General features: G+C 35.2%; 7 protein-coding genes across 18 annotated transcripts; 4 read left to right on the top strand and 3 right to left on the bottom strand.

Annotated features, from left to right (window-relative positions):
* The first annotated feature begins 16643 nt into the window (after positions 1 to 16643).
* LOC111909931 (60S ribosomal protein L9) lies at positions 16644 to 17932 on the top strand. Its single transcript, XM_023905717.3, has 3 exons — positions 16644 to 17092; positions 17421 to 17543; positions 17656 to 17932. The coding sequence occupies exons 1-3, from the start codon at positions 16718 to 16720 to the stop codon at positions 17743 to 17745; spliced, it is 588 nt and encodes a 195-aa protein (XP_023761485.1). The 5' UTR covers positions 16644 to 16717; the 3' UTR covers positions 17746 to 17932.
* Positions 17933 to 19722: 1790 nt separating this feature from the next.
* Positions 19723 to 24228, top strand: LOC111909930 (trafficking protein particle complex II-specific subunit 120 homolog). Of its 6 annotated transcripts, none has more exons than XM_023905716.3 (8): positions 19724 to 20298; positions 20465 to 20671; positions 20798 to 20980; positions 21056 to 21165; positions 21240 to 21573; positions 21675 to 21967; positions 22042 to 23693; positions 23807 to 24228. In XM_023905716.3, exons 1-8 carry the CDS (start codon positions 19888 to 19890, stop codon positions 24025 to 24027), a joined length of 3411 nt encoding a protein of 1136 aa, XP_023761484.1. In that variant the 5' UTR covers positions 19724 to 19887; the 3' UTR covers positions 24028 to 24228. The 6 variants fall into 6 exon arrangements, with proteins under 6 accessions (XP_052626352.1, XP_052626345.1, XP_023761484.1 ...); XM_042900856.2 differs by having other exon boundaries at positions 20786 to 20980; XM_052770392.1 differs by having other exon boundaries at positions 19723 to 20298; positions 20798 to 21165.
* A 5002-nt stretch (positions 24229 to 29230) lies between these two features.
* On the top strand, positions 29231 to 33228 carry LOC111909929 (uncharacterized). The gene is made up of 18 exons (XM_023905714.3): positions 29231 to 29383; positions 29466 to 29643; positions 29917 to 30079; positions 30176 to 30312; positions 30385 to 30488; positions 30566 to 30661; positions 30752 to 30845; positions 31010 to 31130; positions 31219 to 31415; positions 31513 to 31604; positions 31712 to 31767; positions 31848 to 31937; positions 32018 to 32117; positions 32214 to 32318; positions 32392 to 32464; positions 32538 to 32701; positions 32817 to 32859; positions 32991 to 33228. The coding sequence occupies exons 1-18, from the start codon at positions 29381 to 29383 to the stop codon at positions 33047 to 33049; spliced, it is 1875 nt and encodes a 624-aa protein (XP_023761482.1). The 5' UTR covers positions 29231 to 29380; the 3' UTR covers positions 33050 to 33228.
* A 4017-nt stretch (positions 33229 to 37245) lies between these two features.
* Positions 37246 to 45090, bottom strand: LOC111909928 (uncharacterized). 4 transcript variants are annotated; one of them, XM_023905710.3, is made up of 16 exons: positions 44782 to 45090; positions 43308 to 43836; positions 43124 to 43212; positions 42938 to 43036; positions 42086 to 42707; positions 41472 to 41997; positions 39846 to 41326; positions 39659 to 39758; positions 39440 to 39560; positions 38964 to 39356; positions 38797 to 38892; positions 38552 to 38704; positions 38297 to 38473; positions 38104 to 38217; positions 37835 to 38017; positions 37246 to 37712 (listed from the first exon to the last, which is right to left on the bottom strand). In XM_023905710.3, exons 1-16 carry the CDS (start codon positions 44899 to 44901, stop codon positions 37533 to 37535), a joined length of 4983 nt encoding a protein of 1660 aa, XP_023761478.1. In that variant the 5' UTR covers positions 44902 to 45090; the 3' UTR covers positions 37246 to 37532. The 4 variants fall into 4 exon arrangements, with proteins under 4 accessions (XP_023761478.1, XP_042756783.1, XP_023761479.1 ...); XM_042900849.2 differs by having other exon boundaries at positions 38967 to 39356; XM_023905711.3 differs by having other exon boundaries at positions 41472 to 41994.
* A 4282-nt stretch (positions 45091 to 49372) lies between these two features.
* LOC111909927 (ubiquitin-like domain-containing protein CIP73) lies at positions 49373 to 55400 on the bottom strand. Of its 2 annotated transcripts, none has more exons than XM_023905707.3 (14): positions 55242 to 55400; positions 54200 to 54354; positions 53997 to 54114; positions 53806 to 53886; positions 51952 to 52082; positions 51792 to 51863; positions 51518 to 51667; positions 51366 to 51435; positions 51102 to 51274; positions 50847 to 51011; positions 50552 to 50771; positions 49948 to 50486; positions 49799 to 49873; positions 49373 to 49705 (listed from the first exon to the last, which is right to left on the bottom strand). In XM_023905707.3, exons 2-14 carry the CDS (start codon positions 54329 to 54331, stop codon positions 49697 to 49699), a joined length of 1935 nt encoding a protein of 644 aa, XP_023761475.1. In that variant the 5' UTR covers positions 54332 to 54354; positions 55242 to 55400; the 3' UTR covers positions 49373 to 49696. The 2 variants fall into 2 exon arrangements, with proteins under 2 accessions (XP_023761475.1, XP_023761476.1); XM_023905708.3 differs by having other exon boundaries at positions 49948 to 50480.
* A 6784-nt stretch (positions 55401 to 62184) lies between these two features.
* Positions 62185 to 65482, top strand: LOC111909925 (heparanase-like protein 3). Its single transcript, XM_042900832.2, has 9 exons — positions 62185 to 62592; positions 63118 to 63154; positions 63329 to 63512; positions 63702 to 63850; positions 63979 to 64209; positions 64282 to 64471; positions 64702 to 64827; positions 64910 to 65009; positions 65102 to 65482. Exons 1-9 carry the CDS (start codon positions 62341 to 62343, stop codon positions 65480 to 65482), a joined length of 1650 nt encoding a protein of 549 aa, XP_042756766.1. The 5' UTR covers positions 62185 to 62340.
* On the bottom strand, positions 65044 to 68434 carry LOC111909926 (hydroxyproline O-galactosyltransferase HPGT3). 3 transcript variants are annotated; one of them, XM_023905704.3, is made up of 13 exons: positions 68348 to 68434; positions 68014 to 68194; positions 67568 to 67631; positions 67419 to 67468; positions 67099 to 67289; positions 66925 to 66985; positions 66650 to 66722; positions 66376 to 66499; positions 66189 to 66276; positions 66024 to 66074; positions 65854 to 65925; positions 65665 to 65777; positions 65044 to 65574 (listed from the first exon to the last, which is right to left on the bottom strand). In XM_023905704.3, the coding sequence occupies exons 2-13, from the start codon at positions 68172 to 68174 to the stop codon at positions 65552 to 65554; spliced, it is 1071 nt and encodes a 356-aa protein (XP_023761472.1). In that variant the 5' UTR covers positions 68175 to 68194; positions 68348 to 68434; the 3' UTR covers positions 65044 to 65551. The 3 variants fall into 3 exon arrangements, with proteins under 3 accessions (XP_023761472.1, XP_023761473.1, XP_023761474.1); XM_023905705.3 differs by having other exon boundaries at positions 68344 to 68391; XM_023905706.3 differs by lacking the exons at positions 65044 to 65574; positions 68348 to 68434 and having other exon boundaries at positions 66208 to 66276; positions 68014 to 68337.
* Between the last annotated feature and the right edge of the window lie 2200 nt (positions 68435 to 70634).

Here is a 70634-nt window from a genome sequence, read left to right as displayed (position 1 = left end):
GTGGGCCCTTTAGATCCACCACAAAGGATGCGAATCGCTTCTATGTGACTTTTACCGATGACTATAGTAGATATGGGTATATCTACTTAATCAAACACAAGTCAGAAACCTTTGAAAAGTTCAAAGGGGTTAAACAAGAAGTGGAGAATCAATTGCGCAGGAAAATAAAGATGCTTTGATCCGATCGAGGAGGAGAGTACCTAAGTCTTGAATTTCACGACTACCTCAAGGAATGCGGAATAGTTTCGCAATTGACGCCACCTAGGACACCGCAGTTGAATGGTGTGGCTGAGAGGCGTAATCGAACCTTGTTAGACATGGTTTGTTCCATGATGAGTCGTGCTTCACTACCTATCTCATTTTGGGGGTATGTCTCAGAGACCGTTGCCCGTATCCTTAACTTAGTCCCTACGAAGAAGGTTGCCAAAACACCTCACGAGATGTGGACAGGGAAAGCTCCCTCATTGGCATATATCAAGTTTTGGGGTTGAGAAGCTTTCGTAAGACGAGAGACTCACGAAAAGCTCGAACCTCGTAGTGAACGGTGTATTTTCATCGGCTACCCGCATAAATCCTTTGGATATCTCTTCTATAGACCGAGTGACAATGTTGTCTTCGTTGCGAGGATAGGGGTTTTCCGAGAGCGAGAACTCATAATCCAAGGAGACAGTGGGAGGCAAATCAATCTTGAAGAGATTCAAGAGCCGAGCGATGAAGGAACCTCAAACGCTGGCGCTCAACTTGAGGAGGAAACTCCAGTTGAACTGATTGACGAGTCCTTACCTCTTAGACGTTCTAAAAGAGTTAGGGTTCAAGCCCAATTTTATGGTTTTCATATTACTATGGAAGGGGATACGTTCATTAGCGATAGTACACTAATGAATTTGGACAAACCTAACAACTATAAGGAAGCCATGGCAGGCCCGGAGTCTGCAAAATGGAAAGAGGCAATGGACAGCGAGATTCAGTCCATGTATGACAACCAAGTTTGGAATTTGGTTGACCATGTGCCCGGACGTAAGACGGTCGGGTGCAAGTGGATCTTCAAGAAGAAGACCGACGTGGATGGGAATGTGCACACATATAAGGCGCGATAGGTTGCGAAGGGTGTCACTCAAACTCCCGGAGTTGACTATGATGAAACTTTCTCGCCAGTTGCTAAGATAAAGTCTATTAGAGTGATGCTGGCCATTGCTGCATTTCATGATTATGAAATATGGAAAATGGATGTCAAAACCGCTTTCCTTAATGGGAAGTTGGCTGAGGATGTTTACATGGCTCAGCCAGAGGGTTTTGTCAATGCGAAGCATCCCAATAGAGTGTGCAAGCTTGAGAAGTCCATTTATGGACTTAAGTAAGCGTCTCGCAGATGGAATCTTTGCTTTGATGAGAAAGTTAAAGAGTTTGGGTTTATATGAAGTGCAAATGAATCATGTGTATATGTCAAAGCTAGTGGGAGTATAGTTAGCTTCCTCGTATTGTATGTCGATGACATACTACTCATAGGAAACGACATCCCGACACTGCAGGAAGTTTAGTCCTGGCTCGGGAAGTGCTTCGCTATGAAGGACCTCGGAGAGGCTTCCTATATTTTGGGAATAAGGATAGTAAGAGACCGAAGTAAAAGACTAATAGGACTTAGTCAGGATACTTACTTGGACAAGGTACTAAAACGTTATAGTGTGGAGAACTCAAATAAGGGAGAGTTACCAATCCAAAGTAATGCCAAGTTGAGTAAGACTCAATGCCCGAGTACCGGAGTCGAGATAGCAGAAATGAGCCGAGTACCATACGCTTCCGTAGTTGGATCTATTATGTATGCTATGACTTGTACTCGCCCTGATGTGGCCTTCGCTTTGAGCATGTTCAGTGTAACACTCAAAATCAGAAAGGCCAAGAAAGGAAAGAAAACCCTAAGTCAAAGGGTCAACTCTTCGAGTCCAGGGAGGAACTCGACGAGTCGGAGCAGGATCCAGGGGATCGATTAAGTAACCGACTCGGCGAGTCGGCAAAGAGGACTCAGTGAGTCCGGTCTGAAGAGGGGAACCCTAAATCCAGGACTTTGTGCACTATTTAAGCATCTCATTCTCTCCCTTAGGGTTCCTTATAGCCTCTCTTATCCAGAATACGAACCCCTAAGCCTCCATTGTTGCACATTCAAGCTTTCTTGCCATTTTGGGTGATTTGAAGGAAGAAGGTAGAAGGGAACTATTGGGGATCCAAGGATTGGCAGTAGATCCGGAGTTTGTGGGGGTTTTTTAGAGCATTTGAAGGTAATGAGTCGCTACCTTCACTCTTTTGCATATAGATCAACCTTTAACATGATATTTGGGGATTTAAGGGCAAGTTTAAGAACCATTTCGAGTTAGAAGCCCAGATCTGAAGTTGCTACTTCAGATCTAAGTGTATCTTGGCCTAGAGAATCATAAAGCATCAGTCTATGGGTTGATTGTAAAGCCTCCTTATCTTAAACCCTAGTTTATAATGTTTTGAGCCTAGATCTCCTTATCTACACGTAAAGTTTGCCACTTTACGTGAGGAATAGGCTTTAGAAGAGTGGATCTGCAGTTTGGAGTCCATGCATGACTCAAAAGCCTCTGAATATTTGAAGGACTGAATAGACTCGGCGAGTCCTTCGAGTGGACTCGACGAGTAGTATGAAGATGGAGATGAACTCGACGAGTTGGATGAACAACTCGGCAAGTCTGTTGAAGATTGCCTTGGACTCGGCGAGTCAAGTCGCGAAACCCCAAACCCTTCGAGTTAAGACTCAGATCAGTGAGTTGAGTGGGGACTCAGTGAGTTGGACAGGACATGACTCGGAAATCGGTAGACTCGGTGAGTCAGGGGCTGACTCGGCGATTCGAGTCGCGAATGAAAGGATTCTGAGCGTATGAACTCGGAGAGTCAGTAGGCAGACTCGGCGAGTAGGGTTGACCTGGAAGGTTGACTTTGACCATCACTCTGAATTTGACCAGAGTGGACTTAGTTGACTTTCATAGGACAGTTAGACTAAGTGCTATATTGATATTCATAGCTCGGGGAGCTAGTGGAGCAGCGGTTCAGAGAGAGTTGTCAGACAGCGGCCACAGGGATTACCAGCAAGTTCAACAGTACCAGGTGAGTTTCCCTTTATGTGGATGGGTCTAAGGCCACAATGTCGACCCATGTAGTTACAAGTAGGAAGACCCGAGGGTTAGCCCTAGGCACTATATGCTAGTATAATATTTAGGACCAAGGTCCATTGATAACGGGCGGGTGCCCAGGAATGGTTTGCATGATAGAGTATACTTGTTGTCTATGTGATACTTGTATGAGCCTGGTAGGGAGGTGAGTACGGGCAAGGTCTCGTATCTCACCAACAACAGAGTGTGTACGGGGTTCCATATCTCATTGGTAGCAGAGCAAGGGCGAGGCCTAAGTTAGGAAAAGAGTGAGTGTGGGCCGGGCCCGTATCTCACTATCAGTAGGAGCGTGGACGGGGTTCCATGACTCATCAATAGTAGGACAGGGGCGAGGCCAAAGATAGACGAGGCCTTAGAACAGGATTCAGTAGTATTGTTTAGCTTATGTGTTGTGATATGTTTATGCGTTAGTATACGTTAGCGGGCGAGGCCCAATGACAGGCGAGGCCTAAGTGAAACAGATCTATATCCGAGCGAGGCTCGAAGCCAGGCGGGGCCTGTTGTAGCGGGCGAGGCCCGAGGTAGAGGGCAAGGCCCGAGGTAGAGGGCGTGGTCCAGTACTTGCAATTTGCGATTATGTGTTTGGTATGTGGTAGGTTGGGGAACTCACTAAGCTTCGTGCTTACGGTTTTCAGTTTTGGTTTCAGGTACTTCCGGTAGCGGAGGGAAGAGCTCGGGTTGATCGCATGGCACACACCATAGAGTAGACAACCTGGGAATGTTTTACTCTGATAATGAAAATATGTGTTGGAATTAATACTTAGATTATGTTATGGATTGATAAATGTGTTTTAAGTAATGTTTTATAAAATAAGTTTTTTTAGTCTTGAAAATTGGGACATTACAGTCAGTAGATATCAAGGGAAAGCCGGCAGAGCGCATTGGACCGCAGTCAAGAACATTCTTAAGTACCTTCGGAGGACCAAGGAATGGTTTCTAGTCCTCGGTGGGAGTGATGACTTAAAGGTGCGAGGGTATAGTGACTCCAGCTTTCAGACCGACAGAGACAACTATCGTTCGCAGTCGAGCTGGGTCTTTAATCTTAATGGAGGAGTAGTGACATGGAAAAGTTCCAAGCAAGAAACCGTAGCTGATTCAATGTGCGAATCAGAGTACATTGCAGCAAGCGAAGCATCGAAGGAGGCAATATGGTTGAAGAACTTCATTGGAGACCTTGGAGTTGTGCTTACCATAAAGGATCCCATGGAAAATTTATGTGATAATGAAGGAGCGGTTGCCTTGACCAAGGAACCGATGGATCATGGTAAATCTCAACATATCAACAGAAAATATCACTTTATTCGACATCGGGTAAAAGAAGGACTCCTCGTAGTGAAGAGGGTATCGTCAGAAGATAACCCAGCAGATCCGCTTACGAAGGGACTGAGTAGGGTTAAGCACTTGCAGCACGCTAGGAGCATTGGGCTGAAGGACGATATTAGTTTAGATTAGATAGTTTAGAAACGTGTAATAGATAAATGTAATTGACATTTGATGATTAAATAAAAGAGTATTATTTATAAGTAAAGTTACTATCTTATGTTAATTGTTTAACTATTGTTTCATTTTTGCATGTTTTGAGTTCCTGAATAATTGAATTATTTAAGAATAATCGAATTATTCGAACGGTACACAGTTGTTCATATGTAGAAAGTAGATATGAATGACGATTGTCATGAATAGGTGTGTAGATTGTCTAAAAGGTATTAGACATAGCAAAGGTTTGCTACAACGTTCATGAGTGCTTATGAACAAGTTTTGAGCATTGGAATAAACCCACGCTTGCTGGAATCACTTCATGGAATTTATCACGAGTGATTGCAAGGCGATAATATCATATGGTCTTAAAACCTATATATATGGTTTATTGTTTGTTGGTTGGTTGTACATTGATAATGCGAAAACGCATCAGTAACTTGATGTCATAAAACGCATTGTTGTGTATGATTTGATTAGTGAATAATAAATGAATATAAGTCATAAGTTTATCCGCTCCTTTTATCCTAAGAGGGTAAAAGCGATGTCAGGGCCCCTCGATGATTTGATTTGACTTATGTGTCGGGCCCGGTCAGGACTGAATTGATGTGTTCAATTAAGTTCTATGTCAAATGAATCTGAGATCGAGAAACATACTAATGGACAATAAGTATGACTATGTTCCATGTGATTGTCCGCACGATATCTAGAACAGAGGACTATACGATCCCTTATGTAAAGGACAGGTTGCTGATAAGATCAGAGTTCGACAACGTCTTTGAGAGCGACGATTGCTAATCGATATATGCTTACATTATAGTTACTAGACTTATCCAAGTGGGAGACTGTTGGATTAGTGTCTAAGCCCATAACTATATTTGGTAAGTATTTGACCCAGTTGTGCATGGTCCTTTTGGGTTGTCTTCACCTTAGCAACTTGACAGGGTAATTTTATAGAGAGAGAGAGAGAAGAAATTATGATTTATTAATATACTATAAGAATAATATATTAAAAGAGAAATCATATTATTTGATTAATATTGGTCATAAATTAATTAGGAATTAATTGTTGTAATAGTGTCTAAGGCTACAACTATATTAGGCAAGTATTTGATCCGATTGTGCATGGTCCTTTTGGGTTGCCTTCACCATAACAACTTGACAGGATGATTTATTATGAGAGAATAAATATTATTAATATATTATGAGGATAATATAAGGAATAATAATATTGTTATTTGATTAATATAAGTCATAAATTAATTAGAATTAATTTGGTGACTTAAAGAGATTAATTAAATAAGAGGGTATAAACTGTCAATTGTTTGATAGTTACACTTTGGGCTGTAAATCCCTCTTGGATAGGGTTGGACGATTTCTAGGGCTTGGGATAAGCCAAAAATCGTCCAAGGGCTTATCTTGGAAAGGATTTGGATTGCTTGATATACATGACTATAATCTTGATCTAATTAAAGATATTTATCAATTAATAAAATATTTAATTTCCTTATGTGATTATTAATTAATTATTTTGATTAAATTGGTAAATTATTTTGCAAGAAATCATTAAATAAATCAAATATGGATAATTATGGAATTAGTTGTTAATTAAGATTGTTTGTTATTTGATCCTCCATGTTTTAAATGTTTAAAACTTGCCCTCAAGTTTTGAAATTTATGTTTTGTGATTAAAAGTTTAATTTAGACAATTAAATTTCAAACCCTAGAATTTTACAAGTTTAAAATCCAACCCTATACTAATATAATATTACAAGATTAATATGTATATATATATATATATATATATATATATACATATATATATATATATATATATATATATATATATATATATATATATATATGTATAACTAAAATGCTAGTCTTACCGTTAGTAGGCCTCATTCACGAAGCCGGTCTATAAGGTGGTTATAAGGTTACGGCCTATAAAATGGCGCTTAATGTGTGTACACTCACACCCACCGCTTGCTTGATCGGTGGAGGGTCGTTAGCCGAACGGGTAGGATAGGGCAACCTCATCCTCTCATTAAAAGTATAATATGAAATATAAAGTAACTACATGTTTTTCAAAAATTTCCCAATCTTAGTTACTTTAGGAAAAGTGAATTGATGCAATCCCATGAAATTACACTTTGCACCCTTGCTAAGAAGTTAGTGGAGCGTGTGTGGTTTACCGGCACACTAATTGGTTCTAAGCAAAGGTGGCAAAGGGTGATTCATTGTTTATCATAGTTCGATGGAGCGTGTGTGGTTTACCGACACATCGAATAGGTGATCGTTACAATGAAGGCACCATGTAAATTTGCATGGTAATTCACACCCGCTTTGTGATCCTCGGTATCCCAGTCACAAACAAGAAGGGCATATCGAGATTTAAACATGCCATTGAAAAGTTTCAATGAATCTCATCTAGACCTAGGAATTCTCAATACATTTAGAACTTAAAGTTATGTTTGGTGGTGGAGAATTAGTGAATCGTCATTCACTTACCTTCAAATTGTTTGCATGTTAGATTACGGCATCCCTTTTCTAATATGTAAATATTGTTGTTGGATCCTAGCCCTAAATTTCTTATTGGGTGATAATTAGGGATTCATATTCTAATCTATCTTTATCCTTTCTATTTGTAGATGTCAAACGTAAACAACGTTGCTGCTAGTTCATTCACATTGATGAGCCTTTGTCAAAAGGTCACTTTCGATGGGACGAACTTTAGCGAATGGATAAGATACATTCACACTATTGCTCGCTATGAGGACAAGGAGTATGTCCTCGATGAGAAGCTCGAGAAAATCAACCCTGAAATCGCTACTCCGGCTGAAATGACCGCTTTTGAAACTCACGAGCGTGATGCAACGAAGGTACATTGCATCATGATAGCCACTATGAACTCCGAATTCCAAAAGTCCTATGAGGACATGTACCCGTACGAGATGCACCAAGACTTGTTGGAGAGATACCACCAAAACGCGAGACAAGAGCGTTATGAGATTTTCACTAACATGATTTCCGCTAAAATGGGTCATGGAGAGTCTCTTACCGTGCACCTGCAAAAGATGCAAAGGTATGTCAACCGTCTTCGCAAGTTGAATGTTGACTTTGGGGAAGACTTGGCGATCGACATGGTGCTTCACTCTTTGCCTCCAAGTTACAATCAATTTAGGATGACCTACCACATGAACAAAGAAGAGGTCACCCTAAGCAAGCTCCAAGGTCTCTTGAGGGTCATTGAGAGCAACTTCAAGGACAAGTCTGTTGCACCAACTCCCAATCCACCCGCTGCTCCTGTGTTGGCTATTGGACAAGGAAGGGGAAAGAAGAGGAAGGCTTCATCTAAGAACCATCGCAAGGTTAAGTCCTGAGATGGTGCTTCTTCTAGTGGGACCAAAGTTGATCCTGCTAAACCCTGCCCTAACCCAAAGGAGGCAGAGTGCCACCACTGCCACAAGATAAGACATTGGAAGAGAAGCTGTCTAGAGTACCTGCAAGCCATCAAGGAAGGAAAGATCAAGCCGTCTTTCGCAGGTATATACACAATTAAATCTAACGATTCATCTCATGCTATTTCTTGGGTTCTTGATACCGGTTGTGGTTACCACATTTGTTCTAATGTGCAGGGACTAAGAAGAAATAGGGATGTGGAGGCTGGAATAATAAATCTAATCATGGGGAACAGAAGATCGTCGCTTATGACCAAGATTGGAGTATATTCTTTAGTTCTTAGGAATGGTTTATCTTTAGATTTGAACAATTGTTGCTATTCGCCGGAAATGGCTAGAAACATCATTTCATTTCATGGTTTGTTTAGACAAGGTTTTAGATTTTCTTTTAATAATGAGAATGGTTCTATTTTGGCTTATATAAAAGGTGTCTTTTATTTTGAAGTCATACCATGTAATGGAATTTATGAAACCGTTATGATTGTAGATAAATTAGGAAATGATGTTTTATGCATGGATTCTTCCAACAGTATGGATAGAGCATCCTTGTGGCATTGTCGTCTTGGACATGTCAACAAGAAGCGCATAGCCCAACTCCAAAAGGATGGAGTGTTGGAGTCATTCGACCTTAGGGAAGAAGACACATGCGAGTCTTGTTTACTTGGAAAGATGACTAAGTCACCCTTCACAAGTACGTATGAAAGGGGTGAGGGTCTATTGGACCTAATACATACCGATGTATGTGGACCGTTTAGATCAACCACTAAGGATGGGAACCGCTTCTATGTGACTTTTACCGATGACTATAGTAGATATGGGTATATCTACTTAATCAAGCAAAAGTCAGAAACTTTTGAAAAGTTCAAAGAGTTCAAGAATGAAGTGGAGAATCAATTGGGCAGGAAAATCAAGATGCTTCGATCCGATCGAGGAGGAGAGTACCTAAGTCTTGAATTTCACGATTATCTCAAGGAGTGTGGAATAGTTTCATAATTGACGCCACCTAGGACACCACAATTGAATGGTGCGGCAGAAAGGCGTAATTAAACCTTGTTGGACATGGTTCGCTCTATGATGAGTCGTGCTTCACTATCAATCTCTTTTTGGGGGTATGCCTTAGAGACTGCCGCCCATATCCTTAACCGAGTCCCTACTAAAAAGGTTGCCAAAACACCTCACGAGATGTGGATAGGGAAGGCTCCCTTGTTGGCACATATCAAGGTTTGGGGCTGCGAGGCTTTCGTAAGACGAGATACTCACGACAAGCTCGAACCTTGTAGTGAGCGATGTATTTTCGTCGGCTACCCGCAGAAATCCTTTGGATATCTCTTCTTTAAACCGAAGGAAAATGTTGTCTTTGTTGCGAGGAGAGGAGTTTTCCGAGAGCGAGAACTCATAAGCCAAGGAGACAGTGGGAGGCAAATCGAGCTTGAAGAGATTCAAGAATCGATAGATGAAGGAACCTCTACCGCTGGCACTCAACCCGAGGAGGAAACTCCGGTTGAACCGATTGAGGGATCCTTACCTCTTAGACGTTCCGAAAGAGTTAGAGTTCAACCCCAGTTTTATGGTTTTCATATTACTACCGAAGGGGACACGTATATTAGTGATGGTACACTAATAAACCTTGATGAACCTAATAGTTATAAGAAAGCCATGGCAGGCCCGGAGTCTGCGAAATGGAAAGAGGCGATGGATAGCGAGATCCAATCCATATATGATAACCAAGTTTGGAATTTGGTTGATAATGTGCCCGGACGTAAGACCGTTGGGTGCAAATGGATCTTCAAGAAGAAGATCGACATGGATGGAAAAGTACACACGTATAAGGCGCGATTGGTTGCGAAGGGCTTTACTCAAACTCCAGGAGTTGACTATGATGAGACCTTCTCACCAGTTGCGAAGATAAAGTCTATTAGAGTGATGCTAGCTATTGCCGCATTTCATGATTATGAGATTTGGCAAATGGATGTCAAGACCGCTTTACTTAACAGAAAGCTGACTGAGGATGTTTACATGGCTCAACCAGAGGGGTTTGTGGATCCGAAGCATCCGAATAGAGTGTGTAAGCTTGAGAAGTCCATTTATGGACTTAAGCAAGCATCTCGCAGATGGAATCTTTGCTTCGATGAGAAAGTCAAAGAGTTTGGATTTGTACGAAGCGAAGATGAATCGTGTGTATATGTCAAAGCCAGTGGGAGTATAGTAAGATTCCTCGTTTTATATGTCGATGACATATTACTCATAGGAAACGACGTCCCGACTCTGCAGGAGGTTAAGTCCTTGCTCAGGAAGTGCTTCGCTATGAAGGACCTCAGAGAGGCTTCTTATATTTTGGGAATAAGGATAGTAAGAGAGAGAAGTAAGAGACTAATAGGACTTAGTCAGAACACTTACTTAGAGAAGGTACTAAAACGTTTTAGTATGGAGAACTCAAAGAATGGAGAATTACCGATACAAAGTAATGCCAAGTTGAGTAAGACTCAAAGTCCGAGTACCGAAGCTGAAATAGTAGAAATGAGCCGAGTACCATACGCTTCCGCAGTTGGCTCAATCATGTATGTTATGACCTGTACTCGCCCTGATGTAGCCTTTGCTTTGAGCATGGTTAGCAGATATCAAGGGAATCCTGGCAGAGCCCATTGGATTGCGGTTAAGAATATCCTTAAGCACCTTTGGAGGATGAAGGAATGGTTCTTAGTCCTCGGAGGGAGTGATGACTTGAAGGTGCGAGGGTATAGTGACGCCAGCTTTCAGACCGACAGTGACAACTACCATTCGCAGTCGGGCTGGGTCTTTACCCTGAATGGAGGAGCAGTAACTTGGAAAAGTTCCAAGCAGGAAACCGTAGCTGATTCAACGTGCGAATCAGAGTACATTGCAGCGAGCGAAGCGTCGAAGGAGGGAATATGGTTAAATAACTTCATCGGTGATCTTGGAGTTGTACCTGCCATAAAAGAGCCCATGAAAATTTTCTGTGATAATGAAGGAGCGGTTTCCTTGACCAAGGAACCAAGGGATCATGGTAGATCTCGACACATCGACAGAAAATATCACTTTATTAGACATCGTGTAGAAGAAGGACAACCCGTAGTGAAGAGGATATCATCAGAAGATAACCCAACAGATCTGCTTACGAAGGGACTGAGTAAGGTTAAGCACTTGCAGCATGCTAGGAGTATTGGGCTGAAGGATGATATTAGCATAGATTAGATAGTAGTAGAAACGTATAATAGATAAATGTAATTGGCATTTGATGATTAAATAAAGGAGTATTATTTATGAGTAATGTTATTGTCTTGTGTTAATTGTTTAACTATTGTTTCATTTTGTTGCATGTTTTGACTTCTAGAATAATTGAGTTTATTAAGAATAATCGAATTATTCAAATTGTCCTCAATCGTTCATATGTTGGAAGTAGATATGAACGAAGATTGTCATGAATCGGTGTGTAGATTGTCTGAATGGTTTTAGACATAGTAAAAGGTTGGTGCAACGTTCGTGAGTGCTTATTAACTGGTTTTGAGCATTGGAACAAACCCGCGCTTGCTGGAATCACCTTATGGAATATGATATAGAAAGGTGATCGCAAGACGATAATATCATATAGTCTTAAGACCTAGATATATGGTTTGTTATTTGTTAATTGGTTGTACATTGATAATGCGAAAACGCATCAGTAACTCGGTGTTATAAAACGCATTGTTGTGTATAGTTGATTAATGAATAAGTAAATGCATATAAGTCGAATTTTATCTGTAACTTTTATTCCAAGAGGGTAAAACCGATATCTCGGCTGCTCGATGATTTGATTTGACTTATGTGTCGGGCCCGGTCAGAACTGAATTGATGTGTTCGATTAATTTCTATGTCAAATGAATCGGAGATCGAGAAACCAAAATGCTAGACTAATTATTCCATAGAATTGTCAGCATGATATCTAACAGAGGACTGTACGATCTCTTATCTAAAGGACAAGATTGATTAGATCAGAGTTTGACAGCGTCTTTGAGAGCTACGATTGCAAATCGAATTGTACTTGTGCATATAGTTACTAGACTTATCCAAGTGGGAGACTATTGGAATAGTGTCTAAGGCTACAACTATATTAGGCAAGTATTTGATCCGATTGTGCATGGTCCTTTTGGGTTGCCTTCACCATAACAACTTGACAGGATGATTTATTATGAGAGATAAAATATTATTAATATATTATGAGGATAATATAAGGAATAATAATATTGTTATTTGATTAATATAAGTCATAAATTAATTAGAATTAATTTGGTGACTTAAAGAGATTAATTAAATAAGAGGGTATAAACTGTCAATTGTTTGATAGTTACACTTTGGGCTGTAAATCCCTCTTGGATAGGGTTGGACGATTTCTAGGGCTTGGGATAAGCCACAAATCGTCCAAGAGCTTATCTTGGAAAGGATTTGGATTGCTTTGAGTAAAGATTATCCAACTAGGGTTTAAGGGTGAAACCCTAGGAGCGTTACAAGTATAAATAGACCCTTGGGGCAAGGGAAATCGGCACCTCTGCTAAAGCAAAGAAACCCTGGCCGATTTCTATTCCCTCTCCTCTCTCTCAAATCATCCTCTTGCTAGTTGGTGTTTGTAAGCCATTAGAGGAGTGACATTTGTAACTCTAAAGCTCCAAGAACAAGAAGATCAAACAAGTGTTTCAAGGTATACTTCTAACTTTGATTTTGTATTATTCTTATTCTCTATTAGTTATTAGAAGTCTTGGATCCAATGCATGTTTAATTAGAGAAACCTAGATCCAAGCATTAGGGCTTGCATGTGCACATAGGAATGTTCGTATGGCCAAAACCCATCATTAATTTGGTGACTAAAAGGAGATTAATTAAATAAATGGGCATAAACTGTCAAATGTGTGATAATGGAGTTTTGGGCTGGGAAACCTAATGGACTAAGGGGGAACGAAATTATGATGAAGGATCATCATATTTTCATCCAAGGCCATATTCCAGAAGGTTCCATGGGCTGCTTGGTGATTAAGTTGTCCATTAGGGTTTTGGTAGAAACCCTAGTAGCCTACAATATAAATAGGACCCCTGGGCTATGAAATCGGCTACACTTGATCTCAAGAGAAACCCTAGAGCCGATTTTAGCATTCCCTCCTCTCTCTCATAATTGCCTTATTGCTAGTTGGTGTTTGTAAGCCATTAGAGGAGTTAAACTTGTGACTCTAAGCTCCAAGACAAGAAGAATCAAGAAGGAATCAAGCAATCAACAAAGGTAATCATCTAGATCTGATTTGTTATGTTATATTTTGAATTCATGTTATTAGATCTAGGGTTTGCAAGCCTTGGATTCATTGCATGTACAATAGAGAAGCTTAGATCCAAGCATTAGGGTTTGCATGAGCACATAGGATGTTTATTTGTGTAAAACCCATCAAGGTGATGAGATAAGGAGTTTTAATAGGGTCCAAGATCATAAAATAAGGTTTAGGACCGATTGGAGTACACCCAACGTACTTCTTGTACGCCATGCGTACTCCAAAGGATAATCATGACCATTTGGCTTAGTACGCCCAGTGCACTCAAGATGTATGCGTCGCGTACTGACCCTCCTACTGGTATTCCATGCGTACACTCGTGTACGCCCCGCATACCTGGTGAAACCCTAATTTCACCAATCTTCCGAAGGCCATAACTTATTAGGTACAAGTTCGTTTCCAACGATCCTTATATCCACAAAATTGTAACGAAAAGCTCTACACTTCTATCAACTCATACCGTCCTTAAGACCTTCCGAACAAAAATCTAATTTTCATAAAAGCCCGAACTAACACTTTACCAAAATACCTATAGGCTCCAAAACACAAACCAAACACCCAGATCACCTTAATTACATTACTCTCACCCAAATGGTTATAAATCTCACCTTTCCAAAGGTCCTAAGCCTTATGATGACCGATATTTGGGCCACATCCTTGATTTAGGATTCGATTCGGAACAGGGCGTTACACTTAATGAGTTAAGTACTATATATGTATTAAAAGATCTCTTTATGAGTTAAAGAGATAGATAGTATGTCGGACAAGTGTTATGTGATGATTCACATAACAAAGTTAGAGATGTAGAGAAAATGGTTCCTTTAGGAACAAGAGATAGATGGTCCTTCGGGGATAAGATTATATGATTCATTTAGGAATAAGATTATATCCCTATGAGGAAAGAGATGATGATCCATTTGGGGATGTAGACAGTTGGTTCCTACCGGAATCCATATTGTGTACGATTGGAAAAGACATAAAAAGCTTCTTTGAGAGGAATAAGATAAAAGAGTTCTTTGCAAGAACTTAGAGACAATATGTGAGGGATTAAGAGTAAGGGATTCGTGAGGGATTCAAGAGAAGAAGAAAGATCAAGTATCCATGAGGGATCATAAGAAAGAGGAGTAAGTTCGGATGCGTGTACCCGGTAAAGTTTGTGGGATATTGTTTCCATTAGAAACAGATCTGATCGGAGTATGGTATAAGATGTGACCATTAAGTCTATATAGGAAAAGAATGTTGGGACATTAGAGTAGAGAAAAGATAAAGTAGATAATAGATACAGTATGAGTAGAGTATGAGAAGAACTTGAAAGGAGGATAAGAGAAGAGTATAAGAAACAAAGTAGAGGAAAAAGAAAGATACCGATGAGATGAGAAACAGTAGAAATAAAGATTAGAGAAGAAAGATATAGAGATAAATGAGAAGAGAAAGAATAGCGGTGTATGCTATGAGAGAAATAGTATATGATAATGTATGAGAAATAGAAAGGAAAGAAAGATAAGAAAAGTTGAAAGAAGGGATTTATGTTTTGCAAGTTCAGGTAGTAGTAGTCGTGGTACTAGAAGAGAAGATGGGAGCACAAGGATCGAGACTATTTTATTTAGGTGTATTCACCTTGTTGTTATTTTATATAATAGTTTTTTATTATAAACCCGTGATTAAACCTGAGATTTAAAGTGTTTTAATTTTAGTAGAATTCTACAATTGTAAGTAAAACTCTGATATTTCCCATTGATTAGAAGTTAGAAAATATGGGTTGTTACAAATTTGACTAATTTTTGTGAGTAAAATGGATATCTGATATAGCCTTGACAAGATTTAGTACGCATCTCTTCATGTACACTCTTCTAAAACCTAGAGGTGAATCGACTGTCTTTGTCTGATACAATCTACAATGACACACAATGAATCTTGACAATATATTTATGTAGGTTTCTACCAACTTTTTCATAGACCAAGTCTCTCGTGCGACTAAGGAGTGTGCACTATTTGTTAACCGATCTACAGTAATAACCCAAATCATGTCGTGACCTTTTTCTTGTTTTGGCAACTTAGTTATAAAATCATGTCATCCCACTTACCCATGGATACCGATATAGGCTCCAAGTTCCCATATGGCTTCTGATGTTGTGCTTTCACTCTTGAACAAGTCACACATTCAGACACGTATGTTGCGACGCCAATCATCATTATTGGCCACCAATAATAAGGTTTTAGTTCCAAATACATCTTGATGCTGCCCGAGTGTATAGAGTACATGATTTTATGAGATTCTTCCATGAGAAGATCCTGTATAGGATTTTGTGACATTGTGGAACGTAAATATGACTTTACAACTTCAATTTTTATCTATATCAACACCCCATCATCCACATTAATACCACCGTTCTTTTGATCCTAAAAAGATACTTGTGACTTTTTTTGATAAGCCTATCATGAGCCCCACTTTAAGACTTTTTTTTAAATCTCTTGTGTGTGTGTGTATATATATATATATATATATATATATATATATATATATATATATATATATATATATATATAATGTTTTTCACAACCTAATAGATGCTTAGGAGTCAATTTCTAAAAATTATATGATATAACATTAACAACAATGTGAACATCATAACACATTGTTATAATTAACTATGCAGATTCCACAAATACATGAACATAATTATAGAAAAAATTAGAGAAATCACTAAAACAAAAATTGGATTTCATAATGCACTAATATGAAGTCCGGAATCAAAATACATGTGTTAGTGTGTTATGTTCGTTAATCAACGACAACAATTAGAATATAAAAATGAGAGACCATCAAATCCGAAAATCAGGAATAGTGGAATACTCGTTTAAATTCAGTCAACAGTTAAAAAACGAGAGTGATAGTGCAATCAGAATCGAAAGATGGAGTCCAGTTGAATAAAAAACCAAGAAACAATAAACATTGCTTAAGTTTTGCAGTTACCACAGATTTATAATTTTTGAATTGAAACAAAATGTAAGTCAGAAACAGTTCGGTTTTATTTTCATAAAAAGAGAAAGCCCGATATGGTTTGTGTACCTCTAGTCCTCTACCTCTATTTACATTTATTCAAAGGGCAACATAAGTGGGTTTTCATTTTAGAAGGTCTGGCCTATTAAGATGTTACAGGCCCATCTTGATATTTGGTCATACGTATATATACACATCTCTCGGTAGGGTTTGGTTTCTTGTGATCCCAAAACCCTAAGTTCTTCACAGCAGGCCGTCGGCGTTCTAGCAAGCGAGAGGTACAGGATGAAGACGATCTTATCATCAGAGACGATGGACATCCCTGACGGCATCGAGATCAAAATAAAGGCCAAGATCATTGAAGTGAAAGGACCACGAGGAACCCTAACTCGCAATTTCAAGCATCTCAATCTCGATTTCATGCTCATTACTGATGAGGAGACCGGGAAAAAGAAGCTGAAGGTTGATGCGTGGTTCGGATCTCGCAAGACCACCGCCGCCATCCGTACTGCACTTAGTCACGTCGGCAACCTAATCACCGGTGTTACTCAGGGGTTCCGTTACAAGATGAGATTTGTGTACGCTCACTTTCCAATCAACGCTAGCATTAGCAACACCAACTCTGCGATTGAAATCCGTAACTTTCTTGGTGAAAAGAAGGTATGTATTCCATTCTATTTGTTTGTTATCATGTTTATTGTTTTTTTGACATTACATATTATGATCGATTATTTGCATAAGCTTCTGCACACAGTTCGATTTGATTTTAGATGCATATTTTCTCGTTTTGAGTTAATTTTTCTCTTTGACCTTTACATACTAAGCATTTGCGTTGTTATGTATGTTATCATATGACATTGGTTATATCATTTGCGCTAGATTTCTATCTTATAACCTAGAAGTCTTGGTTATCATAGTACTACGAACTTAGTTTATCTCTGTTTTTTCGAATTTGTTTGGTTAATATATCTTTTTTGTTTACAAACAGGTGAGGAAGGTGGATATGCTTGATGGAGTGACTGTGGTCAGATCCGAGAAGGTCAAGGATGAATTGATACTTGATGGAAATGACATTGAACTTGTTTCTCGATCATGTGCCCTAATTAACCAGGTATTCTTTCTCACATAGGAGTTTTTATATCAAATAATCAATCTTCTCCGTTTTTTATCTGTTTTTATCATCTCATAATGGTTTGGTGTTTGTGATTTTGTTGTATATGTAGAAATGTCATGTGAAGAACAAGGATATCCGAAAGTTTCTTGATGGTATTTATGTTAGTGACAAGGGAAAGATAGAGGAGGGTGACAATTGAGTTTGTTTTGTTATCTGCACCATTTTCAGTCAGAGTGTTATCTTTTTTCTTTAGCCATATTTTGAACATTTTTGTCAGACTCTTGTTACCATTGAGTTCTGAAGTTTTCTTGAACCTTAATTACTATTGTACTGTGCTTTTGGTCTTGTTTATGCATCAATTATATCAAAACCCGACCGTTTTTGTCTTTTTGTTTGTTCAAATATGATTGGATTTCTTTATCTTTACTGGTAAAGGGGGTTGAGATCAGGAGGAGTCAATTAAAATGTTTATGATACTGAGCACATTTTGTCATAAATGAGTTCTTGTTTGATTAGCCAGATATACTTAGCATGAATACTTTAAAGTTAAAACATCTGAATTTGTTGGTTTTGTTTAGAAGTTCAATAGTAAAAAATCGTTTTGTCCATAAAGCAAAATTTCAAGTTAGACATCTGGATTTCAGATGGTATGTAATATCATATGATTTAAGATGTGAATCCAATTTGGTTACAAAGTTGGATATTTTTTTTTCCTTTCAGCTACAGATAATTAGGCCAAATATAAAATAAATAAAAAGAAAACGAAAATAATAAAGTGATGTTAAAAACAATCATGATATGTTGAAATGCAAGCAATTTGGGTAACCAGTATAAAGTAATTGTTTTTGATTTTTTTTCCTTATATTACTATTGTTACCCTTTTTACCGAATTTAATAGACATAAATGATTATTTTATGTTTGAAACCCTGTTATGATAAAAAACCATGCTAAAACCTTTTCATGATTTTGCTAGTAGAAGACAAAGCCATTGCAATCCTGATGAGGACTGAAATGTAATCAGGATTTTATGAAATATGTTGATCATTTTAAAGAAGCAACAGCTTATTTATAGGGTGTTTACTCCATGCCAGTGGCCTTAGTTCTCAATCACATACTTTTAATGACAGAAAAAAGTAAAGGAATTTGAGTTGCTACATTTTTTTTAAAAATTAAATTAAATTAAAATTTAATATTATTAATCAAACAAAATACTAAATTTTAAAATGTTTTATGAAGTTATCTTTGGTTTTTTTACTTGTGCTCCCATTTACCAATATTCATGTATAACCATATATTTAAGCAAATGTGTTCAACAAAGCAATCTAACAATTGATCATAACTCATAAGAGAAGGGGACTGGTGGGGAATCATATAGATGTGACCAAATATGCTAATTACCAGTTTTATAATACTTTATTAAAATATACTAAAACACGATCTGCCCCAAATAGGAAATAGGGAAATTACGTGACATCATTTTTTTTTATCCTGTTTTATTGTTGAAGAATTAAAAAATCTAGATATTTTGGGTTGGACGAAAAAAATGAACAATAATTTTCGATTCCAGACACTATGACCTATGATTTCCCAAATGTCAAAGCATCTACTGTAGCTTCAAAATTCATTTTTTTCTCTTAGTGACATGATTATTTCGAAATGAAAGTCAAGACTCACTCCCGAATCAACGAAAATACGTGATTGCTTTTACGATTATTTGTATGTTGTTGAAAATGCATTTTTTAACCGATATGAAAGCATGTGTTTGTTTTAATGATTACCTGGTTTTTAACGGATTTGAATCCACTTACACTGGATCTAGTAGTACCCACCCAAAATGCAACCTAGATTATCCGAAATCCGATCATTTGAAAACTGGATTTAAAAAAAAAAAAAAAATACCGAAATCAGATGAATTCGATTTTTTGTGCACCTCTTTAAAAGGTGGTATATCAATGCTTTGTAAAACGATGCTTTCCTTCAAAGTTATGCAACATTTGTAATTGCGGATTGTCAAAGAATCAAGAATGCAATATTCTTAGTTAGAACTCCAATCCACATTTATATTGATATTGATTAAAATAAGTTTTTCCATTTTATAGAATAAAAACACATTTCATTAATTAATTTATTATGAACCAAAATCCCTATATTTTATTTGTTTTAAAATTCTAAAAAAAAAAAAAAACTATCGATATGAATTTAAGAACATTTTAGGCATTAATTATTGGGTAAATTGCACATAAAAACTTTTCTCAAATTTCTAACTGTAGTAAATTCGATTTTAACCAAACTTTGTCACCCTTTCCATTGATCGTCGTTCTTCTCGTCGGCGGCGAAACAATGGAGCCGGACGTCAGCATCGAAACCAGTTCCATGATCCGGATAGCTGTCATCCCAATCGGAACTATCCACTCACACCAATTCCGAGACTACGTTGCAATGCTCGGTCGCCACCACAATATCGAACTCTCCGCGATCAGTTCCTTCTACACCGTACACGAAAAATCACCCTTCTCGCAACAGCCCTGGTATTCCGGCAACCTCCGTTTCAAATACGTCATCGGTGGATCTCCGCCGAGTCCGTGGGAGGATTTCCAACCCTATCGGAAAATTCATGGTGTTATTGGAATCTGTCATTGTCCCTCTTCTCCTGATCTGGGCAGTGTACTCGCGCAATTCCTTGCGGCGTGTAAAGGATACTCCTCTTCTCTTATTCAGCGCTGTTTCGCTTTTTCTCCTTGTGATTCTCAGGTTTTAATCTTATTTTCAAAGTTTTAGAGCACTTCCGTCGATCAATTTTATTGAAATATCATATATCATTACAATGTAGAATTCAAATTTCAAAACCTAGGGATGTGAGCAACATGAATATCAACCTAACCGGTTTCCTTTATCATATCATCATCTATTATTGCAGTTAGAGGATGAAAGTAAAAAAAGCAATAAGCTGGTGTTATTTCCTCCTGCTGATCAACGAACACAGGAATTTCATCTGCAAACAATGATGCAAGACATGGCTGCTTCACTTCTGATGGAATTTGAGAAGTGGGTGGTTGCAGCAAAATCGAGCGGGACCCTTCTCAAGACTCCTTTAGATTCTCAAGCCAGTCTCAGCGCAGAGGAGGTTTATGTTTTAGGTGTCATAGTCATAATTTCCCCCTTCCTCCTCCACCTTTCTTACATTGATTAATCTAATTGAGTACCTCTTTTAGACCTGCAACTTAACCAACTTGATCAGCAATTTTTTCAGGCGATGAAAGCCAGAAAAAGGAGAGATGCCCGAGCCCATAAAACCATAGGGGATTACTGTCTACTAGCTGGATCACCTGTTGATGCCAATGCCCATTATTCTGATGCTCTAGAACTTGCAAGAACAATTGGGGATTATTTTTGGTATGCTGGGGCATTGGAAGGTGGTGTTTGTGCCTTTCTGGTAAGCAACCACATTCAATCATCATTAATCAAACATACAAAACCTTTTGTTGATTCATACATTATTTGCTATAAGATGAGTAAAACAGGGGAGAAGGATGCAGCTTTAGTGGAAGAGGTCAAGTTTCGCTACAATGGTGTCATCACTCATTATCGCAAGTCATTTATATCAGAAAATGCTCAGAGGTAAATTCTCATTCTTCACTGTTGTAACATTCTTAAATATGTATCTGCTTTAATGTCATGTAACATTTTTGCAGAGTTTCTCCTCTGAGCTTTGAACTTGAAGCTACTTTGAAACTGGCAAGATATCTCTGTAGACCAGAGCTAGTGAAGGAGGTGGTGGAGCTGTTGACTACTGCAACAGATGGAGCCAAATCATTGATTGATACAAGTGATAGACTAATTTTATACATCGAAATAGCTCGTTTATTTGGAACTCTTGGGTACCATAGAAAAGCTGCCTTTTTCTCCAGACAAGTGGCTCAATTATACATGCAACAAGAAAGCAATTTAGCTGCTTCAAGTGCTTTACAAGTATTGGCACTCACCACAAAAGCTTATCGTGTTCAAAGCAGAGCTTCCATTTCCAATGTGTGTTAGTAAACATAAAACATTCCAGATTCTTCATTCATGCATCAAATTGAATCCCTCCCAATTTTCTCTTCTTACTTTTTGTCTTTACATTATGCAAGGAAACCGGTCAATATCTTGTTGATGGTGGAAAGATGAATCATCATTTGGTGGTATCTTTATTCGAGTCTCAATGGAGCACATTGCAGATGGTTGTACTAAAGGAGATACTTTTATCCGCCGTTCGCGCCGGCGATCCTCTTGCTGCATGGAGTGCAGCCGCCCGTTTAATACGATCTTACTACCCTTTAATCACGCCGCCCGGCCAAAACCGCCTCGCAAACGCCCTAATCAATTCCGCCGACCGCCTTCCTTCCGGCACTCATTGCTCCGATCCCGCTTTGCCCTTCATAAGGTACGCCCAATTACACAAATCACCACTCTAAATCAACGACTAAATACAATTCCGATTCCGATTCCAATTCCCAGGTTGCATTCGTTTCCACTCCATTTCTCACAGATGGACATAATAAAACGCAATCCAAAACGAGAAGATTGGTGGGCGGGGTCAGCTCCTTCGGGACCTTTTATCTACACACCATTTAGCAAACGCGATGCAGTTTCGAACAGTAAGCATGATCTAATTTGGGTAATCGGGGAACCAGTTCAGGTGTTGGTGGAATTGGCAAACCCTTGCGGGTTTGATTTGATAGTGAATAGCATCTATCTCTCAGTTCACTCTGCAAATTTCGATGCGTTTCCTGTGAGTGTAACCCTACCTTCAAGTTCTTCCAAAGTTCTTAGTTTATCAGGAGTCCCAACTAAAGAAGGGATAGTGAGTATCCCCGGATGCATCGTCCATTGTTTTGGTGTTCTTACAGAACATTTCTTCAAAGATGTAGACAATTTACTCCTCGGAGCATCTCAAGGGCTCGTTTTTTCCGACCCTTTTCGTTGCTGTGGGTCTGCAAAGCAGAGGAATATAACTGTTCCCAACATTACAGTAGTTCCCAGACTTCCATTGTTAGTTTCACACGTGGTTGGTGGTGATAGCGCCATGATTTTATACGAAGGTGAAATTCGTGAGCTCTGGATGAGTTTAGCTAATGCTGGAACAGTTCCAGTGGAGCAAGCGAACATCTCATTATCAGGGAAAAATCAAGATTCTGTTGTGTCAATCGGATATGAAATTTTGAAATCTGCATTACCATTAAAACCTGGAGCTGAAGTGATTATACCAGTGACATTAAAAGCATGGCAACTAGGGTTAGACCCTGATACAGCTAATAAGAGACAGGTGGATGGAAGCAGCCCGGTTTTGTTGATTCATTACGCGGGACCCACCGGAGACCCCATGCCACCTGGACGCCGCCTTGTTGCCCCGCTAAATATCTGTGTTTTGCAAGGGCTTTCGTTCATGAAAGCTCGGTTGTTGTCAATGGAGATTCCCGCTCATGTTGGTGGCGTTTCTGAGAATATCTGTTCTACCGATTCAATTGTGAAGATTGATCCTTTTAGAGGAAGTTGGGGTTTGAGGTTTCTTGAATTTGAACTGTATAACCCAACTGATGTTGTGTTTGAAGTTATTGTCTCTGTGGTGGATGGAATAAATACCAATAATAGTAATAATAATAGTAACAACAATAAAGATAATAATAATGAATTTAGTTATCCGAAAACGAGAATAGATAGGGATTACACTTCTCGAGTGCTTATTCCATTAGAGCATTTTAAGCTGCCTGTTCTTGATGGATCTGTTTTGATTAACAATGGGGGTGGGGGAGTGAAGACGAAAGCTGAACTGAATGCTTCGATAAAGGATTTGATTTCGAAGATTAAGGTGAGGTGGCAATCGGGGAGGAATAGTGCGGGGGAGTTGCATATTAAGGATGCTACACAAGCGGCTCTTCAGACATCGGTTATGGATGTTTTGTTACCGGATCCTTTGACTTTTGGTTTTAGGGTTGATGAAAGGAAGGAGAAACAAGATTGTGTTGTTGCAAATGAGATGAGTCGGATGGCAGTTATTGTTAGGAATAACACAAAAGATTGTATAAAGATGAGTCTTAGTATTACGTGTCGAGATGTTGCAGGTGAGAATTGTATTGAAGGCTATAATAATCCTACCGTACTATGGGCAGGTAGGTAACTGTCTGTATATGTTGGAGTCTTCCATTCTCTGTGAAACAGACTCTTTTGAAGAGTTAATATAAAAAACTCGACATATATCTTACACTATACATTAATTTTTTAGGTACTTTGATTGGTGTGAAGGTGGAGATTCCTCCGTTGAAAGAAATTAAACATACATTTTCTCTTTATTTTATGGTACCTGGTGAATACACGTTGTTAGCTGCAGCAGTAATAGATGAACCTAATGAGATATTGAGGGCACGTGCACGTTCTACTTCGTTTGATGAACCAATCGTCTGTCGGGGCCCACCTTATCATGTTCGAGTGCATGGGATTGTTTGATGTCTTTTCTCTTTTTATAACTACGGTCTACATACATCATTCTTGACCCAAAATTTTGTATTTTTTTCACTGTTTATGCTTCATTATTATTTTTTTACTTTAGCCAATTTCGGGCATTATAGTTATTGTTTTTAAGTCCGAAAATTGTAATGCAAATAAACATGTTCTTACTGCTATATATACGATAGACTTGTTATTGAAGTTCTAAGAGGAAAAGATCGTACATTGCTTGTCATGGATCATATCAGTTGTGAACAACTTTGTTCAAGGCTATTTTTAAAGCAAACCTCGTAATTTTTTAGGCTATATTATGGCGATATATGCTTGGGAATTTCCAGTGACATAGGTTTTATCCATTAAATGGAGATGATAAGTTTTGAGTGGGTAATTGAATTCTTTGACTAGCTATGTACAATAACTTATGTGTCTAAACCCACGAAATAACCAAATTTGTACTCAAGCTCACAATCCAGTTTTGCTTATAACTTATATTTGAAAATGTTTATTATAGATGGAATTATGGAAACCAATTAACATTTACCACACTTTTAATCCTTAAACACCATATGGATCACATCATTTTTCTTTGTTCAACACTTTTAATCCTTAAACACCATATGGATCGCAACATCATTTTTCTTTGTTCAACGCCAACATAGCAATTTACCTTTGACAAAATTGCAAAATGTTCTATATGCATTTTTTGGGGCTTTAGTTCAAACCTCGACTTTTTTGAATTTATACTTTTTTGGATTTATGGTCCTTATAAGCTGGTTTGCTTGTAGTTTTGGTCCTTTGAAAAACTGAAAAGACTAAAATACTTGAGGTATTTCTTTTTCAGTTTTCTTTCATTTTTTTTTATCTATATTTATACTTAAAAAAAATTAAGAAAACTCTCTCTCTCTCTCTTTCTCGTTGAACCACCACCAGAGGTAGAAACCGGCTGCCGGAAAAGTGCAGTAGCCCTCCATAGCCCTCCTCCACCTCTTTCTCTTGTCAAGTAATAACCCCAACACTCTCTTCTACATGGATACTTTCTCCGTCGCTCCGAAAGTTGCCAAAGATGAAGAACGAGCCACAAAAGGCTCGTCAGAGACACCAACTGCCACCTCTACCCTATCTCTTCCTTTCGTCGAGCAAGCACCTTCTTCATCGTCTCCTTTTGTATTCTTTAATGAATCATCAATCCTATCCTATTTGAACAGTTCACCTTCTATCAGTCCATCGTGAGTTGTAGGTCAATGGAAGAGGCAATTTTGCGATTCGTTATCAACTGGCTTCGATCGACGAAATGAAGCACGCAACTGAAATCGCGCTGGTGAAGTTAACGAGACCGAGACGGCGAGAGCTTACCAATAACGGCAACAGCTGGTGGTGGACCGGAGATTCTCAACAGCAGTAGTGGTGGTCAATGGGTGGAAGGAAGCAGTCCTCCGACGATGATTTGCAAAGGGAGGAAGACGGAGACGATCGTTGTAGTCGGTGGTTCAGAAGATGGCGAGAAAGGGTGCTTGGGCTGCTGTAATAGACGAGCAACAACCAAGAAAGGAAAAGGGGGTGTTTGGGTGATTCAGTCGACGGAATGGATAGAAGGAGGGTGAAGACAGCCGGTGGCGATGAACTATTTCCGGCCCCCTCTTGACTGATCTGTTAGCGAAATACACATGGGAGGGGGTTCGGTGGCCCTTATCGATTTGTGTATTTTGAAGAACAAGATAAACGAGAGAAACGAGAGAGAGAGATATGAATGAATGGGGTGTAGGCCCCACTTTATTATCAATAAAACATTAAATTAAATAGAAAAAAATATAAAAAATATATTAAGAGGACAATTTAATAATTTCAATTTTCAAGGGACCATTTTTACATACAAACTAGTTTAAAAGGAGAACGAATCAAAAAAAAATCGTGATTTAGAATAAATCTCCAAAAAAATGGATACCACAGGGACAATTTTTGCAATTTGGTCTTTACCTTTTTACCTTTGTATATTTTGCTATTTTACATAAAGGGTCGGGCTGGCAAGTTGGGCCAACGGTTATGGGCCTCAAGACAATTGGCCCCAAACTTAATTTTGTTAGATATTTTGTGTATAGTTTTCATTTAAAAAAAAACACAAGTTATGTAGGTAAAGACGTGCATTTCATTCACTTAAATGAACAAAACAATGTTGATTCTTATTAGCCATATTTTTAAGAAATTATAACCCACAGATATAATAATAACAAAGTTTTTTAAAAAAATAAAATAATCAAAGGCATTTACACTTCAGATTAATATATTAGGTATGCTTCATGCTTTTAAAGTGAAATAAACGCAATTAAAATTGGTCCCACATCGGTGGACAAAGAAAACAAAAGCTATTTCTATGTTTATAAAAGAAAAAAAAAACATCAACATTTACCGCTATATATAAAAAAAAAGCAAATTAGGCTATATAAACTAGTTACTAGTTAATAAAAATGTCATTTTATAGACCAGTTGAAATAAGTAAAATAATATGTAGAAAATTTTTCTTTTTTATAATTGATAATGATTTTATTTAATTGATAATGAACATGTTTGAGAGATTTAAAAAAAAAAAAAGCTCAATAACCTTGTTGAAAGTCTTGGTTATGTTTGATATACTGACAAAAAACTTGTTGTTAGCTGATATTGAAAAGGTAGATGATAATTGAAAAATTAGTTTCTAGCTTTTAACCATTTTGATAAAAAAATAAAGTTTGATACAAATTAATTTATAAGCTAACTGAAAAATATATAATGATATAAAGGACATTTAGAAAAATATGTTTTTATAATTATTAATGATATATTTTAAAAAAAAAACTAATCAAAAGTTACTCTAATTAGTTTTTTTTAAAAACAAATTTATAAACTATTTTTTAGCTTGTCAAACATTAGTACTCAAAAGAGTTCAAAAAATAAACAACTTATCAACTAGTTGTGGTGCGCTAAACATGACAGTCTAAAAAGAACTCACATGTTAAGCTAACTTATTATAGGTGCTAAATATAATTTTTTTTAATGTTTTTGGAATAAAATCTAGAAACAAATAGTTGATTTCGTTGTTTAATGCTTTAAAGAGAATGCATGTTTGTTCTACACATTTTTTTTTCAAATAAAGAAAACGACCTAAAACGGTAAGATAGTTCTTGTTATATGTAGTCATTAAATTTTTTTTCGGGTTAAATAAGCCCTTATACTTTTTGTTTTTGTACACATTAAGTAATTTAGACCGGATTTTATAGGTTTGTTGGTGTGGAAGCATATGTGACATAAATAACAATTAAATGGCATCTTACGTGGCCTAGGCAATGCTTGTAACCAAATCTTTACATAAGAAATCAGGAGGAATTGATTTTACCCTAGAATAATGAGGTGGATGTCGATTGGTAAGCAATTACATGGTAGATAATGAAATCCTTTGTGATTGTTTACTCCCAAGACGAATTCGTACCTCCAAGACTAAAGATAAACTCTGGAAAAAAATTTAAAGTGTGCCCTAACTCAATGGTAATTACCGATTTTGATTTTATTTGTAACAATGCATCATTTTTTATTCAATTTCACCTTCTTACATTTCGTTTTATTACTAAAGAAATTAGGAAAAAAGTGTAAAGTTTGGGAGTGGGTTGATGAACCTGTGTATATGAAGCCCAATGTAGAAGATATGCTTTTAGAACTTATAGAGATCGTGGCAGTTTCTAGGAAATAGGTGAAAGAATTAAAGTCTGTGTTCATTATGACGCTTATGTATTGATGATTATGTAATGGTAGAAACTACATTGTTATTATGTATGGATGCTCATGTAATGGATGTTTATGTAATGGTAGAAACTACATTGCTATTATATGTATCAAATTAACTCATAATTAAGATAAAAAGAACTTCATTGGTTTTAAAAATGGTAAACAACTAGAATACGAGTACCAAACAATAGGGGACCAAGTAATGAAAGTACATTGCTATTGTATGAATCATATTGATTCTTTTATTTTAAAACCAAGATATATGGCATGGGTTGACTCTGTATAGAACCAAAACAAATTGCAAGAAATATTATTTTGTAGATAGATAGATGTAAATAAAAACAAAAGTAGTAGACAAAAGGCATTAAACCTAATAGATGTTTCATTTTATTCCATTCATGAAAATGATCATGTTTAGGGTAGATAGGTTCTTGCATATCCCCATCTTCTTGAATAAGGTCTTCATTCTCTATTGGAAAAAAAATATTTAGGAAGTGATCATTAAATTTTATTTTAAGAGATATAACTTCTTCATTTTCACCTTTCACATCATCTAAAAAATTTGAATCTACATCTTCAATAGAAATCATATCATCTCCAGGCTCTAGTTCTTCCTCCTAATCCAATTAAACAAAGGTTAATGTATGTGGTTGACAAACACATTCAACCTATTATTTTCATTAGCAGCTTCAAGAAACTCATTAAAAGCGCACTCATTTTGTATGACATGTACAACTATTTTTCCCTTATAAGTTGCTTTCTCTTTCCGACAACAAGTAATGCTCGTTTATACTTGTTTGATAAATAAGTCGAGTTCAAGTTTCATAGCCCATTCATGTAAAAATGTAGCTAACATAGTTCATATACATGCAATTGTATTTTTAATATATATATTTCTTTTTTTTGCTAATTCATTAATATTTAATATTTTTTAGTTATTTTTGTAATTTTCTCAATAATTAAATGATCTCAAATACGTGATTACATGAAGGTTTTTGAGTTTTGACTTAAGAAAGAAAACAACGTTGAAGTCTCGAAGAGGGAAATTTATCAGCTGGACAATGGAAATTGAATTTACGTCTGTTCATGAGTTCTACTTAAGGAGATATATGGATAGATATGAAGGGAAAGTGAGAGATATCGTTGGAAAATCATGTTTCGGAGTTTCATTAATGGAAGAAAACGAGAGGAAGAAAATGATTTTGAAGACATATTCTACTTCCAAAATTTCCATCCAAATTGGACGGATTTGGAAAGAAACCGAGGGGAATGAACATCTTTAAGTTTTTTTTTCGTCTTAACTCGGAAACACAAAAACTTAAATTTTTCTTTCATTTCTTTCGAACTCGAAAACACGGGTTATAGAAAAAAAATATTCCCTCATTTTCTTCGAGTCAATATTTTCCTTCCGTTTCATTTATTTATTGAATTTAAAAAAGAGAAAAAAGAAGTCGGGAACAAGGTGACGGCGTCGTATCGACTATCGAGTGTAAGAAACTAAGAAAGACCTCCGTCTCCCTGGAAGCCTCTGCTCTCCCGCAACAGGAAAGCTTGCTCTTCAGTCTTCACCGACAAAAATATCCCACCTTCGGTTCCAACCATGGTTAGTAAGATCAACTCTCTCATAACCCTAAACTTTTCGCAATATTTACACATTAAAAGCTTAATGATTATTGGGTTTGCAGGAAAATCAAGGTCCCTCACTTGATGACTGCTTGAAGCTGTTAAAGGGAGAGAGAGACGAACAACGCCTCGCAGGTCTCCTTCTCGCCACCAAGTTCTGCAAGAACGATGATGTCGACTCCATTTTAAGGGTTTACAATGCCCTCGGCAACACATTCTTGGACCGCCTTCTCCGAACCGGTACTCAATCGACTCAATTTATTTTTCCATCTTCTTTAGCCGTTGCTATTATATAGTTGGATGAATCTCCAATAAACGTCAAAGCCCAATGTTATCACAAAGTTCAATTTTACACATCTTAGAGTTGAAATTGAAACGTCTAAACATAAACACCACTAGATTATATATGTTTCAACTCTAAGATATGTAAAATTGATCAATATCTATTTTCTTGTTAAGAAAAAGGTGCCAAATGACGATATTGACCCTATGATCTTTTTGTCTCCCTGGTAGGGATGGGGAAAGGAAGCACAAGCAAGAGTCGCCAAGATAACCAAGATGCTTATCTACAACTATCTGTCACAATTTTAGCTGCATTCTGTAGGGTTTCTAATATTGCTTCTTCAGATGATATGGTGAAGAAGATTCCACTCATACTGGAAGTTCTTTCTAAAGAGTGAGGATTCTTATAATATGCCTAGATTGATTCTTTTAGCTTTAATCATGCATCATTAGGCAAAGGATTTCACATGTTTATTGTCTGAAATTACAGATTAGGAGCATCACTTGTTGAAGAATGCTTTGAATTTTTATACTTAGTGTCAGCAGCCCACACAGATGGTTCTAGAATCCTCTATGAGTCTGGAGGCATGACTGTGTTAGCTTCTCAGATGCCTAATTTACCAGATGGTATATGATTTACTAAATAATGTCATTAACATTTCAATTTTTTTGGCATTAACATTCATAAAACCTGTGTAGGTTCTCATACAATGGAGCTAGCAATGAAACTCCTTCAGTTGACCACAAGTAAACTTTCCCTTGACACAATTACAAAGGAGTACTGTTCAGAATTGTCATCAGTGGTAAGCTCATATCATATGGAGCTCTTCATATATGCCACATCATCAATGGAGCTCATAAGCAATGTTTCTTGTTGCAGGTCATAGTGTTAGCAAAACAGTTTGCTTTATTGCATAATGCCCTAAAGTTTGAGGCACTTCATCTTCTATCAATGATCCTCTCCTCAATATATGCTGTATGTATGCTTTTTTCAACATGATTTCACTAGGTTTTTAAACTTAGTATTAGATTATAAAGTAAGTAACTGGTTTCTTGATACTATCAGGCACCTGTGCATGAAACTCTACGTGCAATGAGCAACTTGACTTGGTCAACTTATTTACGTGTTGGTGTTGTAGCAGTTTTGCAAAATCGTGTTGGTGAGTTGAAGTTTTTATGTGTTTGATATAAGTTATAGAAACAGACTTCCATTGATTTGTTTGTTAATTGTTATAGAATCCTACTTCCATTTCTTCCCATTAAGTCTATAAAGTCAAATATAAACAAACAGCATCTGATTGAATTGAATTTGATATTCATTCAGCACCTGATCAAAGGCTTGAGGCTCTTATTTTGGCTGAATCTGTGATGTGTATTGCTGGTGAAAGGTGGCTTATTGGGCAAACAAACTCACCTGACACACAGGATCCAATTCCAGCTGACAGGTAAGCAATCCATCATGATGTTATAATTTATATTTCTTGCCAGGTCAGCGAGTGGTTTTCCTAATCTTGGATTTTGAACATTGTCCAGGTGTACATTGCTTGTTTTAGAGTCATCTAGAGTGGAAATTGCTGTTCTTCTGAATGATTTAGCATATTTGAAATATGAAAAGATTAAAGACTCATTAGATGCTGAATCGGTTCTTTTAAAGCAGAGAAATCTTGGCATTGCGTTTTCATTAGTGGAGAAGACGATCAAATTGATATCAAGTGTTGCTGAAGATGAAGGTATGCATTTACTTAACTATCCCTGATTGTTTATATCATTCAAGAGGTTATTTTACAGTATAGATTTTGATTCCTTGTATCCATTTTTCATGTATAGGTAATATCATCAGTGACACGATGTTCACAAAGATCATAACTGGACTTAATGAGACTGTTGGTTTGATACTGGAGTATCTTCGAGATGCCAAGGTATAGTTATTTTATTAATTAATTAAGCTACTACATTTAATAAAGTTTTTTAATCTAGAACAGATTACTTTGATATATTCAATATTCATGATTGAAATATTTTTCAGGATCATGGACAACATAAAGGGAATGATCTTCTTGCTTCTGTGAGAATAGTTGGGAGGTATTTTATAATTAGTGGTATTTAATTAACCCGAACTCACATTTATCCAATTTAAAATTTATAAAACATATTTGTTGTAGTTACCTTGCAGAGACTCCAGGTGCATGCAATGACAAAGTGAAGGAGCTTTTAGGGTATATGGTTTTAGTTGAAGGTGAAGATGAACAAAGGTCTGTCTCTTTTTTATTTGTCATTTATTACTAAGTTGAAAAATTAATTGTAAACTAAATGTCATAATGTTTGTTTATAGCTCCTTCTCTTCAGTTTGCTTCTTGCTTCCGATGCTGTGCCAGATAACAATGGAGATTGATGGATGTCGGTTAATAGCCTCTTCTGGAGCATATAAAGCAGTAAGTTATTACTATTTTTTTTTTAAATAATGTTCCTCAATTTGTATAACGAATGGAAATAAAAGTAAATAAATGAGTTGATTTTTTAATTTGAAGGTGGTAGAGTGTCTGATTAGGTTGGTTGAGGAAGATGGTGGGACAGTTGAGGAGAATGGTCCCATTTTCTTGGCATGTGATACCATCTTAAATCTTCTTTTGAAGGTATGTTATATTGATTATTTATTATCATTATATGTAACATTCTAATTTTTAAAATTTTTCTTTTTGGTATTAGAGAGAAGAGATTGGGGTCCACATGGATGATTCTTATTTTATCAGGCTATTGGGGGTGCTGTCATCATGGGCAGGTATAAAATATAATGTAACATTTTATTTATTTTGGGAATTTTGATGTTAATTTTAATTTGTGGTTTTTGTCAGAGGATGCTGTCGACTTGTCTAGTACCATGATGGCTGCAAGCATCTGCTCTCTGATATTAGATTCAACATCTGAAGCAGTTCTCGAATGCCATCCACATTTTACGCGTAATAATCTAACAAGTGTATGCCACCTCATCAGGAAAAGTATGACATCATATGGTAAAGTAAGTTATCGAAAAGCTCATTCAGATTGAGGATTATTCTTTATTTAAGTAAGGTACATTAGTATTTGATGAAACGTTAACTTAATCGGTGATTGGTATTTGTATTTTCCTTCAGGATAGTGAAGCCGAGGCGGATCTTGTTCAAATAGTTGTCTCGGGTATGTATTTCAATTTGTTATTTGTTATTTTAATGTTATGTAAAAAAATAGTTGTATGTATTTCTGTTAACAGGTTTCCTTAGAAAAAGGTGAAGGTTATTTATTTATTTTATTTTTTTTCCATTATATAGGATACTCAAGGTGGGTTGATAGGTATCCTCGTGTCAAAGCAGCTGTTGAGGGAAGGTAATAGGAAAAAAAAAGGGAAAAGTTATCTTGGACAAACCAGACTTTCAAGAGATTATTAGAGTTCTGGTTGTTGTCCATTGTACACTTTTTGATGTAAAATATATTTTTTATGGTAATTTATACAAATTTAGGAACACGGACAAAAAAAAAAAAAAACAAATTCAAGAATGGTTTTCTTTATGTTTAATTCTGTGGAATGTTGGTTATTTTAGTGTCACCAGCCATTTAGTTTAATTAGAATCAACAATAGTGCCGATGGAGATATAATCTATGATCTAACACAAGGTAGGTGGTGCGAAATAGCACACTTGTATATTAGGACTTGGAAAATCCAACACTAGTGTTAATCCAATGGAGATTTAGTCTATGTGTATAGTGTCACATATATGTACATAATTTGCTAATCTTGGAACCCGGAAAACCTTGAACAATCATATACTTCAGTTTGTACTCAATTTGGACAATCCCATGTTTTCAAGTACATGTTTTTTGTTTTGTGGTTAAAACATAGTGTCCACAGGGAAGACGGAGTCATTGTGGTTTCGCTGGCTGGTACTGGGGTACCGCTGGGAAACAATTCCTTCAATTTGGGTTGAGCGGGTTCGGTGGTTTCAATGTGTTAAATTGGGTTGGTGAACTATTATTTTGTTTTTTTGTGAATGAATGTGAAAAACTTTTCAGAAGCACAAGAGATTCCCTATACCATTAACTTCAATTCAATTAAATGTCACTATCACTTTGACTATATACACTTTTGACTATATTCATCGATTCTTTTTATTTATATATTTATTTATTGTTTTAGAAATTTATAAATATATAATACATATTTCATTCCTTTGTAGTGTTTCTATTCTAGAAAATTTTATATTTCATTCGATTCCTTTAGTTACATTCAATGGATTCCCGAGTTAAAGCTAAACAAATCGGTTCTAGCCAAAAACGTAAATCCACACAAGGCGCTTCAAGTCAAGGTATTCTATTTTTTTCTCAAGATTTTCAAAATCCAAACTATCAACAATACTAAAACTACCAACAACAATATTTCCCGATGCGACAATCTAACAACATATTTAGGTTTCTAGAGGAAAATCAAAGTTATAATCCATAGAATCATTTTTCTCAAAAGGTTCCAGAAACATAATTTCAATCTTCTCAACCCGAGAATTTCCAATTTCGTGATACTCAGAATGAAGAATCTGATAGTTCTAGTGACGACCTGACTCCCCCGAAAGAAACGAAGAAGAAACCAGCGAGGAGTTGTAACCCGTTGTTGAGAAAAAAACACAACTATACACACCGCCAGAAGCGAAAGAACCGGGTGGAATGCGAAGAGTTGGCTTTGACTAGGGCATATGTCGATGTTTCTAAAGATAAACAATGCGGAAATCAACAAATGTTCGATGCATTTTGGGAGAAGGTTCTAGAGCATTTTAATGTTCAAATGGGAGGTTTGGATCAGTCACGACACCAAGTAAACTCAAAATGGAAATACCTCTAAAAGAAATGTAATGCTTTCAACGACATCTATAACCGTAAGATGAACAGTATGGCTAGTGGGAGATCTGAGGCTGATGTTTTACAATCTTCACTAAGTGAGTATCGGAGGACTATTAACCAGAAAGGTTTTCCTCATCAACAAGTTTGGGAGTGGTTGAAAGACAACGTGAAATGGGCATTTGTTACAAAAGCGGGTGAAGACTCCCTACCTCCTTTAAAACGAACCAAAACATCTTCATCCAACGCCTACACACCATCATCTGATCCACAATATCCTCCTAGATTCTCCCCCCAACAATAACAGTCATTTAGTGTCGAAGACTCACCGCCTCATAGAAAAAGAAAAGGAAAGAAAGCGACATCGACAACATCAATAGAAAATGAAATGTTTGATCTCGTCAAACAAATTGCCGACATCAAGACTGCAACTGAAACAGAGGCGGAATAGAAACAACGGTACCAGGAACAAAAATTGCGCATTCTCGAAGCTAATTAAGAACGAAAAGCTCAACTGTTGGATCGGGAGATAGAGAACCAAGATATGAAGTATTTTCTCCGACCGCATGATCATTTGACTGGAGGTATTTTGCGCATCGTGCTTGAAAGGAAATGACAAATTGCAACTAAGTATGGTTGGGACTTGGAGAACCCGTGAAGTTCAAAATGTCGACATCATTTGACTGGAGAATCTTTCTCTTTATTATTATGTTTTTTATTTTAATTTTAATTTTAATTAAAATTTTCTCTTTATTTAGATTCTCTATATGTGTCCTTGTTTCATTATATATATATATATATATATATATATATATATATATATATATATATATATATATATATATATATATATGTATGTATGTATGTTTGTTTCATTTTCTCTCTATCTTTTCTCTTTTGTTAAAATGAGTCCAAACATTCAGAAAATAGTAATGGAAGTTAACGATGATAGTTCATCATCTAAGGATGAACTTATCAACGATAATTTGTTACTTGTATTGTCTCGTACTGCACAAATTCTTCTTCAGAATAATGCTAGTTCAAGCAACATTCAAAGGAGAAACACAATCCATAGAGATTGTTTAGAGGTTAAACGACTGCTGACCCGACATTATTTTTCAGATGATTCAACCTATGGTTACGTGCAATTCCGCAGAAGGTTTCATATGAGCAAAGGTTTGTTTATGTGACTTGTTGGTGACCTGGAGACGAATTATCCTTATTTTCAAACAACATGGGATGCAACAAATCAAAGAAGTTTTAGTGCACTACAAAAATGCACATCGGCAATACATCAATAAGCGAAGGGTTATAACCCAGACTCGTTAGATGAGTATCTGAATATGTAAGAAAGAACTTCTCGTGAAGCTCTTGAAATTTTTTGCTACAGTGTTGTCTAAATGTATAAGGCTGAATATTTACGCCGTCCGACATCCACTGATATTCAACTTTTGTATGAAACACATGAAGCTAGACATAGATTCCCTAGAATGTTTGGTAGCATTGACCGCACACATCGGAATTAGAGGAATTTTCTAACGGAATTGAGAGGCCCATACATGAGTGGTGACCATCAGTATCCATCAATGATACTAGAAGCGGTGACGCCACAAGATTTATGATTTTGACATGCATTCTATGGTGTAGCCGGTTCTAACAATGATTTAAACGTCCTCTACCAATCACCATTGTTTGATGAGAAATATCATGGAACAGGACCCGAATATTCATTTTATCTGAATGATGAACACTACAAACATGATTACTATCTTGCGGATGGAATATCTTCATCACGGACTGTATTTGTGAAGACATATCCATATCTAGTAACCGACAAAAAGATACGGTTCAAGGCGGCACAAGAATCAGCAAAAAAGAGCGTAGAACGTGCTTTTGGGGTCCTTAAAGGACGTTGGGACATATTAAAAATGTCTGCACGAGCTATAACGGTGAAGAAAACAAAAAATATAATGTACGCTTGTATTATACTACACAATATGATATTGAAAGATGAGGGTGCTGCAATATTTCCTGTGTATCAGCCCGACCTCCCCACCAACGAAGTTGATGACCAAAAAATAATACATGAATTGCGTAATGCTGAAACCCACCACCAACTTCGATCCGATCTTACTAATCACATTGAACATGTATACACAACTTTAGATAATAACTAGTTAATTTCAATTGTCGTTTTAGGATTTAAATTATGTTGTCTTTTTTTTAAGTGTATTTTTTTTAATTATCGTGTGTTATTTGTGGCAGTAAGTTGAGTGGATTGGGAGAGAATGACTCCATTGAATATCTTGAAATTCAAGCATATAGAAGAAATATCAATATGGGGAGTCAACTTTTATGCGATCATGAAAAATCTTTGACTATCTAACCCCCTATTTGTATCATGGAATGTACATAATTGTAGCCCTAGAGTACAACAAAGTAAGTCTGCTTAGGAAAGGAATACCTGGAGGTTGGATACTAACACATTCTATTTTCAGAATGGCAGGAATTTGTAAAGTTATAATTGAACATCCATAACAAATCCTTGAAAACTAGGAATGAAGTTGCAATTGAAAAACATGTAAAGAGACTATTCCAGTTAACAAACACTTCCTTGGGGGTTTGCAACAAATCACATGATAGGTTGTATTAAAATTTGTCATTTATTGGACTGAAACCGAAGTCAATATAGGATAAAAATTGCAATAACATGAAACGATTTGAAATTCAAACCAAAAAACAGCAAGGTACACTGCAGGCATTGGTTATATACATAAAAAATTAAAAAGAGAGATTCTGGTTTTCTCTTTCCTACAAGTACAACATGAAGATCCTCAAAGGTTGTCAATCCTACTACAAATGTAACAACAAAAGAGCAGCCACCAAAAACTGTACATACACAGACTACATTTGACTGGGGCGGGCCCGGCACAAGAATGAGAAATTTGTACAAATGGCACAACAATAACAATAATATACTATTCCTTTCAGTTGAGATAACGCCTGCAGTTATTTGAATTGCAAGAGCACAAAATTTTTTTAGCTTCATCTTCATTGTTAAAATGATAATCATATGTTATCTCTTCTCCTGGATATATATCCCTCTCTGCAAAGAACACTACCTTCTTTTCACCCCGCACCGTTATCACTTTCGCCACACAATTTGGCTGCACACACACACACACACACCCCTCATCATATTTATTTATTTATTATAACATCCTACTTTCATTTCTTTCTATTACAGCATTCTACTTTGTAATATGATATCTATTTTATATATTTATACCTGGCAGGAATGGTTTACAAAGCGAGCAATCCCCCCTTTACGGGTTGCATCGATTATATGTTCTTTATCAATCCTGAAAAAGTAGCAAGCACTTTTATATTGCAGCTGTTTTCCAGATTCATACTCTCTTTCTCTTCTGTCAGCCACACGTAGCCCCACTATCTCACCAACATACTCAACAACCTATTCATTCAGATATAAAATAAATCCAAATGCGTTACCAGTTTTTGTAATATTAGTAACTTTTAATGAATATAAATCATACATACCATTTCGCTCTGTGAAATGAACATTGATGTGTAAAGACCAAGAGCATGGATACCAGATTTGTATACGACCAAATGCTTCCAACCCTTTGACTGTTTATATCGACCATATTCTTTCTACAATAATAATAAACACACACTATGTAATATGTATAAACTTTTAGAGGCTATTAATGATTTAATGAAAGCAACATACCCGGGGATCAGACTCTACAACCTCTTGAACTGCTTGTGTTGCTCTTTGAATCTGTTTTTTTAATGAAAGTTGTTGATTCATATGATTCCATGCATCTACCTGTTCTTGCCCAACCACACATCTAGCCTTCTCTTTACTATCATGCCTAAACCCTTCTCGTTTACGTCCTTTATAACCCTAATCCAGATCAACAAACCATAACCAATTCAATTTAATTCACATCATCATTCATTATACCATTCTACTTTCACCCACCTCAGTTCGAGCACATGTTTCATTTCCATCACCTCTCACAAACTCTATGCTCTCAGAATTTGTCTTGTACTTGTTTGCTGCATGAACTTCACATCTCCCATAGAAACCAACCTTCTCGTTGTCCGCTCCTTCAACCTCACTTTGCAGTAAACCCTATTTCCAAAAAAAAAAAAAAAATCAATTATATTGGCACAACATTACTAATTTACTATATATATAAATGAGGTTCAAATTTTAGATCTCACCTTTTGATGGGCACACCAGGGATGGAAGTCAACCACACAGTCAACAACTCTGCACCTTATGCAACAACCACCACCACGTTTACACATTGAACAAACCTGGAAGTAAAATACACATTCAGATATATATGAAAATAGTTATCAAAATAATATATATATTTTTTAATTACCACATTGTCATTTCCTTGGGGATGGGAAGCACCAGATACATCAAAAGTGCTCATGGTGTCAACATTTGGGCATCGTGTGCCAGGTGTCCAAAGCCCACAAACCATATGTACCCATTGCTTAACAGAAGAGTCAAAAACCCCTGCTGTTACACTATTCAGTAGCATTGAGGAGGGCATAATTGGTTTTTTCTGAGATTCTGGAATCACATTCACATTGACATTCCATGCATTCAGAAGAGTTTTCACAATGTTGGTGGTATGGATAGCTCGAGTCATGACTCCACCTTCATAACCACATAGAACACATACCATATTATTGACATTCTCCCTGCATGGTCTGCAACACCAATAACTTTTGGGAACTTTTGAGACCCCATAACAAGCCTGATGCACCTGCATAATACCATATAATTAGTTCTCAAAATCTTGAAAAGTAATATTTTTTTTATTAACTTATCGAGGAAAGATATAAGTACTTTAATCAAGCATCGGTTGCACTCCAACAAGCTATTGATTTCATCATTGTTTAGACCTCCACAAACGTTGCAGAATTTATTCACATCTGGAGTTGACTTGTGTGTTGGCTCCTCATGGGATCTAAACCAAAAGCCATAATCTTGTTACATACTCCATAGACACCAATACTATTACTCATTCATCAAACACTCAACATCGAAATATAAAGATATAATTACATGTACATATTGTCTACTCCATGGAGATTATTACTGTTGTCACACTTCAAGTTATCTTGAGGTACAGAAGCTATGTCCTTTGAGATTGTAGCATCCTTTCCTGTCGATTAGAGGAATAGAGAGCATAAGAATAAGTTTATATTTGGTAAAGATAATATGACTTTAGATAAAAATAAATTACATATACCATTTGTAATTAACTCATATATGCTGCGTTTGCGAACCTCCTTAACTTTCCTCCTTGTTTTGGTGCTCAAATCACTGTCTGGAATACCATGGCTTCTTTCATTTATACTCTCCTTTTCCTTCTTCAACACGTATGATGTATCAGTGTCTTTTGAGGTTTCCATAGAATCTTCATCACTGACTACTGCAGCTCCTTGACCTATGTTGTATTTATCCTCCTTGAAACTAGAAATTCTCCCTGATCGCCTGTAGCCTTCTCTAATTCTAGATTTCTTCAACACCTTTTCTGGTGATTTCTTTATAATTTTGTTTCCAGGAGGGTGGTTGCATCTTTTGGAAGTTTTAAGAATCTTTCCAAGAGAAAAAATCTTAGCTGGTTTAGATGTGTCACCATTTGAGATAAGACCATACCTCCCACATACTACTGGCCTGATAATTCTTTTACAAGGCTTTCTTTTTGCAAAATCAAAATCCAACCTTGTCTTCTTTCCTTCACGACTTTCAAGGCAATCATCATAAATCCTTTTTGGCTTCTTACATGGAAGAAGCTCCTCTGTACTTTTATGTACATCTTCCAGAGATTGGGAGGACTGCCCAGAACTTCCAGTAGAAAGTGAAGAAACAGGTGAAGCAGGAAAAGATGTGCCAAGAATTTTGAATTTCGTTTCTCTTTTTCTCTTTCCAGCTTCAAAATCTTTCTCAAATGTCTTCATTGAACTGGTGCTTTCATGCATAGAGAGGCCATTATGTACTTTCTTCACTCTTAAAGAGTCTATGACCCTAAGCTCATCAATGAGACTACGAGTTCCATTTTTCAAACTGATTTTACAAGCAGAATCATCAAAACCAGTGTTGCCACCACTGTCAAGTGCATCATCATCATCATCATCAGAGCTCTTTTGAATCCCTGAACCTTCATCTACAGCAAAGTTCTTTGCACAACCAGTGTTGTGTGCATCATCAGTACATGAATCTCCATTGCTGATTTTCACAGATGCTTGTGTAAGAGCAGGGGTAGAACATTTGGATGATATATTAGACATAACCTGCTCCTTCATGCAATCACCCTTCTGAAGAGGTTGATCAGCTACACCAGAAGTTTGGTCATTTACCTCGATCCTGTCCTCTAAAAACTTTGCCTTCTGGTCTTTACATGGCACATGGCACCTTCCTGACATTTTACTTGGAACATCTTTCCATTGAAAAGCATTAAATTCAACTTTCTTTAAGTTTGGCTTCATCGTTTCCCCAATTTTACCTGAAGGGTTTAAGTTAGAAGCAGATAGTATAGAAGTTCCGATTTGTGATGGTTCTCCAAAAGCACTGATAGAATTTCTTCCTTGAAGTTGAAGATTGGAATTTTCAATCATGGTGTTTCTTTGTATGCAACAGCTGCACTTGTCTGGAACATATGCACATGGTGTACCCTGACAGCAGTTTCCATGCCCAGATGATGAACGGATATTTTCACTTATACCAATCCTGAAATCATTTCATTTCATAAAAAATGATGATTGCAGATAGGTAAAAGAAATCATGAAGTACAAATCTAACCAATGAAGAAAGACAAAGGAAATGATAGATATTGAATTGCTATTTCTAGATAAGTCTGCAGTCATGTAAGTACCTTGGCATTGAAGGCCCAGTTTGATCAGGATTGCAAAGATGGTTGCTATTATGCACTCCAGTGTCTCTGTCTCTTATTTGAAATGATGAAATCACAGCTGATTTATCAGCAGTCCATGAAGTAGTTCCATAATGAACAGATTTCATTGCATGTTCAGGAAGATTATATTTACTTGCTTGTTTGTATCCATCTCTTCCAGTTAATTTTGATGGAAGAGTCATTGAACTCATTAAATTTCTATTTAAAGAGTTACCTGGTACAATTTGGTCCTTCCCAAATCCATAGGAAGATGAAACATCACCATGGTTCATATATTTCAAACTTTTTTGCCTCGATAAAGGTGTATGTGGATTCATTACTCTAGTAGCCTCTTGCTCAGGTTGAAGAGTCATTCTTGTGCTAAAGGCTCCAAACCCGAGATTTGAAAACTTCATCCGATTTTGTCCTTCAGTTAAACTGGATTTAGCTGCTTGAGCAGCACAATCAACAACTTGCTTGCTTTCTTCAGTAATTCTGTTACTCCCTGCTACACAATATAAAAAAAGTATTGTTCATAGTACTCCATGAAATAGAACAGCAGGGCAAAATAGGAAATAAGTTTAAACAAAACACACCATTATAAAGTTTTGGCTGAGAGGAAACTAGCTCCAAGGGATGGCTAACTCTGCTAACATGGGAAGCATGAAAACCAGGTGCATTTGATTGTTGAGATGGCTGTCCTAGTCTTAACTCAATATTTGAAGAAACTGTAGCTTTTACAGGTTTATCCACATCTCTTAAACTGTTGAATTTATCAGAATCTTTACCAAGGCTTCTTTTATTTTGGGAGGTGAATGAATTTTTGGTCTTATAGATTGGATCAATGTATGTTGGACTGGATTGAAATGCATTATCTAGGCCATCTGCAAACTTTGACATTGACAAACAACCGGACACAAGCTGCTCCATAATCTTGTTAGCTGCCCCACTCTGTACATTGCTCTGAGATGTTTTGGTGAAGCCATCATGATTATCATGGGTGTCCCTCTGAACTTCATGACATAGTATCTCATTAACCAAATTCTGGGTTGAATGATGTTTATCTGGGAATACCATGTTGTTCAATGGTCTAGGTGATTTGGAGAGATCAGAAGTTCTTGACATGTTGGGTGCCCTCTCACTCTTCTTTAACAATTCAGGAGCTGCAGAGAATCCTTGAGGCCAGTGCCATCCATGGGGGTCTTCAGGTATCCTAATCTAAAGCACCATAAAAACATCACCAACCAGAGTTCTTGGTGCTTCAATAACATGCCAATAACAAATACAATGTTTAATGATAGCAATAAAAGTAAAAATTTACACCAATACATGCATGCAAATCAAGTATTCAATGCTACAAATATGAAAAAATGAAGGATCGTATAAAATTTCAAAGGAAACAGTCAGCCAGATCACAAAACACAGATAGAATTCTGAGGACAGCTTACCCCAAATTTACTGAAGTAGACCTTTCGCCACTGAGCTATGGTCTCACCACTGTCTGTATGGACAGCATCTCCAGGATTAACATCTTGCAAACCTGAATGCTGCAGTCAGAAGCAATCATAAATTTTTCATCTTTATATGATTCAAGGAGGATGGAATCCACAAAAAAAAAAATCCTCATAGATTACCTCTGAAAACTTGGAGATTGACATACGAATGCCATGGCATGAGCAAACAACTCCTAGGAGTCCGCTACTACTGAGAAACAGATCACCACCTTTCAATACGTAAAAACCCAAGGTTAGAGCTTTATCACCACAACCTACAACAACTGTCCACTATTCAAGCAACAATAATGGCATGAACACTCACTTGCATACAGACAAAACACACGTGGTAAACCACAAGTTGGTGGAGCTTTCAGAGAAGAAAAGCCATTCAATTGTTCAATGCCATGAGATGTGTGATAATTAGCTACCTTTGCAGGCTCTAAGTTTGGATCACTTGCTTTTCTAACCTGCACCATATCATGCAAACAAGCAGTGTTTCCACCATCACTTGCTAAAGCTCTGACTGGAATAACTGGAGAGGCATCAACTTTGGACTTCAGGTAGCGGTTATCAAATGAAGGTTCACATTCTGTGGGACCAACAATAGAGCTGCTATTGTGGACTTGAACTTTACTTGATTTTGAGCTCAATACATGTTGAGAATCATATTTGGAGAAAGATGCAGGTGGTCCAGAAAGGAGGGTAAAAAATGAAGAGCCCATCACTGAGAGGCTTGAGTTGTATAAATTGATATTGGTAGCTTGGAACAAGGGATCAGCCATCGTTTTACGGGTTGATGAACATGGTTCTTGAACAATATGTGGATAATAGTAATGACTTGGATTCATCATCTACAACAAATATGAAGTTATTCAAGCTTGTATGTCAACATGAAACTGGTTACTGGCCAACTACATTAGACTTCATAACAGATAGTAACAGTTTTAAAATTGTTTATGTTATATTTCAATAAATTTACATATAAAAAGTATTAGGTTTGACAGGAAAAGATTGTAGCTTTTCTTGTACAGATCATGTTACATCATTCGCACAAGCTGTATCTTTTTTATGTAAACACCCTTGCTTTAAAATATGTCCAGGTCTTATAGTACACTAGATTCATGTAAATGTTCATGCAATGTCTACTGTACAGAATATAGCCTCAATAAATCAAATAGTCTGTTGGCTCTGTTCAGATACAATTGTATGCCCTAGAAAATATTCTACCCTCCATCTCAAATTCAATACAAATGAAGCTGCTGATCAAACTGTAAACAACAAAGCACTTTTAAGTTCAATAAGTCTTGCTACTTAACTTATGAGTCCAAAAAAACATTTATCAGTCGACGAAACCCATTAAATGAAGAAACAGGAATGGTATAAATAAGTAGAACCATGTCGTTTCATGGTGCAAATAGTTTACAAGATATCAGTTCACTTTGTCAATAGTCCTTGTAAAGGCTGTGTTTAAGTAAATTTCTGAAATTTGTTGATTTATGTGCATAACAAAGGAATAACACATTTGATTTACACTACACACATTCGCTTTAGGATAAGTTAACTAGATTTTGGGGAAAATTATGGGGAAGATATTGGAAAAGGAAATCGTGCAGAATTATGACAAACTTCACTTTGAACAATGGAATTGACAAACAGAAAATTAAATGCGGCACACGAGCTGTACGACATATGCAACTTTCAGTCGTTAGAAGTACCACATAAAAACAAGCGACCATGATCGCCAGCAACTTTAAAAACACAAAAGAAAAAAAAAAAGTAAAGGCGACTTAGATTACCGAATTCCTAGAAGAATCATGTGACTGAACTTGAGAGACCGGAGACGGAGCCACCACAGCAGGGTCCGCTGATGATTGGCACGTCGAACCACATTTGGTCGGCTGCCACTGATTATCCATTCTGTAGTAGCTCCAAACCAGCTCAAATCATCGAAGACGATAATTGTACACTAGCCAACATTTAAAACATGAAGAAATTTCATAGCAGGCGCTTTTTTGTTCACACACAGTAGCAATGGCGAGTGTGTGTGAAATGATGAAAAAAGGGGGAAGAAGACAAGTGTTGGTAGGAGTTCGAGAAGAGGGGCTGACCTAAGACCGGTCCCTTGACCCATATAATACTACGGAGCAGTATCCACCGTTGATTTATCATCAGATGGTTTCTAGCCGTTGATTGTGAACAACAGCTAGGACTGATAATGTGTGGGATCAACTGTAGCACGGAACACAGGTGGGCTCCAGTGGTCGATTGATAACAAAAGTTTTTGACTTTCTGCAATTTTGACTATTTAATGTCAAAATGGTTTGGTTACGTGTTTTTATAGCAACGACTAAAGTTATAACATACATTAAAATAAAACAGATCACATGAATCTTCTTAGATCATTTTTATTTATTAGCAATCTTAGGGTTATTTTAATTTAATCAAATTCAGACTCTTTATATCATAAGTAAAATCACATAATTTATTTTATGGTCTCTAATATGCTTCTTATCAGATTAAATAAAAATAAAAGATTGAGTCTTACTCAATCATAACTACAAACAATCTTTTGTATATAATGTCTCAATAAATTAAGCATGACACAAGTTTGGTTAAAGTCAAGAAACATGATTATAAAATGATTAACTTGGAAGGTGTTGTTAAGAAAAAAAAATGTGATATTATGTTTAATGGTTGAAAAACATAAAGTTCGTATAAAATAAAATACTTTGTCTAGAAAAGGTAAATGCCATAATCAATATTTAAAAAAATAAATCAGAATTACGGAGTATAAATTCTTACGTTTAAGAATAATAATATAAAACTTGATGTGCTGGTTAAGGCCATACAAATATATGACACGGTTGTCGACTTGCTTGCCTTTATGTTATAAATTGAGTTGTTGGAAATGTCAATATAATTATTATTTAATTATTTTAAAAAATAACAGAGATAACATTAATTATTAATTACAAACTAATATATAGATTTCTTAGTGATATGCCAAACAATGGATACTGCAAATGAAAATAGAAAATAAAAATATAGTTTATTTTTGTAGTAAAAGAAAGTAAAAAAATCAAACTTTAATACAACAAATTATGTGACACCCTAAACTTATTTGATTATTTTTAAAAGGCGATGCTTATATTAAAAGTCTAATAAGATGCTTGAAAAAAAATTAAGAAAAAAAAATAACAAGAAGCAAATCAAAACTTGTTTGATTTGAACTTTAAAAAGAACTTTGTATTTGAATAAAAGAAAAACATGATACCAAAATTAAATTTGGAAATTCCTAACTCGTGTACAAACGAATGTTTCTAAAGTTCAAATCATATTTTTCTTAAACATAAATTAAATGTAAATATATAATCTAATACAGCGTAACAAATTGTGCATCAGTATCATTTAAATCTTCTAAAATTAAATCGTATTTTTTTCTGAAATCTTTAAAATACATGCAATGAAAGTAAAATATAAATCGCATAAAACAATTTTTGAGGTCAATGATCGAAAAATCATGATGCAAAGGAACAATAACTTATAAAGTTGATATCTTTTATCTCTTTTCAAAAAAAATCAATCATCTCTACAGCCATGATGAACTTGAGACCTTGAGACCAACAATAACAAATCACCAACCATTTAGATACTATAGTTGTAAAGGAAAACATATGGAAGAAGTTTTTACTATTAATAACATGTGTCAATCCTTCTCTAAATACGACACATGAAATGTTCCAAGTAATACATTTTGCCTTTTATTTTAGGAAATTATCAGAAAAGTCTCAATATTTTCGAAAAAGTTTCACTTTAGTTTCAAAAAAAACTGAACATAAAAATACCGATTATTTCATTTTGGCTCAAGTTCACAAAAAAAATTCTTTTTTCTTTTAATAGGAAATGACATATTATTATGTAAAATGAAATAATCGAGACTTTTCTATTCAATTTTTTTTAGACTAAAGTGAAAGCTTCTCCAAAAATATTGAGACTTTTCTGACAATTTTCCTTTCATATTTTCTTATTACTAAGAGGTTTTTCATGACTTCGTGTGATGTTCTATTTTGAATTCTCGAATATGATTTCTATGTACATGTTCCGAGCAATACATTTTGCCCGTCATTTTTCTCATGACTAAGATTCTTTTCCTGGCTTCGTGCTCTGCATTTGATTTTTTATATGATTTTTAGGTTTTAAGGTTTAAATAGAACACACTAATGTATCAAAGTTACATGGTGGGATCCAATCATAATAAAATCCTAGAATCTTGTGTCCTAAGATCTTCGATAGATCTTACTTCAAGATCGATCTCATTGATCAAAATTGAAATTGGATGTTGGGGTTTTGAGATCATGTAATTCTAATATTAAGACTAGATCTTAACAACACTGTTTTTAACTTTCATTTATGCATTTGTCAATTTTTGATTATTTCACATAATATATTAAATATTAAAAATATTATTCTAAAAGTTTAAAATATTTTACAATAGATTCATAACAAATGATAACTTTGAGAGGAGTTTATTAACTACTGCATATCTTATTTACATTTAATCAGGACAATAACAAGTGATGAACTTAATTTGTCTTTTTAATTGAATATTATACATAATAGAGAATGCATGTAAACAGTGGCGGAGCTTGAATTATTGATTAGGAGAGGAATAGGGGTTATTGGCTAAATTTTATATTTTTAGGCCTAATATTTATAAAGTTTAATAATTATTTATATTTCTAACCAAAAAAAAAATAAGAGGGGGGAAAAGTGGACACAACCCCTTCATGCCCCTAGAAAAACTCATTCGGTGCATGTAAAATTAGAAGTGAAGGTAAACATATCTTGACTAAAAATATAAATAATTGAGTAAAGTAAATTATACTAAACTTAGATCATTAGAGCAAAGCATTAACTAAAAAGATAAAATATATTTGGTAAATTCTTTAAGGGTATGATTAGTATAGTGAAATGGAACGGCAAAATAATGGAATTAACAACGTAATGGAATAAGTAAGGTAATAAAATAGATCATTACATATCATTGTCATGTTTGGTTGACTTGAAAGAATAAAATAAGCTATTCAAATATGTTATTTATTTATTTTTACTTTTTTGAACCGGCAAATATAAATATATAATCTACTTCTAAACTAACATCTAATTTCATTTATATCCACAAGGGGGCTTAAACCATTGACCTTAAAGAGAGAGACTATCACCTGATACTATTGGGTTAGAAGTCCTTTAGTTCAAAAATATTGTTTTTATCAATAAATATAAATCTAAGTTGTGTAAAATTGATAAATAAATGAAAAAAATTATATTATTTTATTATAGTAAACTTTAATTAAAAAAGATACATAGTTAAATAAATTGTATGTAAACATATTTTATTTGGTTCAAAATACATGTTATATGCTTTACGAGTAGTTTAAAAAGAATTATATATGATCTAAACAATTTATAAAATAAAACCTTGTATGTAATGAAATCTTGAAATTTAATTACAAATAAATTATTTTTATTTTTAAAAAAATAGAAAACAATAATTGAAGTATTATTTTTTTTAAAAGATAAAGAATTATATATGATCTGAAAAATTTATAAAATAAAACCTTAGATGTAATGAAATCTTGAAATTTAACTATAAATAGATTATTTTTATTTTTAAAAAAATAAAAAATAATAATTAAAGTATTAATTTCTTTTTAAAAGATTAATACTATTGTAAACTATATGAACTAAAATAATTTATAATTATAAATATATATCATTCCATTCCCGGATGTAATGAAAAAAAAAATCTCCTTCATAGAATGAGAATGAACCCAGAATTTGCATTTTGTAAGAAATGCTCTATTCCATTCCTTATGGCAACCACACAATATTTTCTACATTCCTCCGTAATTCACAATTCCATTATCTCTTCGATTATTATATGACATTGATAGATCCTTGTTGAATCTATCATATACCCATGCATTCTAACAGATTCCAAGCAACAAAACACTCAATAATACCAGAAAATTAGAATAGACTTCCCATTCATTCGAGAGGAATGGACTCTCCAAAAGAAGAACAAAGTTCTTCACAAATCAATTATTCTTAGCTGCTAAACAAAAACCTCAAGAAGCAAATATATAGAAAACAAGACTCGGGGGAGTGGTCCCAAAAACAGACCTGGGACAAGGTCAGTGCTCCCACAAACAAAACAACCAATAACAACCATAACTCCTAAAAAGACCATACTACCCCTAAAGCCAAAAAGATGACACAAACTCTAATAAAGCAAATCAATTAAAAGCACTTTAGGATTAGTTGGGGCTTAACAGAAATATGCCACCTATTACTAATAAAAAAAAAAAAAAAGATAAAAGTTTGGAATTGGTTTCAAAATGTTGTTACCAGGAAGCCTAGTAGAATAAAATTTGTTTGAACATATACTATAAGAAGGAATAGGCGATATTCAAACTCAACAACGTTTTGCTATGCAATTTGTTTAGAAAAAGCAGACAAACAAAAAGATTAATGATGATGAAAATAAAAAGAAGCACATATATATATTTATATGCATTGTACTTGGATTCTCATCCATGGCTGCTGCATGCATGCGTATGAGCTGCATCTATCTAAAACCCAAACCGGCTTCAGATCACTTCACTTGATATCTCTCTCCCATTTTTATATCTTCTCTCATGCTTCACCTTATTACTCTGTCTGCATCAATTTCCAACACATCATATATGTCATGATGATTCATGAATAGTAAATACCTATTATTTAAGTCAAAAAAGATGAGAGAGTACCTACCTTTTGCCTTTTTGAGGATGGAGGATCATCCGATTGCCGTGAAGATGCACCTCCTCTATCTTGGTTCTCCTCAACCTAAAAGGGTAAAATGGTCATTTACTCACTCACTCACATTCAGTCCAAAAAGCAAAGCAAAACAAAGCAGTTACAGTTGAAGAAGGTTGTGCAGCTGTATCTTCCATAGCATTATTTAAATGCTGAGAGACAATAGGCATAATCTGGTGCAACAAATTGGACAAAAAAGTTCCTTCATCAGTGGCCACTGTTGATGCTGATGCTGCTTCTTCCTGGGCTGTCTGAACAGATTCAACAACATTGGCACCGCCCTCACCCTGACCCTGACCCTGAAAGATGAAGCTGTTACCAACACCATGGTTGTGGTGTTCACCAGGAAACAAATTTCTCAACAGTTGATCAAGTCCACTGGGAACCTCTGTAGTAGTAGTAGTAGAATCTATGTTTTCACCACCATAACCATTGTTGCCATTTCCAGAATCAACAACATTTTGAGCTCTTGCTAGCACTGGTAATAGCACACCCATAGAGCTTCGGGAAGATTCAGAAGGTGGCACTGAAATCCTAATGGGGACTACCCGCACCTCCGATCCCCTGCTTTGCCTAAGGCCATTTTCCTGATTTGTAACTCCACCATCAGCTCCACCACCATTTGTTTCCCTCATCACTGAACCTAAACAAAAGGGCATATAAGAAGTAAATGGATTAAAATCAGAATATGAGAATAGTAATACATACCTGTACGTATTCTGATATCAATATTCCTCGGACGTAAAGCAGAACCAAAACTACTAGTGCCAGAGGCTGACCCTGTCACAACCACAGGTGGAGGTGGAGGTGGATGTGTGGTTGTTCCAAAACTGGTGCCAGGTTGAAAAGGAAGAGGCTGCACCATTATTGGATTTGGTCCAGATGTTGATATGAAAACAGCAGGTCCAGCATTCACCACTGCATCACTCTATAACAAACATTTTATTAAAAAACAAAATTATATAACAATATAAAATGTAAAAAACAAAGTTTAAAAACACACAGGTGAGTGTCCCAAACGCAGTGTCATGGTTGTTCGCCCAAGCTCCAGCAGAAAAGCACCCAAATTCTGCAACAGAGCACCTGACCTCAAAGCATTTGACTGCATCCTTAACCGTGTCACAGGATCACTTACATTGTTCTGATCCCCTAATTGTCTTGTCAATTGCTGCAACCACAAAACATCAACATAACCTAGAATCTAGATAGAGTAAAAATTTAGAAAGTTTAGTTTAGTAGATAAGAATAAGTAAGATACCATCAAGCATTCTCCAGCTTCTTCAATCAGCAACTGTCTTGCAGACTGTGTCACTTCTCCCAGGGCTGCTGGTGTTGGTAACCCTCCCTGACCAACACCTACACCTACACCTACATGTGGTGGTGTCCTTGTACCATTTGACTCTCCTCTATTATTGTTCCCCTGGAGTCTAACTGCCAACACCAAATAATCAAAATTCAGAATCAAATCAAATCAATTGCCTCTTAGAGATTCACTTCATCCCAATAGACAAAACACACCCACCATTGTCGCTAAATTCTTGCCTCAAACGCCTTAGATACTGGGACAGTGTACTCAAAGAATCAGGAATAACCTGTCTCACTCATGTAAACATATGTATGTTGTAATCAATTATTTCACAAAAGCATAAAATCAAAAGTATTCTTTCTACTTACAGGGAGCTGCAGAGATTCCATGGAAACATCACTTGGAAGTGTGAAGGTAGCGGCACCCCTTCCAGAACCATCTTCAGGTGGTTGCTGTCCGTTGGAACTTCTTATTTCGTTAAGACCAGGTATCCGTGAAAGCCTTTCAGAGATGTGTTGCTGTTGGAGTTGGAGTTGGAGTTGCACAAAATAATATTATTCATTAATGTTGAATAAAAAAACAAAAAAACTAAGTATAATCTTACTATAGGATTAAAAATTACAAAGGTGGGTGAACACTTACTTGCAGATCTACTGCTTCACCACCACTTCCGGCATTGGCTATTCCAAAGGAACCAAGAACAGCAGAAACAATCTACCATGAAAGAATTACTTCAGCAGTTAAGCCTAAGCCATTGTTTATTATAATGATTTATACTTTGTTATAGTCTTTAGTGTCTTACCCGACTAAAATCTGGAATTCCACCATCACCTTGATCAGATATGTTGAATGTTCCCACCACTACACTAGGCCCATGCCCATGTTGATGTTGGTTGCCCATTGAATGCCTGCTATTTGATGCTGGATCACTAGCTGCAAATACAGAGAGCACACTGGGATCAAGATCATATCTGGAAGGCAATCTTAACACCAATTAGCTTTTTTACATATGGCCGTGTCAGACACCTAGTTGACAATAGCATGACATCTTTTGCCATAAAAAGTTGCTGAACAATTAGAATGTACTACTACTTTTTTCTTCCTATCTAAATGAGATGTGTTTGAATATGGAAATATTTAGAGCAATCGATAAGGGCTGATCTTCATTTAACCAGATGATGCATGTAGAAGCACAAAAGATGTAACCTCACAAAAAGAATGATCATCAACAAACTATCAAGCTCACAGCTTTTCATCATATACAGAATTTTCTCATGTTTCAACACTGTTGGAAAAATAGGTATTAAAATATCCATAACTAATTTGTTATTGTTACTTATTTTTTAGTGCTCCGCTAATAAAGTGGTGATAAGTAAGAAGAGATTTTCTCTTTGATAACTCATTCCCAACTTCTATTCCCAAGCCTCAACTCCCTAGTGTAAAATTCAACCCATTAATCTCAATTATGTGTTAAACTATTACTATTGATATTTAAGGGGTTTCGGTGGTATTTTGATGCAACAAATGACTAGTATCCATATATTAAATGTGTAGAAACTTATTTTAAGGATTTAATTTATGTTGGGTTATTTGGATGTTAAAACCAGATTATTTATGGTGATAAACATTGGCTCAAGTGCAAAAAATAACCTTTATAACGTATTTTGAGAAATATTTGTATGAAAGATATACAGAAATATGTCGGTGAAGTAATATCGGAAGCCTAAAACACAAATTCAGGGTTTCAAAATAAAATGTTATGAGATCATGGGATTGCATTTTATAAGCATAAAGTAGAATGTGGTATAGACTAGGGTTGAATTGCAAGAATTGATAGACTAATTGCTGTGAAAGAATCAAAAAGCAAGATCAGAAGATTTTGAGAGTCAAGGTCTCTCCCAAAGTGAATACTCGCTGATTGTTCAAAGATACCAACTCACTAACAAACTCCTATTGATACTTACTTAAACCGACCTAACTATGAGAATGACCAAAATACCCCTCATTAATTCTTTATTACAGCTACTGTACTTCTACTTATTTCCTGCCCTTAACACTACTAGGAAGTGTAACAGAGTTGGGTGATTTATTTAAGGCTGTATAAAGAGCTTTATAAATCCTGTGATTACTTTGGGTTTGAAAGAAAAACACACAGTTGGATACTTGGATAGTTGGATTGCAATCTTGTTGGGTAGAAATTGTAGATCGCTCCAACAGATTTTGCAGAAGTGGTCCATTTTGTTGATAGTGACTCATTTGTTGAAAGTATTCATAATCCAATCTTCTAACAATAACAATAACAAAAAGAACACAAATTCTTTAGCTTTTCTGATAGATCACCACTAGGCATCACCAAATTTTGACCAATATAGATTATTTACAAAAGTACTCACTACTCGTTCCCGGAAAAGCACTCTTGCCAATTTCAATAGTCACGCACTAGGGCTTCATAGCACTATAGAAAGAGAAAGCAGCATATGAGCATAGAAGGCATGTACCTGATACTAGATTCATGGTTCAGGAATTAGACCTTCACCTAGTTTACGAGGGAATAGGGATATGATCTAAGGTAAAATTTGTGCAAACAAAACAGAGTATCCTCTCATGCAAACTGAACTTCAATAGAAAGATAAGAAAGATATAGAACTCAGCAAACCTGTATGATCAGAAAAGCTTGCTAAAGATGGGTTAATCGGCTGCCTAGCAACCAGGTGCAATGTATGACCATCTTCCACATCTATGATTCATACTCATTAAGGAGCTTCAGCATCCATCAATATTCAATAATGAAACTAGAAGAAAACCCTTTCAAGCAAACAAAAAAATGTAAGATATGGAAAAGGATACGATAAGCTGAAAGGAGTTGATCATCTTTCAGAACTTTTCCACGACAGATTAAACGTTGCTGTTCAGATAATACACCAGTAACAGAAGCAATCTGCTCCTTTAGTGCAGGAACAGGTACCTATAACAACATATACAAAGTAAGAAAACAGAAACAAGGCAGCAACTTTGAAGGAACAAAAACAAAGAAAGAGAATAGTGTTTACACGTTTGTCTACTCGTAGAGTGTATGTTTGAGAATCCAAAGTCTTTATCTTTATTTCAACAGTGGCTTCAGAAGTGTTGCCCTCACTGCTCCCAGAATCCATAACATCCTTGCCACCATGATTGCTTGCCATAGTCTCAATGTCCCCCTCAAGGCCTGTAAAGCATGACATGCATGAATTCAAGAATTACAAATGGTTTCAGATTTTACTTTAGATTACATAGCCTAAATCTGACATAAAGAGGCAGTAATGATTCAGAAGTACATGAATATTAAAGTTGAGCATAATTATGCAACTAATCAATTGGAAAATATATATGTACAATTCATCCAGCTAACCAATTGGCAAATATCTGCACAATTCATCCAACATATCAATTGACATGTACATCAATACTCTTTAAGTATTCTCTGTCGAGTTCATCAGCAACCAGCCACACAATAAATTCCAGATGCAGAATAATCTACTACTCTTCAAAAGATTGCATATTTATGTTACATTGGCCAAAGGAGACTAATTCGTGTTCAATTTGCATACACAATACCACCGACTATCTCCTATATGCAAATGAAAAAAATAAAAATAAAACACTATATTGTTGAGAGTCGAGCATTCCTCTACCCCTGTTACGAATCAATAAAATGTCATACAATTTATAACTGCCGATTATTGCAGGGTTTTTTCATCAACATGGAAACTTGAAGAGGGCACACACTCAATGTCTCAATCAATTAAATTTGTATATCAACCAGCCGATAAAAACAAGTCTGAACTCAAATTACACGTTACAAAAACATCAAAATTCCAGTCGTGAATCTTGATACGCAAAAAAAACTTTTGCATGATTAAATTGACGGACAAACTAAGAGAAGGAAATCGCAGGAAGTAAACTTTCAAACTCGTAGTTAATGCAAATAAGAAAGCCAATAAAGTCGTCCGATTCTAAAACCCTAAAATGCTAGACAAAATAAGACATGCGTTTAAAGGCATCGAAAGCATCGACTGATGATGAAGAAAGAATCGGAAGACAGAATTTCGTTACCTGATCTTCGCTGGGAGAGAGCACCGCTCAACCGCGCCCTCTCTTCTTCTATCTGTCAGATTCCTAGCGATCTGGGCTGGACACCGAGTGGGCGCTCGGTAAATTATATATGCAATCAGTAATCACCACTCTTCAATACTTTCACATTGTATAAATTGTATGTTCATCATGTAATTACCACGTGAATTTAAAAATTAAAATTAATTTATTCAATTTGTATAAAGAAAATGCAAACATATGCTACACATTCTGAAAATCGGTCATTTGAAATGATTTAAGTGAAAGGCGAAAGCCCATCAAAATTATATAAAATAACTATTTTACTTTTGAATTTTTAATAAAAATGAGTTAAAAAATGACCTTTTTAACCCCAATCAACGACACCTTCATCTTGTGGACTCCCACTGGCGACTCACCTTCCACTAATGCCAACAATGCCAACATGCCTCAAGGATGATCATGTTGCAAAAGAAAGATTTCCACTCGATACTCTTTTTTCGTGTTATTATTTTTGAAATTGAGTTTTGTAGCTTCAACAAAGCTAGAAGTCTGTGTGGATATATAGTTGGTTGTTATAAAAGTGATGTTAAGCAATAAAAACACCAACGCCAAGAACATAGATATTGGGTGGAAACCCTTGCGTGGAAAAACCACAAGCATCTACTCTGAATAAGGTATTACATGGTTATGACAAATTCGATGTTAAGATCGGAGATGATTTTGAATAATTAAAAATTAATGGTTAGAAGGTTTTATTTATAAGTCAGTAACATGGATCCCAAAAAACTCAAATAACCTCTAAAACATATGATTAAAAGGAAAAATGTTAGTATGCTAGTATTTATGGTTTAAACCCAAAACACTTAGGATTGAAAAATATTATGAGTTGTTTGATTGACTCATAAAAAAAGGATACATAAGGGCCCTGGTCTACTTAAACCCTAAGCGCTCCAACCCCCCCCCCCCCCTGGTGCAGTTTTATCGGGGACGTTTAAACCAGATCAAAAAAAAATAAAAAAATAAACAAAACACATAGATGAAGATAAGAAGTTCGATGGAGATCAAGAATATGAGTCAGCAACGACGACTAGATTTTGGATGTGGCGATGATTAGATCTGATAGAAAAATATGTGACACGGGCTAACCAGAGACAATGGTGGCTCGCTAGAGAAGGAGAGAGATAGAGCTAGGAGATGAGGCAGCGATGGTGACAACAAGATAGTCTCATTGGAAAGAAAAGAAGGAGGATGATAGTTTAAAATGGAAGATAGTATATAAGAGCTTCGGCACCGGTAGTGTCTGTGTTGTCTAGGGTTCCAACTATGGGTTGGTCAGAATAAGAGAGGATTGAGAGTGTTTAACTCTGATACCATGTAAACATGATGAGTTGCTTTATTGATTGAGAGGGTTAAACCACATATAAAAATGGATACATAAGGGGCATTAGCCTACTTAAATCCTATACGCTTCGGGCCTAAACTCTAAATGCTAACATACTAACAAAAAACTATCCTAAAGAATAGTAAATCTTGGCTCACACTATGCAACAAACTTTCCCTTTTTAGAAGAATTTCGTCTTCAATGGTAAAGAGTTCAAACCTTCATAAAATTGAAAATACTAGTAGCTTCAAAAGTCACTTTGGACTAAACTTGAATGCAAACCAAACATAAACAAAGTTCAAATTTAGATATTGAAACCGACTTTGTCATCATGTCAACATAGTTGTTATTTGTATTGATCTTGTTTACCTTGTTATTTCCTTGATCAAGGACATTTATAATGAAACTGGCTCCAAGGCCAAAAATCTCACGGTAAATATGTATCATAGTTATCAGATCCACGTGTGTAATGGTGTCCAATCCCTCATATTAAACTCATGTAGGCTATTTCAACAATATATTGTTGATGCTTATACCTATATTGAATAGGGACATCTTTATTGTTTCCAAAAGAACCAGGATCACCTCAGGTCATAATACATCAGTGGGATTTATGATGCACTTTCCAGATGGGACAACGAAAGTTGTTCTTTTGGGAAACGAGTTCTCTTACCACCCTTCTTTGTTGGTGGGCCCTGTTTCATGTATAGCCATTATCAAGACGTGTTATCCATCTGCAGAGAGCATGAGAATCCACAATACTTTATAACTTTCACATGCAATGTCAACCGACCTGAAATTAGACAGTACGTGGCCTGTCACAATCAAACTGACACACACAGTAGGGATGAAAATCATATCTCACATTTTTCATGTTAAGGTGAAAGCGTTGATTACATTTCTAAAGGAGGACAAAACTTTTGGGGACGTTATAGCCTGTAAGTACCTTTGACTATAATCATATTTTTACTGTTATAGTGTCTGCTACATATATTTTCAACGAGTCAAGCATTACTTTTTGTATTTCTTCATATTTATGTACGATCGAATTCCAAAAGCATGGTTTGTCTCGCTGTCACACGCTTTTATGGGTAGCCGATTCATACAAAATACATGATGCTGCTTCCATCGACAGATTCATCACCGAAGAGATGTCAAACCCAATTTCTGAACCACTTTTGTACCATACTATTACTTCTTGCATGATTCATGGACCGTGCGATTTGATTAATGTTAAAGCTCCATGCATAAAAGACGATAGGTGCAAATTTTTTACCCAAAGGCGTTCCATGATTCAACGGTGTTTGACAAGAAAGGATGTGCACATTACAAAAGAAGTCTTATAGCTTTGCATACACTTTCAAAATGGAATTGAAATTGACAATCGGTACGTTGTTCTATACAATATGCGCTTATGTAGTATTTTCAACGCACATATCAACGTTTAGTACTATGGTTGGAACATGATGATTACAATAATCTTATTTTCAGGTACCTGAAAGGTTCAATCGTTCTGCCATTGAAAATGCACCAGTCTAGATGTGCTTGCTCTAACAAATGCGTTACACATGTTCCCGGTACGACCCCACAAAAACACCTTCATGCATAGACACTCAAAACAATTATAAGTAGAGAAATAAAATCTAAAACAATTACAATAATCTTATTTTCAGGTACACTGAGACAAAGGTACATCGAGACAAGGAACAACAAGTGCGAGTCATGTGTACATCAATCCACCTATCAGAAGGACAACCACACTTATCGAAAGCTGATACATAAAAGTTAATACATAAGAACGTTATTTGCATTAGTTCAAATGAATAACTTGCTTATAGACACAGAACAAATCCAATTTCAAAAACCATATTTGGACCAACTATATCATTGCACGACATGAATTGAAAAACCCATTCTGAACTTCTGGTATGGTCCCATTCTAACACTACCTACTCAAACCTTCATTTATCGGATTTATTTAACACATCATGCAATCACCGTCTAAGCAACCAACATAACACAAATAACATGTTGTAGGAAAAGACATTCACTGTGAACACATATGTGATGGACTTCACGTTTATGGACAATTGGTACAGGTAATCTGTCCTGATTGCAAACACCAACTTTCAAACAAGGAAATAATTGGTTTTATCCATCAGATGGAATACTTAAATCTCCAAGTTCAATGTAAGTTATTGTATCTGCATAACACAATTATTATGATTATAAATTTTATACAACCTAAAATTATTCATATCTATATATTCAAACTTGTGGCAACAATAGCTTACCAGACCGACTCTATGAATGTCATACTATCCGACGATGCTGCACGAAAGCTATTAGGAGTACAATCGGATGAATTGATAACAGAAGATGATCCTGATCATTAGAAAACATTGTCATTGCTATATGAGAAAAGTAAAGGTTTACCAATCAGAATGACAGTGTGTATGACGAAAACATCCACGCATAACAACATTCGCTTCATGATAACTGACGTCGAAGATGATGTGGTTCAACAACCTCCGACTCTGACAACACCCCACAGATATTTCATTACCCTTGGACCTAGTGGACAAGACAAGCACATCATCATCGAAACCTGAACCTTCCAAAGTTAGAAGGGCTTTAACATTTAATGAGACATGTAAACCACATTACTCACATTACACGTACATCCACAAAACAACTAATTCTTTTTTTCTTGAATTATAGATGCAGAAGAGTCGATGCCGCAACCAAAATGTCAATGTCATCCATAACAAGAGCAACATATTAATAAGTTGCTCCTTTATGTCACCTTTTGTCTTTCTTAATACTTACTATGACTTCAAAACTCTAATAGCTTTTTTATATCAAATATCCATGTATCCGAACTATAACAAGTAAATCCTCCGGCTCTATACATTATGTTATGGAAGTTAACAGTGACTAAAAAAATGACATTTTAGTAGGTTCATGCTCACATTTCATACAACTTATATTACATAAATTGTTCCCTTTTAGAATAACAGAAAGTAAGTAAAAAACATATTTCTATTCATCATTGAATTTTTAGTCCTCCCAAAAAAATTTTGAGATAATAATTCATACCTATATAAGGTTCATTTGTTACTTCGATCATAAAGTCAGGCCTCATCTTTGACAGAAAAATTACCGCAGATCAGACCAAAATAAAGTAAAAAAAAAAACGACATGCATACATATTGAATATTAAAACCACACTTCCTTTCAATAAGGCTTACAAGAAAAATCAAACAATTAAAATCCACGTTAGATAGGGCCAGTTGCTTCCACAAATAAGTTCAAAAATATTTATCCATAAAAAATAATCACCTGTGGACATAACGAATGTTAAAACCACAGTTCATTCCAGTAAGGCCCACGAGAAAAACAAAGATTTAAATTCAACGTCTAATAGGGCCCAACTACTTCTATGAATGGGTACAAAAAAATATTTACCCTTAAATAAACCAATCACAAGGTTCTTTCTCTTATTTATCAAAAATACAATATAATCACATCATCGCGATCCCTAATAAGACCCTTATCCAACATACGTACTAATACTACCACAAAAAGACATCCTAAGGGGTGTTTGGATAGGGAAAAAAATAGGTTGCTTATTGCTTATTGTTTAATCTCACCGCAATAAGCAAATTTAAGTGTTTGGATATGAGTCTTTAAAAATCAGTTTATTACGGTAGGAATAAACTAAATAAGCTGATTTTAATAAGCAGGGGGGAGGAATGTTTATTGCTTATTGATCATTTTATTCATATAAGTTGTTTTGTTTGCCAATCACTTAAAATGCTTATTGGTTATTGCTTATTCCCACCGCAATAAACTAATCCAAACACATTTTAAAAAAGTGTTTATTCCTACCGCAATAAGCTAATAAGCTAAAAATTATTTATCCAAACACCCCCTAAATAGTAAAAGTTCTACCTATCATAATAGATAACCATCATATAAAAAAAAAGTTGTTTTCCTAACTTGCAACTTTTCTTATATTTAACTTATAAACATAAACTCATAATTAATTTATAAAACCTTCTTGCAATGCTTTACCCAAAACTCCAATAAACGATGCTTTTATGACCATATACAACAACCTCCTCTGCAGTATTATGACATCTGTATCGTCAAATCACAAATAATGCATAACACCATTAAACTTAAACTCAGGACCAATAAATTCAATTACACTCAAGTACACCCTTTTTTACAACTATTCATAATGAGACAACACATTTATTAAATAAACAAAATTAAAAACAAATATAACCCCACGTCAATGAGAAAATAATAATTTCTACATGCCCTCCAACCACTGTATGAAACTCGTCTACATAAACAACACGATGATATGCCTTTTTATTCTAGTTTTGTGATTAGCCCAAAAGTGTATGTTTGATCTAGGACCAATGGGTTTAAGAGCTCACCTACCAAATTTGACTGCGAATGCATCATGCTCTTATGCTAACTACACTAAAAATTAAAGCGAATTGATCGTCAAAAACTTTCATTTATTTTTAATTTTTAATTTTTTGGACTAAATATTTTACATCTAGTTATTATTTATATGGTCATGTTAAACCGTAACATCATTTGAGTAATAAGTAAAATTTTATCAAAATATCATTATATAAAGTATAAAGTATATTTTACATACTTCTAACAATTACATGTCACTAATAAGTAATGACCCATTACTATTAAACCGATTGTCCGTACATTTCATCTTGATCATGGGATTTAAATACAACCTATTTCTAAAACTAGTATAAAAATATCAAATATTCCTTATATAACATGATGATAAATAATTATTTTGCTACTTGTATTCTTTAAAAATAGTTTGGTAACCTACTATTCTTGGGTCCTTCTCACCGATTAAAACCTCATCAATCATTGACCTTATCTTTAACAGATTGGAATCACAACTAATTGTATTCAACTTCAAGTAGTTTTGATATATATATATATATATATATATATATATATATATATATATATATATATATATATATATATATATATATATATATATATATATATATATATATATTATAAATGCTAAATAAGTTTTAGGTGTTAACATCCTTGAGATTTTTCAAATGTAGTTTTAAGTTTTTTTTCCTAGAATGGCGGGTTAGTATATGATTGAGATAGAACCCAAGACATCTTTGTTAGTAACTCCTTATTAGACACGTTTGTCAAATATGTTGGAATACGTAGAAAGGATCAAAAGTTGTTCGGAATGTCATTTACTTCATACATATCCTATATTGTTCTAAAAAAATTATCATATAATTCTAATCATATAGTTTTTGAAATAATACAATCATCGATTCATCCTCATAAAATTATTCTATGATCATTATTTTCAAAAGCAAAAAAATCACAAGTATTGCTCCAGTTAACAAACAATTTTAGTATATTGTATGCAAATCAATGTACAGGAAAGAGACACCCAACATGCAACGGTTGACTTAGAAATTGTGGTTGTTTTTCAACATGTACACCACCAAATCTCATAAAATACACACCCACACCCACACACTATCATTGCAACATTAAAATCAAGCCAAAATGTTATAATGCATTAATTGGTGGTTTTAGTTTGTTGTTCCTATATTCATTCGGTTGTTTTGTTTTTTTCTCAACTTAATAACATTTTTTACTAGATTAAAGAGTTGTTATGTTAAGATGAGTGTATTGCTTATTTTACATATGTTGTTACTTTTGTTAACCGTGGTTTGTTTTAGCTCTAAAATGGTTGTTTCACTTTCATCAAGTGTTGAGACTTCAAGTGTTGTCGAGGGGAGTGTAAACATAAACGGGATGACTTCCATCGGTTTCATTGATGAAGACTTCATATGTGCAACTTTAGATTGGTGGCCACAAGAAAAATGTGATTATGGAAGTTGTAGCTGGGGAAATGCTTCTCTTCTCAATCTGGTGAGTGATGTATACTACAATTTTTGTTAGTTCACACGAGTCCTAGTTCTAATTTAGACTCACAAGTCCCAATTATAGTCTAGATTAGAATTCAAACTGATGTCAATAAGACAAAAACTGCAAAATGATAGGATAATGACTTCAAGTTCTAGTTCTAGTGTAGACTCACAAGTCCTAATTCTAGTCTAGACTAAAACTTGGACAGATGTCAAGAAGACAAAAATTGTAAAAAAGATGGGACAATGGGTGACTTCAAAACTGATGACAACAAAACAACAATTGTAAAAATGTGGGAAACCAACTTGTTATCATTCTCTTGTGTGTGGAAAAGATATGAATCCCTCATCATCTTTATCACTAAAAATCATGCCCCCTTTAATAAACATAACCTAAACGGGATAAATTGGTCGTTAATTGGCTTTGTGACACCTGGATATGAACGAAATACATTATTGCAAACTTTTTTGTACTTATTTCTTATATCTTCATATAAGCCATTGTTTAATTGTTTTATCTTCTCAACAGGACCTAAACAACCAAATCTTGTTTAATGCAATCAAAGGTGCGTACAAGAAATCTCAATAAAACCTAGATAATGATTTCTCTCTCTTATATTGGCAGTGTAACCGGTTATTCAACCCATAATCTTTAGATTGAGCAGCTAGGTTACTTATACATGAGTTAAAAACTTAAAATTGAAAGTATCTTAGTTTGAGTGTGAATGTGTGGTATGCAGCCTTTTCTCCTTTGAAAGTTAGATTGGGTGGGACTTTGCAAGACAAGGTGATGTACCAAAGGACTGGAGATCAGGGACCATGTGACAACTTCACCAAAAACACTAGTCTGATGTTTGGCTTCACCAATGGTTGCTTGACCATGTCAAGATGGGATCAACTCAACATTTTCTTTAAAAATTCTGGGTAACTTTTCATTTTTTTTAAATGTTTAAACTATGAGTTTCTACTTTATAGTGTTATTTTCTAATCTAGAACTCTATTTTTTTAGATGTTAATGTAATAATTTATGCAAAGATAAATTGATCAAATCAATATGATAACTATACTTTATAAACCATGAGTTTCAATTTTACTTTTCTTGAAATTTTGTAGGGCAAAGGTTGTGTTCGGTTTAAATGCTCTAACAGGCCGACAAATCGGCTATGATGGTACGACGTTTGGATCATGGGACTTGAGCAATGCAGAAGCTCTTATAAGATACACTGTGAATAATGGCTATGTTATTTATGGTTGGGAACTTGGTAGGTTGTTGCTTCATGACTTATATTTTAACAACCAAATCAAATTCTATCAACAATAATAATACTCAAATCTCATAAGAATAGATGTATATCATATAACATGATCATAACTGAATGAAAATGATCAGGAAATGAACTGAGTGGAAGGGGGATTGGAACAAGTGTTGCAGCAAAACAATATGCATCGGATACAATTTCCCTTCAAAATTTAGTGCAAAAGATATACAATGGATCTCAAGAAAAACCGATAGTTCTTGGCCCCGGAGGATTCTTTGATGCAAATTGGTTCAATGTGTATGTAACAGAAGCCTCGGGTTCCCTCCAAGTGATCACTCAACACATTTATAATCTTGGTCCAGGTAAAAACTATAAAAAAACATAAATAATCGAAATATATTCATGTCAGATCCGTTTAAATATGTTATAAATAGGTGTCGACGCTCATTTGGTTGAAAAGATACTCAACCCATCGTATCTTGATGGAGGATCACAACCGTTTAGAGATCTTCAAAATATTTTGAAGAAATCCAGGACTTCTACAGTTGCTTGGGTAGGTGAAGCCGGTGGTGCGTATAATAGTGGTCGTAACCTTGTCACAAACGCTTTTGTATTTGGCTTTTGGTAGGTTCTCTTCATAAAACTCAATTTGTTTGTTGCACGGTATATAACCGACAAAACAGATTATAATGTGTTTGGCGTGCACATTGGACTGACAGTAGAATGATGTCAAACTCAAAAGGGACATAATGCTACTGTTTGTCCCACCATCCCTCGTTTGTGCAAAAGACGTAAACGTCCTCATGAAGCTTTTTTTAATTGCTATTTTTGAGTTTTTAACATGATCGAAATAGGTACTTGGATCAACTTGGAATGGCTTCTACATATAATACGACAACATATTGTCGACAAACATTGATAGGAGGAAACTATGGACTTCTCAACACTACCACATTTGTCCCAAATCCTGATTACTATGGGTACTTTTATCAATTTTAATTTTTAAAATTTGTTTCCAGACAGATTTAAGAGTTTTATAGAAAATTATTCGTCACTATACAGTGCGCTTCTTTGGCACCGGCTAATGGGAAGACATGTTCTATCAACAAATTTTAGTGGCACAAACAAAATACGTTCATACGCTCATTGCTCAAAGACTTCGGTAAGTAATACACTAAAAAGGTTAAAAAGAAAAAAAAACAAAATTTACCTCTTGTTTTCTTTACTAACTTAAAATGGTCTCAAATTTTACAGACGGGGATCACGTTACTATTGATCAACCTAGACGGTATTAAAACAACAAATGTCGGGATTTCTTTTATAAACACCATTAAAATAATCACACAAACAACAAAAAAAGAACCGAAAGAACAAAAAAGAACGAAGTTTTCTAAAATGAGAAGAAATCCTAAAGTTAATGAGGTTATAAGAGAAGAGTATCATCTAACAGCAAAAAATGGAGATTTGCATAGCCAAATAGTATTGCTAAATGGGAAGGAATTGATTGTAAATTCATCAGGGATTATACCTTCATTGAATCCGATAAAACAAAACTTCTCAAGTCCAATTAATGTTGCTCCTTACTCCATTGTGTTTGTTCATATACCTAGTGTACGTTTTCCTGCATGTATTTGACTTTGACCAAATGGTATTTCTAATTTGTTTCTGTAAACAATTGACTTTGACCATGATTTGAGAGTCTAATCAAGCCAACGAACACACCTTATCTGGGAACAAATATATTTAATCAATAAATATGTTTGAATATTAAATATTAATCAAATAATTAAATTAGATATGTGAAAGAGATGACTTACCTTGTTGAGAACCACTGCAACAAACACGGTTTTCGTCTATATATGTTGCTTGTATGCCCATCATCCATGAACCTATTGATGTGTCTTCATGAGCATATGTCTTCAAAGATGCACTGAAACACAAGAATCAAATGAAGGGTATTTTAGTCTTTATACCTAGACATTTACATCTTGCAAAGGACAACTTACCTGTTTATGTTTATGTACTGTGCAAATCTTTTTGATATAATCAAAAGTGACCCAGATGCATGCCGAAAATACCTGGACAAAAATACCCTTTTAGTCACATTAGCTTACATAAACATGAATGGACATAACTGTAATATTAAAGTTGATGAATTTGGCCAATAAAAACTTACGATTTCTCATCACCAAACTTCCACCAATCTGGTTCATACCATGGCTTTCCCCTGACAATTGATAAACATATACTTAATTTTAAAGAATAATAAATAAATAAATTATATACATAAGCACAAATACATGTCACACATTGAGCTTTGTTAAAAGGGTGTTTAGCTTACACTTCAGAAACCACTTCACCTGATTTCATGCATCCAATATAAACACTATCTTGACCATGGCGACTCTCAAGAAGTTCAATTAACCCCTCTGAGAAAGGAAAATAAAACTAATTAATAAATACGACAAACATTATTACATTATAAAGATATATGATCAAAAATACAAAGTAAACAGTAACCTTCTTACCAAGGTCAAGGCCGATATTATTATCCACTTTTATATAAAACTCTGCATCCCAATTTTGAACTGCTGTGCTAAAGAAGAACTTTGCTTTCTTTGATGATTCTTCATCTGCTTCCTCATGATTATCCTAAGAATTAAACATTTCAAAAGTCAAATCTACTAACTTACAAGGAGAAAGGGAAAGGGTATTTAGGTAATTAGTCAAGTGGTAGTTATGATGTTCTAAAGTATCATTTGTGAAACTAGATTAGCTTCAAGATAGAACCTACTAACTTACAAGAATCAAGAAATCTTTTGTTGTACGATTTTCCTCATCAATGTTGCGATCCAAGCTGTCACCTCGATTAGGGCTGAAATTTCAAGGGTTACTTAATTTGGGTTAGTTACCAAAATGACAAATATAGGCTTTTAGCTGATTTAGTGGTTATTATATAATCAGGTAGTGGAATAGTATAGGTCCTAGTTTCTTTTTGTATGTCTGTGTTTTTTATAAGTCATTGCTCCTACTTAAGAAATTTAAAAGAAAAAACAAAATTAAGGCCAGAAACAAACCTCCGACCAATGACAAAACGTATGATAATTCCTCTTTCTTCAAGCTTCTTCAAAGAATCACCTGTAGAACTCAACTGGTTTAGCATATTATTCTTATTTTACTTCTCACAAAAAGACCAGTGATAAAGATATGCAAACAAACAAATAAGTAGAACATATTTCAATTATTAATACCTGTTGGCATCCAAGAGCCTCTGAAAACTTTTCTATTTAATCGACTCCCGAATCCAGTATAAACACCAATAACTGCAAGAAGTTTTTTGCTGGAAGAGAAACCAGGTTGTTTCAGTTGATCCTTGAGGAAACCTTGACTTTTTGCTAGTGATATTTCCATCTCAGATTCCACAATTCTTCTCTCCAAATCCCTGAGAGCAAATATCCATAACAGAAAGAGAAATAACATGTCAAGAGGCAACTCTAGAGATTATAAATATAATACAAAAAGAAGGGAAATGGTTTGAAAGAAGAGAGACTAGAAAGACCCAAAAGTTTACTTGCATCCTAGGACCATGAGCTTCTCTTCAACTGTAAGAACTTTAGGTCTCTGATATCAAACACAACAAAAAAGTTAATAGAAGAAATCCATTTGTAATGGAGCGTATAATATATAAAGCAATTAAACAATTTTAGATTCAAAGCAAACCTCTGCTGAATTCTTCATAAGCAGATGAGACAACACCTTTCTGTTCTCAGCATCCTGCCATAACCTAGTAAGATCAATTGAATATAGCACGTCTTTTAGGTTCACAATTAGAATATGACTATTTTTCAATTGTATTTCACAAAATTCATTCACCGAATCCAGAAATTATCTAATTTGAGTAATTTCCATCAGCATAGTAGTCGTAAAATAGGAAGTACAAATGACAGGATCACATCAAATAAAAACCCTAAAACTTTTACTTTTTTTGAAACTATGTAAGTTCATAGTAAGTGAGATTTGCAAATTATTAGTCCAGATGTAGTCGGATTTCGATCTAACACTTACAGGTTGTGAGTTCATGGTAAGCAAGATTTCCAAATTCATAGTAATTAAAATATCAAAAAATATACTAAATAAAGCACGAATGCACATAGAGAAGTAGATACCTGCCGGCGATGTAAAGCCAAGCGAGACAAGAGAAGAAAGCGAAAAAGATTGAAGGTACTGAAGATCTTGATGATGATCTGGAACGTTGTTTTTCCGTTTTGGATATCGTAGTTGGCAATGGCGAGCCCTCCTTGTGGTATGGAGGGCCGTTGTTATCCATTTCTTACACTTTGTACTCTCCTGAACAATAAGAATATTGAAATCAATGATAATCAAGCAAGAACAAGTTTTGGGGGGAATCGGGATCGAATGTTGGTTGATTTAGCGGATCCAGTTCATTAAATGCAGGATCGAATTACTGGATTTATATGAACAAGACTACGGACGACCTACTGTATGTCTGTATCTGTATCGAACGTCAAGATCTATCTCCGCCGATTTAAATTTTGACCGTTTACTTTCTTTTCTTTTAGAAATGAATAAATATAATCACAGAATTTATGTGTAGATGATCACAAGATCACTTTTTAAATAAATTTAAAAAAACAAGGTGTAATTAATAAAAAATTGCACAATTATTTTCATTGATGATAGTATATTTCAAATTGTTTCCTTAAAAACATTTCATTTTTGTTAAAAAACAATTATATAGATGGTAAAAAAATTTTATATAAATGGTCATTATTATTATATTTTTAGTGTTATCGATCCTTAAACTTTCAAATAATGAGTTGAAAAATAATATCACCAATTTATGAGTACTCTTCAGTTTACACACATTGATGATGATCCATGATTGAAGCAAACAAAAAAAAAATACTTAACCTCTTTTTAACATATTCACTTAGGTATTGTTTATTTTTTCAGAGGCAAAATGTATGCAGTTTGTGGATCATATCTGCAAACATATACAGTAAAATAGATGGATCAAACGTCTGGAGTTTGAAAGAAGAAGAATGTTTTTTAACGTATGTATGGTGTTAGAATAAACTAAAATCTAATTAAACTGTTTAAAAAAAGCTTAAAAGAGTTTTTTTGATAATTTTATGACTTTATTATAGATATTTCACAAATGTAAATTAACTTTTAGGCATTATTGTATAAAAAGTGAAAATAAAATAGTAAGAAGTATCGTATATATTTGATAAAAACCAACAAACTTTGATCGTAAAGTTATACCTAAAATTGTAATTAGAGATAAAATAATTTAACACATAACATCAATGGAAATAAACTTTGATTTTAAATGAAAATTTTCAAAGTTTTATTTTACATTTTCAATTAAATCAATTAAAAATTGATCATAAATATTTTCCAAACACACCCATTATGATTTTTTTGCATATCTATATAAACAACTTACAAATTATTTTGTAACTAAATATTTATTTATAAATTTGTCACAAAGGTCATGATTGTGTTATCAATTTTTTTTTCCCTTTAAGTATTGTAACTTTTTTTTTTCAATTTATTTATCATAGATAAAGTTAGAATAAATTTAAGTTCAAAACAAAAAACAACAACAACAACAACAACAACAAAAGTATATGTGTTTTTTAGGTTAGAAGATGTCTGAAGATGTTTGAAGACTCTGGTCCACATCTGCGCCAAAAAGAGGATGCACAAACCTTTTTTGGTCTGCAGTCTTAAAAAAAACAAACAGTTTGTGAAGCCTAATGTCTGTGCGGCGCAGACAAAAGAGGCCAAGAAGATCTGCAGACAAAAAACAAACAACACCTTACTACTTTGATTAAAGGAAAAAAAACATCCAGTTATCTTATACGATGGACGATGATCAAGGACATCCTTATATGATGGTTGAGCTACACTTTCACGGGTATTTATTCGATGTTCATTTAAGTATGTTGAAGGCATGAAATTCGTATTTACCGACCACGATTTTGCTGGTATGAATGATATTGTTTAACTTTTCTTGAACGTTTATTAGGTGAGCGATATGCAAAAATGTATTATTGTCTCCCTTGGTATTCAACAAATAAAATGTGATGTAGACTATGCCGAGTTCACATATATCATACATACTTATAAAGCTAGCATTTTTTTTTAATCCCGTGCATTTGAAACCCTTTTTTTTAACTTTCTCAAACCACATTCATTTGAAACCCCATTTTTTAACTAATGCAACTCAAAAGTTTTCTTAATTATGATTTAACACTTAAAAGTTTTATAACTTATATTATGTTTAATTAACATATATTGAAAAGTTTACTATAAAAATGTCAATCTTTTGTATCTTTCGTGTTATATAAAATCTTACATGTAAGAAGAATTTGAAGATATTGTGATTCAAAAGTTTTCATATAGTTGAAGCATTTACGATCCAAATATGATGATTTGAAGAAATGAGTTATGTCGCATTGATGGTAATTGTAATATAATTTTTTTTCTTTCAACCAAAACAAATGAAGCATTTCTATTCTTTCTTTATATTTAGTTTCTCATTTAATATTTATATATGATTTGTGTGTATTACTCAGTCTTGAATGTGACTCTCCAAAGATCAATGTTTTGCTTGGAATATCTTTCTGATTTTTCTTTTTCAAGAAAAATATTTTGAATGCAGGTTAGTGAAGAATTATCATCAAGTTTCTATGGTTGAATGGTGTTAAATGAAGAAAGAATATTCATAAAATGGATATAAGTTTTTTTGTTTGAGAAA

The sequence above is a fragment of the Lactuca sativa genome, chromosome 1, assembly GCF_002870075.4.
Source record: "Lactuca sativa cultivar Salinas chromosome 1, Lsat_Salinas_v11, whole genome shotgun sequence".
Lineage (NCBI taxonomy): Eukaryota > Viridiplantae > Streptophyta > Magnoliopsida > Asterales > Asteraceae > Lactuca > Lactuca sativa.
This window is presented reverse-complemented; position numbering and strand designations above follow the sequence as displayed.

Coding starts and splice junctions, on each gene's coding strand:
- LOC111909925 (XM_042900832.2), top strand. CDS start 62,341: ATGAGTGTATTGCTTATTTTACATATGTTGTTACTTTTGTTAACCGTG. Junction 64,210..64,281: donor CATTTATAATCTTGGTCCAG/GTAAAAACTATA, acceptor TGTTATAAATAG/GTGTCGACGCTCATTTGGTT. Junction 64,472..64,701: donor GCTTTTGTATTTGGCTTTTG/GTAGGTTCTCTT, acceptor TGATCGAAATAG/GTACTTGGATCAACTTGGAA.
- LOC111909929 (XM_023905714.3), top strand. Junction 30,662..30,751: donor TCCTCTCCTCAATATATGCT/GTATGTATGCTT, acceptor TGATACTATCAG/GCACCTGTGCATGAAACTCT. Junction 32,702..32,816: donor GTATGACATCATATGGTAAA/GTAAGTTATCGA, acceptor ATTTTCCTTCAG/GATAGTGAAGCCGAGGCGGA.
- LOC111909926 (XM_023905704.3), bottom strand. CDS start 68,174: ATGGATAACAACGGCCCTCCATACCACAAGGAGGGCTCGCCATTGCCA. Junction 67,632..68,013: donor TGGCTTTACATCGCCGGCAG/GTATCTACTTCT, acceptor TGATCTTACTAG/GTTATGGCAGGATGCTGAGA. Junction 66,500..66,649: donor CAAAAGATTTCTTGATTCTT/GTAAGTTAGTAG, acceptor TTTAATTCTTAG/GATAATCATGAGGAAGCAGA.
- LOC111909928 (XM_023905710.3), bottom strand. CDS start 44,901: ATGGATAATCAGTGGCAGCCGACCAAATGTGGTTCGACGTGCCAATCA. Junction 43,837..44,781: donor ATGATTCTTCTAGGAATTCG/GTAATCTAAGTC, acceptor TATTTGTTGTAG/ATGATGAATCCAAGTCATTA. Junction 37,713..37,834: donor TTGTAAACCATTCCTGCCAG/GTATAAATATAT, acceptor GTGTGTGTGCAG/CCAAATTGTGTGGCGAAAGT.
- LOC111909927 (XM_023905707.3), bottom strand. CDS start 54,331: ATGGCAAGCAATCATGGTGGCAAGGATGTTATGGATTCTGGGAGCAGT. Junction 54,115..54,199: donor CTCTACGAGTAGACAAACGT/GTAAACACTATT, acceptor ATGTTGTTATAG/GTACCTGTTCCTGCACTAAA. Junction 50,772..50,846: donor TGCGTTTGGGACACTCACCT/GTGTGTTTTTAA, acceptor TGTTTGTTATAG/AGTGATGCAGTGGTGAATGC.
- LOC111909931 (XM_023905717.3), top strand. CDS start 16,718: ATGAAGACGATCTTATCATCAGAGACGATGGACATCCCTGACGGCATC. Junction 17,093..17,420: donor ACTTTCTTGGTGAAAAGAAG/GTATGTATTCCA, acceptor GTTTACAAACAG/GTGAGGAAGGTGGATATGCT. Junction 17,544..17,655: donor CATGTGCCCTAATTAACCAG/GTATTCTTTCTC, acceptor TTGTATATGTAG/AAATGTCATGTGAAGAACAA.
- LOC111909930 (XM_052770385.1), top strand. CDS start 19,888: ATGGAGCCGGACGTCAGCATCGAAACCAGTTCCATGATCCGGATAGCT. Junction 21,574..21,674: donor GCAGAGCTTCCATTTCCAAT/GTGTGTTAGTAA, acceptor ACATTATGCAAG/GAAACCGGTCAATATCTTGT. Junction 21,968..22,041: donor CCCGCTTTGCCCTTCATAAG/GTACGCCCAATT, acceptor TCCAATTCCCAG/GTTGCATTCGTTTCCACTCC.